The 62,315-nt window shown below is 40.0% G+C and overlaps 2 protein-coding genes, 4 long non-coding RNA genes and 1 pseudogene across 10 annotated transcripts; 5 read left to right on the top strand and 2 right to left on the bottom strand.

Annotated features, from left to right (window-relative positions):
* Positions 1-1,636: 1,636 nt before the first annotated feature.
* LOC127353675 (uncharacterized) lies at positions 1,637-22,842 on the top strand. 4 transcript variants are annotated; one of them, XM_051383129.1, is made up of 5 exons: positions 2,761-3,145; positions 3,217-3,324; positions 3,455-3,738; positions 8,444-8,541; positions 16,210-22,842. In XM_051383129.1, the coding sequence occupies exon 5, from the start codon at positions 16,257-16,259 to the stop codon at positions 20,817-20,819; it is 4,563 nt and encodes a 1,520-aa protein (XP_051239089.1). In that variant the 5' UTR covers positions 2,761-3,145; positions 3,217-3,324; positions 3,455-3,738; positions 8,444-8,541; positions 16,210-16,256; the 3' UTR covers positions 20,820-22,842. The 4 variants fall into 4 exon arrangements, with proteins under 4 accessions (XP_051239088.1, XP_051239091.1, XP_051239089.1 ...); XM_051383128.1 differs by lacking the exons at positions 2,761-3,145; positions 3,217-3,324; positions 3,455-3,738 and adding an exon at positions 1,637-2,745; XM_051383130.1 differs by lacking the exons at positions 2,761-3,145; positions 3,217-3,324; positions 3,455-3,738 and adding an exon at positions 4,353-4,470.
* Positions 22,843-23,542: 700 nt separating this feature from the next.
* On the top strand, positions 23,543-25,826 carry LOC127353809 (uncharacterized). The gene is made up of 2 exons (XR_007881357.1): positions 23,543-24,326; positions 24,976-25,826. It is a non-coding gene; the product is annotated as an uncharacterized LOC127353809 (long non-coding RNA).
* LOC127353817 (uncharacterized) lies at positions 24,524-26,479 on the bottom strand. Its single transcript, XR_007881367.1, has 3 exons — positions 26,374-26,479; positions 24,926-25,023; positions 24,524-24,835 (listed from the first exon to the last, which is right to left on the bottom strand). It is a non-coding gene; the product is annotated as an uncharacterized LOC127353817 (long non-coding RNA).
* Positions 26,480-28,808: 2,329 nt separating this feature from the next.
* On the top strand, positions 28,809-30,395 carry LOC127352517 (olfactomedin-4-like; annotated as a pseudogene).
* A 10,068-nt stretch (positions 30,396-40,463) lies between these two features.
* On the top strand, positions 40,464-46,443 carry LOC127353816 (uncharacterized). Its single transcript, XR_007881366.1, has 2 exons — positions 40,464-40,708; positions 46,396-46,443. It is a non-coding gene; the product is annotated as an uncharacterized LOC127353816 (long non-coding RNA).
* LOC127353811 (uncharacterized) lies at positions 40,939-44,068 on the top strand. 2 transcript variants are annotated; one of them, XR_007881360.1, is made up of 3 exons: positions 40,939-41,109; positions 42,724-43,546; positions 44,006-44,068. It is a non-coding gene; the product is annotated as an uncharacterized LOC127353811 (long non-coding RNA). The 2 variants fall into 2 exon arrangements; XR_007881359.1 differs by lacking the exon at positions 40,939-41,109 and having other exon boundaries at positions 42,495-43,546.
* Positions 46,444-52,599: 6,156 nt separating the features above from the next.
* Positions 52,600-56,921, bottom strand: LOC127353732 (olfactomedin-4-like). The gene is made up of 7 exons (XM_051383240.1): positions 56,769-56,921; positions 56,538-56,660; positions 56,162-56,380; positions 55,123-55,276; positions 54,399-54,626; positions 53,708-53,876; positions 52,600-53,461 (listed from the first exon to the last, which is right to left on the bottom strand). Exons 1-7 carry the CDS (start codon positions 56,820-56,822, stop codon positions 52,984-52,986), a joined length of 1,425 nt encoding a protein of 474 aa, XP_051239200.1. The 5' UTR covers positions 56,823-56,921; the 3' UTR covers positions 52,600-52,983.
* Between the last annotated feature and the right edge of the window lie 5,394 nt (positions 56,922-62,315).

Raw genomic sequence — 62,315 nt, 5'->3', positions numbered from 1 at the left:
AAGTCCATATTTGTACCTCCAAGTGGTATTTTCATATATTTGAGCTACTGTAAAAACACTTTGCTCAATAATACCAGGCTATGGGTGAAGCATTTTCATTATACTTCAATAATGATACAGTAATCATGACAAAATTTCACACAAATGTTTAATAACATTTTATAAAAAATTATAATATAAAGACTAAACACTAAACACAAAATCCTACACAATTCTAACTTGTTTACTTTTCACACAAAATGCAATTCCAGTCCACATTCTTCTTATTTTGCAGCTCTGCTGTGTCCATTTGTAGGCACTGTGTGTGGAACCACCTGCAAAAGCTGTCACACTGAATCTGTAAAAGGGAAAAATAATTAGTTTTAACTTCAAAACACCATTGTACCTACTGTCTCTTCCTCATATATTATTTTTCCCTTTTACAGATTCAGCGTGACAGCTGTTGCAGTTGGTTCCACATACAGTGGAACCACCTTTATTCTTAAATTTCTCCACATTGGTGCAGTAGAAATGCTTGATATTAAGTATACTTGTAGTCTTAGATGTGTAGAAGTAAGATATACCATCCATAGCCAGGAATTATTGAGCAAAGTGTTTTTACAGTAGCTCAAATATATGAAAATACCACTTGAGCTACAAATATGGACTTTTATTGTTGAATTTCTCCAAATTGGTACAGTAAAAATACTTGATATTAAGTATGCTTGTAGTCTCATATGTGTAAAAGTCAGTAGCCAGGAAACACTGAGCAATATGTTTTTACAGTACCTCAAATATGGTCAAATATGCAATCTCTGGAGGCATAAATATGAGGCTTTTATTTTGGCATTTCTCCACACTGGTGCAGTAGAAATGCTTGATATTAAGTATACTTGTAGTCTTAGATGTGTAGAAGTAAGATATACCATCCATATCCAGGAATTATTGAGCAAAGTGTTTTTACAGTAGCTCAAATATATGAAAATACCACTTGAGCTACAAATATGGACTTTTATTGTTGAATTTCTCCAAATTGGTACAGTAAAAATGCTTGATATTAAGTATGCTTGTAGTCTCATATGTGTAAAAGTCAGTAGCCAGGAAACACTGAGCAATATGTTTTTACAGTACCTCAAATATGGTCAAATATGCAATCTCTGGAGGCATAAATATGAGGCTTTTATTTTGGCATTTCTCCACACTGGTGCAGTAAAGATACTTGATATGAAGTGTTTTTTATTCACCAGGGGCGCATGAAACACTTTAATGTAACATATTTTATTTTAAATGTAGGTTCGAATTATAGCTTACTGTTCTAAATACCTTTATTTTGAAAACCGGAAGTAAATACGCTGTTTCTCAGCATTTACCATAATGCTGAGAATACTTGTACACTAAATTTAAGTGCGGCTGATTTTACCACGGAGATCAGAGTCACGGCTGGATTGACTGCAGGCTACTAGCCTACTGTTTCTTCTACACAGCACGGTCCTGTAAATGACAACATCCGGTTTCAGAATATATAAAACAGGCCTTTTTTCCGTTTCTGTTTTCTAGTGATTTTATTTTTTGTTATATGAAATAGAAAATGAAAATCGAATATTTTTTCATCCCTTTCTGACCATGAAAAAGAATAACGCCTTGTATTTCAATTTGAATTTTTGTATTTTAAAACGAAAATCAAATAACCACTCGTTTTCAGTTTTTTAATACCCATTTCTGAAAGGAAAATCCAATGACCAAAACTACACGGACCGAGTTTCATACCATCTCCTAATACACAACCTGACATTATGCACTTTCACTAAAAGACTTCTTAATTTTTCACTAATTGACTTAAAGACATCAAGAGCCATTATAGAATCTCAAAACTTTACAAAGAGGAACAAAATTTGTCCTTTGTGACTAAAAGAGCAAAGTCTTCATAACAAGGACAACTTCTGATATTTATAACTTCACTCCTTTGGCAAGAAGTGGGCAAAGGATAGGCAGTTACATATAATGTATGGATGGATAGTCCTGTACAGCTTGATATGATGAATGATGAATTTAGAATGAACTCTGTGAAATGTCAGTAACCTCTCAAAACAAAAGTTCATGGTGAGCATGTGAAAAATGTGAAATGACCTGCTGAACAGAGAGCTAATGATCAGATAAAACACAGGAAAGCACATGAACATGATTTCTTTCTGATTACATTCTTATCAGCAAACCACTGTCTGTTATGAAGGCAGAACACCGATACCCGAAATAAATGAAATGTGTTTCCTGATAAGGTGTTGCTCTTCTTGTTCTTGGGAACATCAGAGACTCTGATATTAAGAGTCTTAACAACTTGAGTGATCAGTGGTTGGCTAGTTTGTAAACTTGGTTAAATCTCTTAGCTCTGTAATTAAAACATGGCTTTGATGAACAAGATGACAAAATGATTGAGCTGTTACCTATTGTAATATGTTTGCAATGTCATCCATATTAGTTGTAACAAATCTGCTGAGTTGTGAACAATTTCAACTCTTTTGTTTTGTAAATTTTGTTTGTGCCTTCACCTGCAAAATGCAATTTGTCTGTTATGTATTTCAAGTAAAGTACAAAAGGAAAAGAGAAAGTATGATATTCTGGTTGGTGGGAGGAGAGATTTCTGTCATGTGAACACAAAGCGTCCGTCCCTTCTGCTGATGGAGTATAAAAACTCTGAACACTGAGTGCTCGCTGCTCTTTCTGCCTCCTCATCCTCAGCATCCCAGAGCTTCCTGAAGCCAACAACAGGTAAATGATGAAATACTTTGATATGCCAATATCAGGATTTTTACATTCTATAGGAAGTTTAAAATGGGACAAAGATTCTCTTGACATAGATATCTTCATTTATCAGTGTGTTCATTCTTGTGCATTAAAGGAGTCATATTATGCCCCCTTTTCAGGTTCATAATTGTATTTTGTGGCTCTCCTACAATAGGTTTAGATGTTTTAATGTTCAAAAACACATTCTTTTTCTCATACTGCCTACAGCTGAGCTCCTCTTTTCAGCCTCTGTCTGAATTGCTCGGTTTTAGCTCCTGTCTCTTTAAGACCCCCCTCCCGAAAAGCCCAGTCTGCTCTGATTGGTCGGCATTATGACGCGGCTCACGCGGATGACGCTCCGGCTCCTCCCCTTCGTTGCCGGCAGGTAGCTCCTCACTGCTACTGAGTTTAGCTTCATTTCTACCGTCAATATTAATTCAATAACTGCTTCTAAAGCAAAAAGTTCACCAGCGGACATGTTAGAGCGAGAGTCTGACCGGAAATCACGGAGAAATGAACAACATCAACAATCAGGATTACAGCTTTCTGTGATGTTTTCCTCAGGTAAATACTGCTATATTAACTACATAAACATATATATATATATATATATATTAACCTCTATCTATCACATAATGTTAGTGTTTATGCCTTAACTATGAGAACCAACACTGTTTTATGCTTGTCTTTACAGGTACAGCAGTGAGCAGTGACCTACAGTCTACACAGCCCACTGAAGTTAAACATATTATATATTACATAATATTAACAACATTAGTCAAGCAGTTGTTTCTAGTGAAGAAACAGCCAGTAAATGTACCAAAGTAATCAGAGTAATAGTATAATGATTACTGTTACCTCCCATCTGTTATATTCCCTTATACACATTAGTTTACTGAGACCATGGAAACAGAAACCTGGAATACTTTATCCTGTACAACATGTCAACATAACTGAAGGAATCACTCATCTAATAAGGTAACTTGTTCATGTGGTTTAAAAAACTGCCAAGTAACCAACTGTTAACTGTACTGTATCCATATTTCATAGTCTGATATTTTAACTTAAAAGTATTATTACCAAAGTTAACCTTCAGATATTTGTAAAAGCTGCAATTATGTTTGAACCCAATTAAAAATACTGTATACTGAATATTCTATCATTTATATTATATACTGTATTATGATGTCATTTATCTTCCAACATAATAAAGTTTGAATGTGAGACAGTAATGTATTGTGTTGCTTACAGTCATTAATACAGGTTTAAGTTCCACATTTTCATATTGATAGATGTTACACGAACCAGGTTTTCAACTCTTGTACTTGCAGGAAATCTTCATAAAACCTCTGTGAAATAACATGTTATTTATATAATACCACACTGAATTTAAAAATGACCAAAACTCTTCTTAAAAGTAAAACACTTTATTTATGTTTCATTTATATTCCAGTTAAACATGTTGTAAGTAACAAAGCTACAACTTTTATGTAAACTGTGCAGATCATGTCCTACATCAAGGTTTATGGTTTCTAGTATATTGAAGTATGAGCTGGTAATGGAGCTCTGCAGTCAGTGTTCATCTTCATCAGTCTTCCTTTGGATACCCAGACTGTCCTGATGCTGCAGCTGTCTCTGTCCTCTGATGGGTCCAGGAACACCTGAGCTTCATCAGGTCACCTGTAAGACATCGAAGATTCAGTGTTACTTGTAAGGCAGCATATAATATACAGTATAATATAATATACAGTGTAATATAATACAGTATGATATAATACAAGTACAACAGCTCATTGTGGCTCACAGTAGTCCTAAGTTATAAACTAAAATAATAAAGCAGTGTCTCAGGTGGGTTCCTTGTTGCAGCTAACTGTAGTGATGTGTTGTTGAAACAGTCTGAGGTTACCAACACAATGTCTATCTAATGGCAGCAGATACACACACAGGACATTTACTGACTGTAACTGATGTTAGAACAAGTTCCCGGTGCAATAACAGACATTTAGCAGTGAGCCTCAGTGTTTATAATACTATAGGAGATTATATGAGTATAGGATGTTACACTGGACCTACACTTATATCGTCAGTAATAGCAGTACTTCAGTAACGCTAAATAAACAGATCAGATTAGAACTATTTAGAACTTTTCCACATTTCAGCACAATTTTATCTACATGCACAGCCAAAGTCATACGCTCTTCAAACCATACACCCAAAAATTAAGAAACCTTTACCTTCTCCAATAAAGACCCATACATATACAGCTCTATATTAGGTAACTTTCTTTTAAAACCAAATACAACATATTTAGTCTTAGATGCAGAAAATTTGAAGCCCCATGTGTTCCCCCATTCCTCTATAGACAATAATACTCTTTGAATCTGTTTTAAAACAAACTCTTTACATTACGCCCTCTTTTTCCAGATGGCCCCATCATCTGCAAATAGAGATAACCCAAATCCTCTCTCTATTTTGCCTAAGATATCATTAATCATTATATTAAATAAAAGTGGACTGATAACACTTCCTTGCGGGGTTCCGTTCTCTATTTCTACAGTATTTGAAAAGACACTACCAACCATTACTTGTATTGTTCTTTTCATTAAAAACTCCTTAATAAAATTAAACATTCGCCCCCTTACTCCCAAGTCAAAGATTTTAATCATTAATCCCTCCTTCCACAAGAATCATATGCCTTCTCAATATCCAGAAATACACTCACTACTATTTCCTTATTGCTAAATGCCCTTTTGATATCCTGATCCAAAACTAACACTGATTCCATTGTCGACCTTCCCTTCCTAAAGCCATTCTGGACATCAACAAAGAGTCCTCTAGTTTCTATGAAGCACACTAGTCTGTTGGTTACCATCTTCTCCATTACTTTACAAAGCACTGCTGTGAGTGCTATAGGGCGATATGAACTAGGGTCAAATGGACTTTTGCCTGGCTTTAAAATAGGGACCACAACTGCATGTTTCCATTCCTTGGGCAAATAACCCTCTGCCCACACCGTATTAAACAAAGCTAATATTTTCATTCAAATGCCTTACAGGAGTCTCAGGGCCTAGCGTACCACAAAACTTCCTCCAACTATTCCTCTTTGCATCCTTTATAACTCTTCTTGCTACTGCCCTTAGCCGCTTGTACTCCATTACATTAACCAACATTCTTAACAAACTTTCTTAGTCTTCTATATGCTCTATTCCTACTCCTTACAGCTTGATCACACTCCTTGTTCCACCAAGGAACCAGCATACGAGTCCTAGGTTCCTGTTTCAGAGGAATAATACTGCAAGCGGCCTCATGTATCATAAGACTAATGGATGTATTCCAATTATCTACAGTACCCTCACTATCAATCTCTCCTACTAAGCTCTGAACCCTCTCCTGAAATTTATCCCATTTAGCCTGAGAAAAGTTATATCTAGGGGCTTTCTTTTCCACTTCTCTCCTCAATTCCCTACCAAATCTGCATAAAATTGGATAATGATCACTACCCAATGTATACGAGTCTATAACATCCCATTCACCAACTCTAGCTAAGTTTGACGAAGCGATTGACAAATCTATATGACTGCAGGTATTTATGACAATATGATATCTAGTTGGCCTTCCATCATTTAACACTACTAACTCATATTTATCTATAAATTCTTCTACAATAACACAATTTTTATCCCTATGATCACTACCCCATAAAGGATTATGTGCATTAAAATCTCCAATCCATATAACAGGACACCTTACCTTCTCCATAATCTCATCAAAATCTGACAATACCAAAGGTTGACAAGGGTTATAATAATTTATCACAGTAATAGAATAGTAATAGACATCCTCCATACTGCTAACCCTCACCAACTGTGACCTCTCCATAGGTTGACTCTCCTTCATGTATTGATGTAGCTCTTCTGGCAACTGCGTTATACCGAGGAACCTTTCAGCTGCCCCCACCACTAACCTAATAATATCTGACCAGTTTGCTGCTTTCTTAGCTCCTACCAACACATCAGACACAAAAGACAGAAATGACTCTTTTGTAAGATTCAACATATCAGAATGTAGGTCCGACTGCAAGTTTGGAGCATTGAACTGGCTTCCTGACACTGCCCTAGTACCAGATATCCTTTTTCCACATTCTCTATCCACTCTTTGAACTGCCTCTGCATACGACACCTTGTTCAGCTCCCCTCACATCCTGCACCCGCTTAGCCTGAACAAATCGCTCACACCCGTGAAACCCTGCCCCATGATCCCCCTCACAGTTAGGGCACTTAGGAGCCTCTGCCTTGCAACTTTGTATTATATGATCTCCACCGCACTTTGCACACCTTCTTTTACCCCGACAACCCCTCAGCAACATGTCCAAACCTCTGACAGTTATAGCAGCGCAACGGTGGTTTAATGTACTCTCTCACATAATACGCCATACTCCCAAGAAACACTCTCTGTGGCAGTACACTATCTTTAAACGCACCTCTAGCATCATTATACTGTTTCCTGTTTTTACAACAAACTCTTAACATTCCATTAAACAATATCTTGGCCTGAAATTCTTTGCCTATCTGACTCTCCAAAGCACTGGTAACTTTTAATGGATTCACTGCTCTAAATCCTGCATCTCCTAACTTTAAACAGCACAACAAACTCTTCAGTATTTCCAGTTTTCCTAACCTTATTTCCTTCATCTCCTGACATTTCAGGTCTTTCACTCGATTCCCCCTCTTAGAGCCCCCCTTTTCCTTCACCACCTTCTGCCACCCACCACCCTCATCCTCCTTCCCTGAAGCCATGAGCCTCTTAAATCCCTCCTTCCCAACCCTAATCTAATTCTAATAATACTAGCCCTACTATTAATAAAAGAAAAAGTAGAAGAAAAAGTGTCTCGAGTTTGTTATGCGGCAGCAGGCGAGAACACTAGCACGTGTGCCAACTCCGCTTCTCTCAGCGTCTCTCACAGTCTCACTGCGCAGCTCCCGACTTGCTTGTTCTCCGCTAGCTTGCCTTTTATACTGCAATGGCGGCGCTCCGATAGTCAACAGGAAGTAAAGAGAGGTGGGTGGCAACAGGGAGACGTCACAAACTACCCACTTCTGAAGCTTCATGATTTCTCTCCTATATTCTGACTGAGGCAGCCCACAAAAACATGACTGAGTCATTTTTTTCACACTTTGCCTGCTGATAGGCCCTCCAGAGTCCCAAATGTACATAATCAAATGATTAAAAAGTTGGTTTTGCATAATATGTCCCCTTTAGAGAAGTCCACTGAGCACAAACAATCTTGGAAAAGTAATTTAGTTAGTTTTGATACTTCAGGTTGATTTTACATTCAGTTTATGATGCTAATTTTGACATTTTGACCGGAGTCACAGACTAAATGCACAAGTGACAGAACGATAATGAGACACAGGTGACACAGAAAAACAGGCGGGAAAATGACAAAGGCAACAAATAAATTGTCTTTCAACGTAAAACAGGAAATAACCAAACTAACACCCAGAACAGATTTGAAAGAGTTAAACTATTTTGCTCATTATTAGTTTATTTTTCTTTTAATGTTGGCAGTAATATACACTTCATTTGCTAAAGTTTTTATGTTTAATGTGTTAAATTAAATACAAAAATAACAGTAATAAACTTTAACCAACATTTAATTAACACAGTTATCATCTCACTTTAGTAACACAAGACAGAAGACCATAAACAACTTCTCCAATCTGGGCAGCAGCAAGCAGGTCCAGTCAGGAGATTATGCCTAGAACCAGCTGGAAAACCAAGGTAAACGACGACAACCATTAATAGATCTTCCATCTGAATGTACAATAAGTAGAATCTTATCAATCTTATCTCTAATCAAATCAGTTTCACAGGCTGATGCATTTGGTACACTGAATATGTTTTGTTTTTTTACGTGATTCCAGACATCTGGTCATCACTGCTGTGTGAAGACCAGTGAAGAGAAGAAGTTACAAGTTGTTCTTTCTTAGATAAATAAGTGTTAATTAACAAATAATTTTGTTTGTAAGAGTTCATGTGTTGAACTTGTAGTTTGTAAAACAGTAGCAACAAAATCATATCAGGGTAGAAATTAGTTTATCCTCCATTGCTCCAGCCAGGTGCTGGATGATATCTCACTCAAAGACTGGCAGAGCTAATACTAATAATATAAAGAAAGTACACTGATATAATGTTTGCTCAAATCTTTCAAGCTGTTGATTAATTCATAAGGGGTCATGCAGGAGGGAACTATCTTCTGCCTGAACTGAAGGTACATCTGCCAGGTGGTCATTATTATGCAGTTTACTAGCCAATAGAAAGCTGGCTTTACTCCCATCAAGGAAATAAGATTGCCTCACCCTGTGCATTAAACTCTGATCTTTTCCAAGGATACTTTATTAAATAATTTTATTTTATGGATATTTCTTTCTTCTGTTCAGCTGAGAAATATTCACGTTGTTGATTAGTGATGTAAGAACCTTTCTTTAATTGTGCTTTACTCTGTCCAGATGCAAATGTTATTGAGTTATTTCTTATAAATCCCTTAATGACATCCCACAAAATACAAGCATCTACAACATCCTGATTAAAACGTTAAAATTCCAGTTTAATGGTGAGGAATTGTGTTAAGCATTAGAGTACAGAAATGTGCATGGTGGTCTGATAAAGATATATACACTATTGATATATTTGAGAGGAGGGGCGTACACAGATAAAGATAAATACCATTTTAACGCAATAGCTATTTTTAAGTTGACAATCCTTCCCTCTTAGTCCTTTCCTCTTTTGATATTATCTGTCTTAAGATTTCAATGAAACAATTTTTGGTTTAAATTATATATGATACTGTAACGCTGGTTACTCTTAGCGTTAACTATAACTTGATAGTTACTATATTAACTACCTTTGGGTCATGGGTGAAGCAAGAGCACGGGGACAACTTCATCTCGGTTACTCGATCCACTTTAATGTCCATTTCAACAGTAGGACAACTGAACACTGTTTACATCATATCACTCCACCAATCTTAACCATTGGTAACATTCCAGGTAACATGCACCTTATGTAGTTCCTCATCTACATTGCAGAACAGAATACAAATATGCTTATATATGTAATTACCCTTAATTAATTTATGCAAATTCAATAAACATAGTAAAGTAATTCACAAAATAAATTCTACCCTCTCTTCAGATGAAAAGTCCTTATTTCAAAAGTTATGAAAAATAAATGTCATCTCACAACCAGAACAGTAAATAAACACTTAAGTACTACTACAGAGTATTCCAACCTGTGGGTAAATGAAGAAATAGTAAAACACCGTAATAGTCACAAGAATAGACAAAACCATTCAAATAATATCAGCTATAAAAAAAACTACTATGTGTTTGCACAGTTCACATTTCTTACACATTCAGTAAAACACAACTTCAAACCTGTGAAATACCAGAATAATGAAACTACAGTTTAAAGCATAGGTAACATACTAACATCCAACATATAGGGTATTTTTTCCTTCTTCTTCTAAACATCTGCAAACATTAAGCATCAAACCTAATCAGCAAATTAATCAAGGCAGGGGCAGGCAGGGGCAGAAACCTGTCCAGTGTCAGGTGGTCCAGGGCACAAGGGGAGAGAACCAGACAATGACGTATACCTGGGGACAGCGTCCATAGGATGGTGAGGTACACGTTGGTTCACTGGTGATGAAGATGTATCCCAAGTTGACCGGTAAGGTTTCAGTCGATCATAGTGAATGACTTTTGATCCAGCCTGAGGGCGTCTCAAATCCAAGAGTTTGTAAATGAGTCCTCTGTTATCTGCTGAAGCCACTTTGTATGGTCCAGTCCAGTTAGGGTCCAGTTTCTTTCTCTGTGTAGTGGGATCATCCATCCATACTACATCCCCACACTGATAAGGTTTAAACTTCACATGTTTGTTGAAGTAGTACTCACGCTTGAGTCTCTGCTCCTCCCGATGAGAGCGAACAGTCTGAAAAACAGTGTCAAGCCATTTCACCAGTTCTGAACTATAGTTCTCTGGAGTCTGTGATAGAGACATTTACAGTAGCTGGAACACGAGGCTCTCTACCATGGGCAAGAAAATAAGGTGAGTATCTCATGCTAGAATGTGGAGTAGAGTTAAAGGAGAAAACCACAGCTGGCAAATAGTGGTCCCATTCACCACCATGATGATGAATGAGCTTAGCCAATTGCTCTTTTAGAGTCCTGTTAAATCTCTCAACCATCTCTCCACCATCCCTAAGGTGAGGTCCTTTTCTTTTGATGTTCAGTCTCTGACATATTGTGTGAACGATTTCTGATTCATATTGTCGTCCCTGATCTGAAAACAGTTCTTCTGGAACACCGTGTTCAGGAATATATCTTTCACAAAGTAGTTGCGCTACTGTAGCTGCTTTCTGATCCAACATAGGAAAAGCATTAACATACTTTGTAAAATGATCTTGTACTACAAGCACATATCTATGTCCACTTGAGATGAGTGGGAGCTCAGTAATATCTGTACATACAAACTGGAATGGTCTCTCTGCTTCTATAGATTGCAGAGGAGCTCTGTGTTGCTTAACAGGTTTTCTGTAAGCTTCACATGTATGACACATAGTACAAAAGTTATCAATATCAGTTCTCATGTTCGGCCAATAGCACATAGACAGGGCTTTCTTGAATGTGCGCTTGTGACGGTTTGAATAATAACCTCATGTGGAGTGTCTTCATGTTGTGAAACAGAATAACCATCTCCGTCAGTGTTTCCTCTAGGATTTTTTTTTAGCAGTGGTGGCAGGCCCGTCCGAACACCCCCCCCGGTCACGCCGGTAAACGTTTTACGTATGAAACAGAAGTGACAATTCGCTGCGACATAAACAAATATATTTACCGTTTTAATGTTTCCAGATGTTTCATATCAGGACGTTGAGCTGAGAACTGACAAGTTGAACGTTGTCCAATTAAAACTGACCCACCGCAGTGACGTTTTTGGTGGAGCTGTTTAATAGTCGACTTGGAAGAAAGCGAATGTTTTGACAATAAGCTACATCAACACAACAGTATGTGGAGTTAAACTGGACAGCCCCAATAACCTCTGAATAGTTCTACTTGTTGTTAAATTGCAATGGGAGCGGCAACTAACGGGGGTGCATTATGTCAGCAGGATCATTTAAAAGGCAACTGGGACTATATTGTGCATCTGCCCCATTTCTGATACCGTGGCGGCAGAAATTTAACAGCAGCGGGCCGCCGCTCCAAAATCAACATAGCGGAAACACTGTCCGTTATATTTCATGGGTTAAGGTTGAAATTATTTAGTTTCTGTTATAATGGATTCAGTACAGTATTTTGTGTTTTTTCCTTATGCCACTAACTCCAACAGGACTAGTAGCAGAGAATGTCTAATAAGGAGAGAAGTTCCACTCTCGGTATACTTCCGGGTTCTGAACTGTTGCAGTTCCCCTCTGGTTCCATATGAGGGCGCTCACAGGATGAGTGCAGAATGAATGGAGCTCTATGGAGCTATACCCCTCAAAATCCACTTTTCTCAGGATATAATTTTTTGTCTAGTAATTTGAATGTTGCATTCGAAAATTATTTTGAATAATTTTGAAATAGTACGGCCAGAGATACTGCTTTACGGCAAGCCTTGGGTCTCTTTGTGCTTCCGTGCTCTGCACTTCCTTGTCTCTCGAGGCATCGACAACACAGACATAACGATAGGCAGATAAAAGTACCAACAACACAAAAAGTTGCTGTGTTAAAAAAAAAAAAGAACTTGGGCAAAAAAATTGTTGTTATGGGCAACAACAACTCAACCTGTATGAAATTGAAAGGACATTAGTACTCGTTCATTCAACTTTCAACCTATAACCCATGTTGAACTTGCAAGAACTACAATCAAATCTGAGATTTCTCAACGACAATCAGGTGAAAGAGACAAATTTAGCCATCTAGCTCCATCTGCTCCCATTCATTCTGCACTCATGGGCGATCGCCCCCAGTGGAACTCTGGTGTAACTGCAACCAAAATTCGGTACAATGGGACTTAATAGAGAGTGGCCAGGCTCTCCGTAGACGGGCTCTGCTAGTAGTGTGTAGTAGTTGTAGTTACCAGAGGGAGACAGCAGGGGGAGCATAATGTTGTTGAGCTACATGCAGGTCACACGCTCCTCTTCCAGTCAATACATTCATGGCCTGAAGAGAGTTGCCTGTGTCCGTGCATTGTCCACTCACTTCTCCCCTTTTCAGGTATTTGCTCAAAGTAATAGGAGTTGTTGCTTGCTCCAGTGTTGGTTAAATGTGTGGACATGTTTAGGAGAGAGTTTGTGTCACGGGTGTGTCCGACATTGTGAAGTAGTTAGGAGGAGTGCCTGACGACGAGTGAGCAAGTAGCCACATAAGCTAACCGGGGGCGATGCTAGTTGTGCCGACTGTTGTGTATGATGGTCATGATATAGGTTTTGTGGTAAAATATTACACAGCCTGCTGATGTTTTAGTTTTGTAAAATGTAAGAATGGTAAATGATGCTGTACTGATATTTATTGTTCATTCCAGTCAATACATTCATGGCCTGAAGAGAGTTGCCTGTGTCCATGCATTGTCCACTCACTTCTCCCCTTTTCAGGGCATTTACACGCTCAGCACTGTAATGACCAGAACAGGGATTGCAATGAAGAATGCTCATAGTCTCTGTGAATAGTGTGGTGGGAATCAGTACTTGATACACAACTGGCTGTCCTGGTGCAGTGTGAGCCTTTCGACAGAGTAAGTCATTACACAGCACAGGTTTAGGGAATTGAGTTTTCTTTGAACTTCCCTTTTACATGTCTGAGGTAAGGACGAATGTTGTCCTGTACCCACCTGTACACTTCTGAGAGAATGGGGTCAGTCAGTTGTTCAGCTACAGTGTCATTTCCTTGACTAGAAAGTGTGTGTTGCAACAATTCCATACCTGTGTTGGTTGTCTGAACAACAGTAGTGTCTCTTTCTGAACAGCAAACCTGAGCTGTATCGCTGGCCACCAAAGAAGGCTGCACTGGCAGATTGTGCAACTGTGGAACTGGAGGCAGTGCATCCAGTTGGACAGGAGAGGAGTTGCTGTCCTGTGAGGGAGACACTGTTTCTTCTGGAACCATAGGGTCCTCTTGTGGAAGGGGAATCTGTGACATAGCTTCAGCATTTGTGTGTTTCTTTCCCTCCTTGTGTATTATTGTCCATTTATACAAATCCAACTCCAGAGCCCGACAACCACGTCGTCCTGTGGGGTCATGTGTGACATCCAGTTTCCGTAGATTGAGAAGTGGACGATGATCAGTAACGATTGTAAATGGATTACAACTCAAATAGTGTCTGAAGTGTCTGACAGACCAGACAATGGCATAAAGTTCTTTGTCATATGTGGACCACTTTTTCTCTGTGCAGGTCAGAACATGACTAGCATAGGCTATAACCCGTTCCTTTCCATTTTGAACCTGAGAAAGAACTGCACCAACTGCATAGTTACACGCATCTGTACTTAGAATGAATGGCTGATGAAAGTTTGGAAATGCCATTAATGGAGGGGAGAAGAGTGCATCTTTTAATGTCTGAAATGCAGTTGAGCACTCTTCAGTCCATTCAAATGACACATGTTTTTGTGTGAGTGATGAATGCATACTTGTGCACAAAACGTCTGTAATAAGAGCACAATCCCAGAAATGTTCGTACATCACGTACACGGTGACTGTTGACTGGGTCCAGTGCCAGTCCATCATGTGAAACAATGTGTCCCATATACTTGACTGCAGATTTGCAGAAGTCACATTTCTTTGAATTTAGTTTCAAACCTGCTTGTCTGAATTGTGTAAGAATGTCTGTCAGGTTTTGGATATGATCATCAAAGTCTCGTCCCATGCAAATTATGTCATCAAGATAAATTACACATGTTGTTCAGTGGAGACCTCTCAAAACAAGTTCCATTAGTCACTGAAAAGTTGGTGGTGAGTTTTTCAGACCCATGGGCATCACTTTGAATTGGTAGAGAACATCGCCTGTTGTAAATGCGGTTTTGGGTCTGTCTGCAGGATCCATTTCAACTTGCCAGTATCCACTTGACATGTCCATGGTGAAAAAAGAGAGCCAGATAATGCATCCAAACTATCATCAACTCTCGGAAGAGGATGTGCATCAGTGATGGTAACTGAGTTCAGTTTCCTGAAATCGATACAAAATCTGTATGTGCCATCTTTCTTTTTCACCATGACCACTGGGCTGGCCCAGGGGGCTTGTACTGTCCTCAATGAGATCCTGAGATTTAAGCTCCTCCACCTGACGGTGAATTTCTGCTTTCATGGCAGGAGAGGTACGGTAGGCTCTTTGTGAGATTGGAGTGTCACAGCTGGTTGTAATGTTGTGTGTAACCATGCGCGTCCTTCCAAAGTCATGTGAGTGTTGACTGAAAACATCCGAGAATGAACTTAAAGTGTCTTTCAGTTTCTTATTTTGTGCACTTGTGAGGTCAGGGTTTGAAATGTCAGGCAGTACAGTTGGCTTCGACATTACAGGCATCTGAATGTTGATATTACAGACAGAATTTGGAGGGGAGGGGGTTAGCTACTTTCACATGGATGGAACCTTGTTCAGCTTTTGCTACAGTCCATGCAAAACCAGTAGTTGAATGATTTGTGGTTCAAACACAACTGCATAGTCATGAGGCACTAATCCTTTAAGTGGTACATCTAGTTTAGCAGTGATGACCATCTCTGACATGGCTGGAACTATAACTGTAGAAGACAGTGTAACATCAGTTAGCTTAGGGCAGGGCTCCAGACTAACTTTTTGCATTGGTTGCACTGGTGCGCCTACATTTTTTTTTTAGGTGCACCAGCACAAAATGTAGGTGCACCCAAATTTTTCATTGGGTCGCCTTTAATGCCATAAGGTCACCTTTTTATTGCTCTCCATAACTTTCATATAATGTGCTATTTTTTTTAAACAAGAATATGATGTAGAGAAATGTATTATTTAGTCTTTATTTGAAGCACAATTATATATAAAAAGAAAAATTAAGTGTTTAAAGTGCTTCACTGAGCTGAAATTGAAACTAAACTTCTACTAATACTACTACTAAGATTGAACCAACTGAGTCCAGATGGTCACCCGTCACTGGTGAGAGGAAGAAACTGCTTTGCAATTGGATCCTCGCTGATAACTGAAATGTCAGCTCCGGTGTCAACAAAAGCATGCACAAGAGTGTCCTCAATCACAGCTGACACATATCTTCTTGAAACATCAATACCCTTAATTAATTTATGCAAATTCAATAAACATAGTAAAGTAATTCACAAAATAAATCTCATCTTACAATACTATTTTCACAAAGAATCAAAGCAGCAGGAGTTCCTGTTATAACTTGGTTGTCATATCATAATGTCATTGAAATGTATGTTTTCTATCCTTCAGGGAAACACACAAACATCTCCACAGAACTGCTGAATAAATCATCAAAAATGGGGAACCAACCATCAGAACATAACATGGGTGACAGCCTAAGATGCCACATATGTAATCAGGTCCTGCCTCCATGTCACTCATTCGATGATTTATGCCAACGAACTATTCATGGGCGGAATGTACATGTATTCAATGGAGGTGAATACTACCGACCAGTTGGTTACAATAATTTGTACGAGTGTGAATATTGTTTTTATAAGCCAATCAGGGATCAAGAGGAAAGGAGGAGAGAAGAGGAAAGGAGAAGAGAAGAGGAAAGGAGGAGAGAAGAGGAAAGGAGAAGAGAAGAGGAAAGGAGAAGGGAAGAGGAAAGAAGAAGAGAAGAGGAAAGGAAGAGAGAAGAGGAAAGGAGAAGAGAAGAGGAAAGGAGAAGAGAAGAGGAAAGGAGAAGGGAAGAGGAAAGAAGAAGAGAAGAGGAAAGGAAGAGAGAAGAGGAAAGGAGAAGAGAAGAGCAAAGGGCAAAAGAAGCTGAAGAGAAGAAGAGACAAGAACTGAATCAAAGACTACAAGAATCGCACCAACAAGCTAAAGAGCAATATGAGAAACAACTGAACAGCGACATTTCAGAAGAATTTGAATCGAAGCAAGATGTTCTAATCAGGCATCTGAAAGAGATCGAGCCTAACTATGAATCAGGCAGTGACGAGCTTCTAGAAATCCTCTCTTTGAAAAGCAGTGTCCCAGTTTCCGATCTCAGTCTCACTCAGCTGACAGCTGATCAGCTGGGGAAGATCCTGTCCGTCCTTGACCAGCTCCTGTTTGATGAATGGATCAGTTCTCCCCCATCCCTCAGCACTCTGCAGCACACTCAGGTCTTCGTCACAGAGCTGTGTGTCCAGTTTCTGGAGATAGCTGAGGGAGTATCTCTAAAAAGCATCTCCAATCAGGTCCATTCTCTGGTGGAGTCCATCAGCCAGTCAGCATGTAATGTCTACGAAGGTTTTCTTTTGACTCAAGCTCTGTATCTGAACCTGATGCACTTGTTCAATGGCAGCCCTGATACTGACGCAGTCCTCATAGCCAAACACTGGGCTGAAGATGAACTTTCCACTGAGAACCTCTTTCTTATACAGTTCCTGAGCACACTCACATCATCACTGCAGAGTGTCGTTGAAAAAGCCTCTGTGTTCATTTTGAAGATGGAGATCCAGTGCTTGAAGCTCCTCTTATCCACACTCACTCATCTGAATGAAACCCACTCAGAGTCCACTCAGATTCTCCTCAGACTTGTGCAAACAAACCAATGGACCCCAATGGAGGCAGTAACCCTGCTCAGAGCCCTGTCACAGAACTACGTAGACGATGTTTCAATAACTAAAGTCCTTACATTGGTACAAGTGCATGACTTAACGCCACAGTGGACGGATGAGTCTGGGCACTCTCTCATTCTGGCTCTGGACGCTGGACCTGAAAGATTCCATCAGGATTTCCAAAAGACTCTCAGAAAGAAAGATGAGAGTAATGTAGTTGCAGCTCTGGAAGAAATAAAAATGTCATGGGATTTGGATAATTCCGTGATTGATATGATAAAAAACATCACCACTGGTGTCCTGCAATATTCAGAAAACGCACCAGAAGATGCCCCATTTATGAAAGATTCCTTTGAATGTGTAACGATGAATGCAGACCACATACAGAAGTCTCTGTCTCAGCTCTGTAAAGCAGTGTTTGACACAAAAGGCTGGTGGCCCACAGTGAGGCAGATGCTGCGGTGGTGTACGCTGGTGCTGACTCAGAAGAGTGGAGCTCTACAGCTGGTTGGTGTGGAAGAAGACCCGTGTGTCACAGCCATGTTTGCAGCCACACGAGTCTGCATGGGAAACAAAGTGGACATTGTGCTGAGCTCTGACGTTCACTCAGAGGAGCGAACTGAGGACTGGTCTGATTTCTACAAGAACCTTGGAGTTTCTCTCAACACTAACATGAAGAAAAGGAATGAATCCCACAGGGATGTCTATGAAGCGGACATTGTGTATGGTACCATCAATGACTTTGTCTCTGATTACTTCCAATATGGCGCAGAGGTGATGGAGGCAGGGAACCCGCTGCTTAGTCGTGGATTTATCATTGAAGAACAAAGTCTCAGTCCTTCCTATAATCTGGAATCTTCAGAGCTCAAGGAGAATGATTCCCTGGTGTTTACTGAAGAGGTCCTGCAAAAACTCATGGATAAATTTCACAGTGAAGATAAGGAACTGAGACAGAAGTTTATTAAAGCTCTTTTTCAGGTGCTGCACACCAACCTAAACAAAGACACAAACACTGACAATAAAATCATCACCATCTTAGAGAAACTATCTGGACAGGGATTGCCTTCTAATGAGGTCTTCATTCTGACCTTCCTGGAGAATCTCCTTAAAGTGGTCACGGAAGAAACAGAAAGTGAGAAAAACAGAACATCTCCTGCAGGCAGATGGTGTTTGGAGATATTATTTGACTCTGTGGAGACTTTCCAAGCATCAACAACTACAAAAGAACTCTTCCAGATAGTTTTGAATCTTGAAGCACAAGGACTTTGCTCACCAGTAGAGGCCTTAAACCTCCTTGGAGCATTAACTGACCACCATCATGATGAAGACTGTATCTCCATCATGACGATTTTGCATTTAATGCAAACATATCAGGTTTCTAACAAGTGGACAGATGAGAACAACAAATCTCTCCTTGACCTCTTAGAGTCTTCTAGAACTGAAACTCTGATCAAGCATTTAGAAGACAGCCTTAGAGATGAGAAAGCAAAAAGCATTGATACTCTTGTTGATGAAATACGACAGATGAAAGACATTGATGAACAAACACTGAGTAAATCATACAGTGTAGTAACTCATGTAACAAACCTGATCAAAACCGGTGAAATCAAAAAGCACATAGATGTACAGCAAGCTAGGAGTCTGAGTCACAGCACAGACACAGAAGACCTTCAGGAAGTCCTGGCAATCTTATGCAATGCTGTACACCTGCAGATCGCTGAAGGGAAGTGGTGGCCCAGGAACAATCAAATGATAAGCTGGTGCCTCTTGGCCTTATCTGACACTGGGAAGCTCCTGGAAATGGGCACTGGAGAAGGAAAGTCTTGTGTCATAGCAATGTTTGCAGTGCTGCGTGTGCTTAGGGGTGAAAAGGTAGACGTGGTGTCCAGCTCTTCTGTGTTGTGTCAAAGAGATGCAGAAGAATGCACCAACTTCTACAAGTACTTTAACATAACAGTTGACACAAACACAAACAAAACCGACGACAAGGATAGAAAAGAATGCTACCAGAAGGACGTGGTCTATGGAACTATCGAGGCCTTCTCTGCAGATCATCTTCGCCAGATATTTGAGATGAAGGATGTGAGGCCTGATCGCAGCTATCAGTGCATCATAATCGATGAAGTGGACTCACTGCTGTTGGACCAGGGAGTGCAGCTGACCTACCTGTCCAGCCCCATGGTCTCAATGCAGCACCTGAACGTTATTCTGGCCATGATCTGGGGTCACGTCAGGCAGTATGGCTTCCTGTCTACAGGATGCCAGACATTTGTACAGGGTCCTCCTGCTTCATTCTTCAAGGCTATCTTTGACTCAATAGACACAGAAGAAACTGAAATTAATGATCCAATGGACATTTTACACATCGCTGAAGAATGCAACACAGTGCCAAAAGGATTTACAGAGGAATTCTACCAAAGTGAAAAGGATGAACTTCTCAGTAAACTTAAAACTGTGAGTCAGGATGCGGTGGTAGATTTTTTCCAAGAACTTGAGCAGTATGTCCCCTATGGTTTTACTGTTTACACTCTAGATGATGAGCGATTACTCAGTCTTAGAAAGCACAGCCCATACAACAACGAGGACATTCCAGACCTCAAATTTCTTGTCCTGGAGGAAGGCCTGTGCTGTCCTCTCTATGATTCAGAAGAAACTCTCATCAAGCCCATTGCAGAGTTAATCTCAGGGAGGCTTCAGTACACCCCATGTACAAACAATAAGGACAAAATCAGCGTTCCTGGTTTCTTGAAGAATCTGGTGGAGAAGAAAGTGTCAGTGTGGGTTCAGAATGCCTTTATGGCAATGCAACTGAAGGAGGGACGGGAATATGTTGTAGAAAACGACAATGTCTGTCCTGTGGATTTCAGATCCACTGGCATTGTGGAGCTGAATAAGAAATGGGGTGATGGTCTGCAGCAGTTTGTTGAGATTAAACATCAAGTCAAACTGAGCACAATTTCAATTGTGACAAACTACATTTCTAACATCTCTTTTTTTGAGAAGTACAATAGGAAGATATATGGAACAACTGGGACACTTGGCAGCAAAACAGACATTCTGTTTTTACAGGACCTGTATCCAGATCTCTCTGCCTTGAAAATGCCAACATTCAACAGGAAGAAGTTGTTTGAGGTCAAAGGTACTCTTAAGACCTCAGCTGAAGAGTGGAAATCTGAAATAAAACGGGTAGTTATGGCTCAGATTTCCCCAAATTCATACAGAGATGGAAGAGCAGCCCTGGTGATCTGCGAGACTATTAACAAAGCCAAAGAGATCCATGAAGAGCTAAAAAAGCAGCATCCCAGGTGAAATCATTCTCTACTGCCGCAGTGACAATGACAGTCTGAGCAAAATAGACAAGAAACTGCTTCCTGGTGATGTCATTGTTGCCACAAACCTTGCCGGGCGTGGCACAGACATAAAAGTGTCCAAACAGGTGAACGACAATGGAGGATTATTTGTGATCCTCTCCTTCCTTTCTGAGAACACAAGAGTGGAACTTCAGGCTTTTGGTCGAACTGCACGTAAAGGTAAACCTGGATCTGCTCAGATAATCTTCTCGAATGAACACCTGGAGCAGTCTTTCAGGACAGTGTCTTCTCTGGAGGAAGCTAAGAGCACGAGGGATAGACTTGCAGCAGGAAAGACAAATCACATGATGAACGATGTCACTGAGTTGAGACTTCGGGAGGACCTGTTCTCAGAGTACTGCAAAACTCTTCAAGATATTCATGAAAACACAGATGGAGATGAGAGAAGAGCTGTTGTTGCCGTCATGAATGAGTTCTGGGGGATATGGTTGCAAATGAAGTCAGCGGAAATTGACCAGTTGAAGAGAGATGAATTGCAAAAGAGTTTGAAAGCTGATTTGTCATGGGCAAAAAGTCAGTCTGAAAGTCAGACTTCACCGTCTTCCAGCATCTATCACTACATAAAGTTTGGAAATATCGCACTGAATGAAAAAAGATGGAATGTCAGCAGAAGTCTCTTTGAAAAAGCCATGAGACAAGATGAAAGTTGGGCAGCTATAGCTTTCTACAATCATGCATATTGCACCATAAAGCAGAAGAATGGAGATAATAAAGATTACCTCACTCAGGCAAGAGATGATCTAACGAAGGCACAGGAGTCTCTGAAGTATCTCAGTGAGGAATCCATGGTCTGTCTGCAACTTGTGAAAATGACATCTGCTGACTCAACCAACAGCAACCCAACCAACCTTGAAAAACAGTTAACAACCAAGAGCAGGATGTTCAGATACTTTGACGAAAACATTACTGAGGCCATCCAAAAGCTGGATGAAATAAAAGGAAAAGACCGACATGCAGTGGCCAATAAATCACCAATTTTCTCTCTGGTGTCTGGTGCTGATGATGATCTCCAAGTGGAAGCCTATAACCTCTACAGTCAGGGTCTGAAATACGTGTTTTCTGTGGAAGAGGAGCCCCGATTCCCATGGGAAGCTTTTCTAGTGTTCTGTCTTGGAATTTTACAGATTGTTGGAGGAGCTCTGATAACTGCATTTACGTTTGGTACATTAGCTCAAGTTGGCATGGGACTCATCATTGAAGGAATATCAGACTGCATCTATGGCATAGAGGCCATGGTGACAGGAGATTTCAGCTGGAAAGCATGGGCTATAGAAAAAGCCATTTCCATTGGTGTGTCTCTCATTGGGTTTGGAGTTGGAAAGCTGATCGCAAAGGGCTTCAAAGCTTGTAAAACGTTAATTAAGGGAATCGGCAAAAAGCTGAAGTCACTGCCAAAGTTTCTCTCCAAACAGGCTAAAGACACTTTGAGCGTTGTCACAAAGACAAATATGAAGAATACTGTAAAACACACTGCTAAAAAAATGGTAGAAGAAATCATTAACTATGGATTTGGTAAGGCAGAAGAGAAAATACTGTCAGAAATACTAAACAGCATTAAAATCCTTGTGGAAAACGGAATTGTTGGTGACGTGAAATCCAACATGGAAGAAGAACCCTTGGCTACATTAGTAGACCTTGTTATCCTCTCATACGTTGACGATAATGAGCAACTTCATGATCTCCTGAAGGACAAGAACAAAAAGAAACAACTGCTGGACATTTTCAGAACATTAAGCAACACTGCAGTACAGCCTTTCTATGCAGACCTTGACTGGCAGAACAAGCTGAACTCATCCTTCTCCACAGTGATTGACAGTGCTAAAAAAGAGGCAAAGGGAACATTACGTGGGATTCTAACAGCCATCCAAGTTTTCCACATGGGGGCACTGGCAGGAGACGCCATCAGTGTAGTCTCCAGTCTCTCCAGAAAGTTTTTTTCAAACTTTCAGGAACAACTGACTAAATTTAAAAAAATCAGAGAAAGTGAAGGTAAATGAACTATCTGCTTCAGACAGTGAGCTGTTGAAAGAATTCAAGCAGGATTTGGCCAACACCATCAGTGCTTTATTGGCTAATGCTTTGGTACAAGTGTTCCACCAGAAGTTCTCCAGTCACTGTGTTTCTCATGTTCAAAAGAAAGTAAATGGCGTCATTGGCAATTATGTACGATCTGGCTTAAAGAGTGACAGAACAGAGGAAAAACTCAGAGCTGGACAGAACAACAGATACATTGCAAACATGCCAGTAGATCCAAATTCTGAGCATAAACTTGCAGGAGAGGCAGGTGACCACTCGGCACAGTCACATGCTGAAAAGATCAGGGATCCCATGACTGTGGGCACCATTCTTGATATCAGAATCCTGTCAGAAACCACCCGTACTAAGGTTGTCATCCTAACAGAGGATAGCCATGGCAGTCTTACCAAAATGCAGGAGCTGAGCCCAAGCACTGAACACACCGATCAAACTGTGACACTGATCTACCAACCAAAGAGTGCCCAGTACCCAGGCGGCCATTATGATGTGCAGATCAATAACCAGAGAGTGAGCATAGACAATGAGGACAAGGGTTGCCTGTTTCATGCTTTGGCACGAGGCATGAAACCAGAGGCCAGTGAAGTAGAGATTGCTTTGGAAGCAAACCGCCTCCGATCTGTGGAGGCCGACACTCTCCTCAGACACCCAGGCCAATGGGAGCCTTTCATCAAGCGCAAAGAGTGGACTGAAGCCATCAGAGGAGGGGACTGGTACATGGCAGAGGGAGCTGCACCAAAAAACATCATAAAAGAAAACAAAAAGGTACTTGAGGAAGAGGTTGGAAAAATAGAATTATACAAAGAATGGAAAAAGTGTGGAACTCAAAATCCAGGAATTGGACAGTTCATCAATGCAGATCACCAGCCAGCAGTGAGTTGTATGTTAGAAGCTAGAAAACTGAACCAGAACAGCAGATTAGCAGAAGCCATGCTTGAAGTGGGAACAAACTCCTCTCCTCTGGATACCAACCTGATTCCTGATGTGCACAAATATCATGGCCTTAAACTTCCAACTGTTCGAGTGCCTAAAGAAATACATCGTGAGTTTCCCAGTACAAAGTCAAAAGACTATAGAAACTATTTAGCTAGCACCATTAGCAATGATGATGTTGTGGGCACCTTCAAACTGACGATTATTGGCTCTATGCCGAGATTCAAATTGGATGGCACCAAGAACTTCAAAGACTTTCAGAACGACCAGATGAGTAAAACCAGACTTGCCACTTTTGAAAAAAGCTTTCAGCAACACAGTACAGAGATGGTAGAGGGATGGTTCAACGTGCTTCAACACAAGGGAGTCATGACAGATACAGATCTTACCACCATTACTGAATGGATCAACAAGAAGGGCTACAATGATCAAAACGATCTACACAGGAACCAAGTCTCCAACCTCCTATAATGAAAAGGTGAGACCACATTTAATATGATACTAAAGCACATATAGCATTCATATATGATAATGTATGCTATTAGAATAGTTATTAAAGGTGCAGGAGGGACATGGAGAAGAGCCACATGTTCACAGTGCAGTTGCCCGTCCTGTGTACAGCTTCAGGCTCGTGCCTGCCAGCAATGGCACAACCTTCAAACTGGTGAGGAAAGAATTGGCTCAGCCACTGGAGTAAAAAAAGCACTGACCAGTATTGAAAACAAATAACTCAAGCATGTCTGTCTGTCTTTGGATTAGAATTGTTCACATTTTGAAAAGCTGAAATCAGAAAATTTAGATTTATGTTTAAAAATGACTCAAAACTATAAATTCAAAATAGCAAATTTTATTATTTAGTTTAGTTAATTGAAATAATTTACAACTAATTGCTTAATTGACTGATTGTTGCAGCTTTAATCTGAAATGTCCCAAATCATAAATGCCCATTGCCACAAAAGAGATGTGTGCAGGCACTTCCTCCTGAGTCTGTGGGAGAGTTAAAAACAAAAGCAAATTAAATACATTAACCGAAAATGTAGACATTAAGAGACCACTTACACTGTATACTTTACATACTTTACTGCATTATGGTGAGCAGTTGACGGACTTCATTTGTTTCTTTACAGTGTGACTGGTGAACATGAAGATCTTCCACTCTTATAATCATGGTGCACCTGGAAATCGATGAGAAATCACTATGGTACATGGTTAGGATACAAACATAATTTTAACTTGAAATCAGACATATTTTTTTGTTTTTTTAATCTGTTGCTATAACGAATGATAATGTCTCAGAACATATGCAATTAGTGGCTCATAGATAATACGCTTTCAAAATCATTGGAAAAACAGGAAAAATCCTTTAGAACAAAGTGTCTTGTTTAATATTTAGTCTTTTTTGTATTTTCATTCATTATCATCATTGATACAATGTCATTTTGGTTATGTCTGTTCAGCTTGGTTTGACGGTTAAAATTAAGAACAAACTACAGGTGATGTAAAACAATACTGTACTTCATTACTATTACTATTAAATGTAATATTAATAATTAATCATTAATCATTAACATTGGTAGTGATGAATTCAGACAGCTCGGACTGCTCAGAGTGGAACAACAGAAACTGAATCATATGTACAATATTATCAATGAGTATGTTCCTCAGTACTTCTCAGATAACAATGGTCCATACTATAATATCTGGGCCAGTGTGTGTTCAGTGTGCGTCAGTTCACATCAAGTTTTTAAATAAGGTATAGAAGTCAGGTTTTAGTGTTTTATTGATCAGGGCAACAGATTGATGAATGAAATCAGCAAAGACATCATTAATTTGGATTTCAGGATTGTGTTGTTGAATGTTAAATGTCTTCTCTCATTGTGTCTTCTAACATCTTGGGACCATGTCAGAAATAAGTGTTGTCAATTTTGTTTTTTGTGTCTGATAATCCATAAATAAAATCAATCAATAATTCAATCGACATTGTCAGTGGAGAGCATATTAATTAAAATGTAAAATATACAGTTGGGCAGTCACAGCAGACTAATGTCAGTTTAAGGACTCACAGGATTTTAGATATTTTGGATGCTTCAATAATATCTGAATCCTGACTATAGGTAGGACATAAACAAATATGAATTCAGTGAGAAAACCTTTGTGTGTAATGAGAAAAGTCCTAAATGCTATCTAAAATGATTAGTAAGTAAGATTAAGTTTGTTTGTTTTATTGTTTAAACGAGGATTATGTCCTGAGTTCAAACTGTGTTATATCTCCCAGCAGTAGATATTATAGTACATTCAGTCATGTAAGGATGGGTTAGACACTGCCTACCAGTTCTGACAACATCAAAAAGGAGTAAACTTCAAATGTCACTGTTGGATTATAAGTGATTCCGGATATCATATTAACAATATGCAATATGAAATCAAGAATATCACACCTTGCCATAAAAAATCAACTTTAAATACCATGCGTAAATGGGCAGTGTATAATAATTTGTTAGGAGGAGCTAAATGTGTTTTCTTACCTGTTGGGTGAGGGTGAACAGAGCACACAGAGGAACGATCACATACAGCTTCATGGTGGATCAGACAGCAGAGGTAAATGAAACAGTCCCTGAACACAGTTTGAATATGACTAACTGTTTTTAACTTGTGGACACTCCCATTGACCACTGCATGTAAGTGAGTAATGTGTGTTCGGTGTGTGTGCTTGTGCCATGTTTCCCGCAGAATGTAACCACTTCCTTCTTGTGGTTGGGATTGCAGCAGCATAGGGGATTTTCATATGATGAAGCTCAAAGATCTTATGTTAAACTAAAATTTTACCTTTTGGAATTTTTGGAACATGTAAGCACTGATAACGCAATAATGCATTATAAAAACAATCCTTAATAAGCAAACTTTTTGCATTCAGAGTTTGACTTACGTACGTACACATATTATTAAGTATTACATATTATTGGTAGTTATTATGCAGATTGGTTAGAGTTTTGTTTTATTGGATTAGTATTACTGTTGCATTAATGTTAATGCAGTAGTTTAATGTTGTAGCTGGTTGAGTTTTCTTTTTTTCAACTTTCAAATTTTTCAATAAATCTTTCAGATTTTTTACTTTTTATTGTTGCATTTTTGACCTTGAGTTGAGTTGGATCTTTATAATAAAGACACATGCTTAAGTAATGCATAACTAATACATAATTTATGATATGATGCAGTTCAGGATGTATCATACATTTCCTTTGCTCAGGATTAAAAAAAAGATCACATGGTTTTGTAGGTATACATGATGTATTGTGGCAAAGGCATTTCAAATTATACAAATATTGTACAGTAATAGCTAAAAAGTCTGCAACTACACTGCTCATTGCCACTAAATTATACACACTGGATCTTTAATGGTTTTTCCTTGGCTCGTGCCAAAAAAAGAAGGAAGGGTCATCACGTGAATGCACGTTAGTGCCCTGCTTGAAAGCTCTCATCACAGTTAGCATAGTGATGAATGAGCAGACCACTCCTTTACAGCTCCCCCTTCAGTTTCACAGGTTAACAATCTGGCACCACTACTTTGTTATGTTGTTATTTACCTAATGTTCCATTTGTTTTCAAGGTACATTTTGTTTGTAATTTATTTGCATGCAAGTTGAACTAAATGAACTGTGAGCCTGTTTATTTTCTGATGATCAAGATCTTGTTTAATGTTTTTATGATAGCCATGAAATATGCGTTTGTCGTTTTATAGCTAAGGGTTAGTTTTTAGCCCACCAATGCACAATTAAGAACCAGAGAAGGTTCATAAATGTTTCATTTGAATAGCTAATACTCCCATAAGATTAGCTGTTATTAGCCTTGTCAATAACACTTCATAACTTTTTAAAAAATTGCCATTATGAGCATCTTCATTTGACTTGCCATCGGCCCTGTAAAGTATGCCTATATTTTTGGATATGAGACCAACAGCAAATAAACAAATTCCCACATTTTGAAAAACTATTTTCTGAACTATGTTCTTTCATTTGGTAGAGGCATCTCTTCATCAAAGGTCATACAACATAGATATGCTGGTTCTCCAAGCATCTCCCATAAACTTCAATAGAACTGGTACCTATGCATTACAACATTGGTTTTATCACTTAATGACCCTTCATTTTTAGTTTCATTGAGCCCATGCTACACCCTTCCACCAGTTTCATGAAAATTAGGCCAGTAGTTTTTCCGTAATCCTGCTGATAGACAAACAAGTAAACCAACGAACAAACAAACAAACAAACCCACAAACAGCACTGATCACATATCTCCTTTGCAGAGGTAATAATTAGTTGATAATCCCTATTGGGATGTATTTTTAACTGTTTTAAACCCAGTTTTAGCAGTGTGTCATTAGAAACGAAGAAACGAAAAGAGAAATGTTGCCCTCTGACACTGGTTCATATCTCAACTTGAGATAAATCCATTGCTCATTCAGATACAGCAGGCCATCTAGCTGGAGATTCTTGTCCTTCAGGTCACAGTAATGTGACTGGATGATGGGAAAGAAATTCAATAGTGGAAGAGAGGGGTGACTGATGTGCCATTTGTTTCGTGGATTTACTGAGATATGCAGTATCTCTGCTGAAGATGTTGTAACAGGGCTCAGGAACAGAAAGCAACCACTCAGCACTGAGCAAACAAATAATCCATTTAAGAAATTCCACACAAGGTTCAAGTTTATGTCATATGCACTACAGTTAAAGTGAAGCAATCCTTGGCAATGAAATTCTTAGATACTCCCAAGTATGAGCATGGTGAAAGACCAAATGGTCAACTATTGAATGCTGACCTATAGTCAATGAACAGCATTCTCACATACGTGTTCCTCTGGTTCAGGTGGAAGAGGAGTGTGGAGTGTTAGGCTGATGGCATTGTCCATCGTCCATTGACTTGTTTAGCCTGTAGTGGGTCCAGTCAGTTATAAAGAAAGAACATGATGAAGATTTTGACTAACCGCCCGAAGCACTTCATGATGTTAGGTCAGGCAGGTTGATGGAGGTGACTGCTACTGGGTGGTAGTGGTTTAAGAAGAGGGCTTTAGACTTTTTGAGGACAGGGACAATGGTGGCCTTTTTGAAACATGCGAGCACTACAGACTGGAGCAGTGAGGGGTTGAAAATGGATGTGACATCGGCCACTTGATCTACACACTTCCTCTTCAAAAATATTTATTTTCCTTTAGCAGGGTTTGTATTATAAATAATAAATTATTATTATCCTCTTTGGAAAAATCCTCAAAAAATGTTTTTTTCACCTGAACCTGAGTCAATCAATGCCCTCCATCAGACCCCCCCCCAACACCCCTACACAGAGACCTGCATTTATTTTAACAGGCTGTTATGTTGCAAAGACTATTGCAAATCCACACTTGTTATATCTTTTTTCTGAGCTTTACACAGGCTTGTATCTAAAATTATATTCCACAAAATATTCAAATCCTTCTCATGTCTCTCTGTTTCCAGTCAAAGACACATACTGCCTCAAGGGCCTCATCACCAATGTTAGTGATCCTGTCATGACTAAGGTTGGTCCCCATGGTAAGAGCTACATCTCTGGTTCATGGGGCAAACAGGCCCAGATGGACAGTGAGGGACAGAAGAACAGCTACTGGGTTCAACCTCTGGTCAGCACCCACATCTGGGGCAACACCCTGCGTGTCTACCAAACCTACGAAGACTTCATGGCCTCTGCCAACCACAAGGACTACACCTTCGCCCCATCCTACAGTCACGCTAACAGCATTGAGGGACCCAGTGCTGTTCTTTATGGTGAAGCTCTGTACTATCACTGCTACCGCTCTGCAGACATCTGCCGCTACGACCTGAACAGCAACATTGTTAAACGGGTGACACTTCCAGGCACCGGTGTGGGTTTCAACAACAAGTTCCCGTACTGTTACTATGACTGCCGTGCCAATAGTGATGTAGATGTGGAGGCAGATGAGATGGGACTATGGGCCCTTTATGCCACTGTTGGTAACCATGGTAACATGGTGGTGAGCCGGCTAGTTTGGGACAGTGGGGCTGAGACGCTCAATGTCTCGCAGACGTGGGAGACGAGGCTGTTCAAGAAGGCGGTGAGCAATGCTTTCATGGTGTGCGTTACGTGGACGAATACCACGAGGAGGTGTTCTACGCCTTCGACACAGCAACAGGAAAAGAGGACAACTCACTAGCACTGCCACTCGAGAAGGTAGCTAAAGGAGTGGCCAGTCTGAGCTACAACCCCACCAACAAGCAGATCTACATGTACAACGATGGATATCTACTGGCCTACCAGGCCCACTTCTGATCTGAAGCTGTTCAAGTAGTTGGAAATGGCTATTTATTGCTATTTCCATTTTAGCCCTGTTCATTTAACTACTAAGATCTAAATGAAGCTAGTGAAGGTCCAGCTCAAAGACGACTATATATCTATGTTAACAGATATTACATACTGTATGCTTTAACAAATGTTTGTAATTAGGTAACACTGAATGTAATCAATAATCAAATGATACAATAAAACCTGTAATCACCAACTTTAATAGCATTGCTTTCCCATAGAAAATAAAGTCATAGTGTTGTTGGATGTAATTGCAGACTGGTGTGTCTTCATTCTTGCAGCTCTATGAGGCTTTACTAAGGAAGTGGGGCTTTGAGCTAACTGCTAATGTCAGGATGCTAACATGCTTACAATGTCAAAGTTAACATGCTTTTGATGGAAATGTTTACCATGTTCACTATTGTTTAGTCTGTCTTGCCCGAAGTTAGTGCATTGCACTAGAAGAGACAACATTGGGATTCACAAATGGTGTTGGTTTTTGACTTTGCAGTGGGTGGGAGTGGTTGGTCAAAAAATAAATTGCAGGTCCCAGGAGCATGGAGACGGAGTCAACAAATGAATGCTTGTGAGAACAGGTGGGGGTGGACACACATAAAACTATGTATTATCTATCAAGTAAGTTTTTACACAAACAAGGAATTTGTCTTGGTGCATTGGTGCATACAAATCACACAAAAATAAAGTTCAGACAACTCACGTTTGAAATGTTTATTACAGCAGTATAGCATATTTAGATTTTGGCGTCTAGGCTCCAACCTCGCAGATATGTTTACATAGAGATATTGGGGAGTGATGAGCAAATATCTTAACCCCCTGTTTACAGCGCAGCAGGCAGCAATAGCTTACAAAGCAGCAGCAGCAATACGGATGCAGCGCAACAGCGGCATTGACAGAGCAGAGGGAGAGCTGGGAAATTGTGCAGTTTAAATAGACAAAACTAAATAGACCAGATTGGAAGGGTGCGTTTGGTTGTCATGTGTGTATATCAGTGCGGCTCGAGTTGACTGCTTGACCAGGTTATAATGTACAAGTCAAGTGTTCTGTAAGTTGCAAAGAATGTAAATTAGTGCTGTCAAATTTTTAAAATATTTAATCGCAATTAATCGCATTAATGTCATAGTTAACTCGCAATTAATCGCAAATTAATCGCACATTTTTATCTATTCTAAATGTCCCTTGATTTCTTTTTGTCCCATTATTTTTCTCATTGTAATGCTCTTATCAACATGGAAAAGTGGATCAGCTTGCTTTGTGCAAATGTTGTTTTTATTGAAAAATCATCCATTGTCGCCTGGCTTTGTCGAGGGGGCAGATAATTCGCATCAGCTGTGTGCTTGGCCATCAAGTGGTATTTCAGACTGGACGTGCTGCGATGATAGCTCAGTTCACAACGACAAAACACACAGATCATTTTGGTCTTGTCAATGGAACCATTTGGCAACTTTTTAAAAGTAAACTTTCCATTCAGAATATTATTGGCATCCATTTTGGCGTCTCGCGCTCGCCATCCACTCAAAACGTAACGTCTACTACTCTTAAACAAGTGTGTGTGGCATGCCTGTTGTTTTGTTTCCGGTCTAGCTAGATCCGGTGTGGTGTTGTAGTTTTTCTAACATTACTAGTTGTTGTAACAGCATGTGAAAAAAACTGCAAAGTGTGCTAGGCCAAAAAGAACGCTAATATAAATATATACTGAATGTACATGGAACGGATGATTATGTGTATGCATATATGTCTAAAGTATATATAGCATGCAGGTCATATTGACAGTGCACTGCATGTGTTAAAAACGGTGCATTTAAACAGTAAAAATATATTAATGGAAGTATGTTTTGGTGTCAGTAACCCTCTGACACAAAAACATACTTCCATTAATATAGGTTCATCAGAGTGATGGCATGTGGACAGAAACTGTTATGTCTGGTTGGTAAAGTGCTCTGTAGCGCCTACCAGAGGGCAGAAGTTGGAACATGTTGCGTCCAGGGTGTGATGGGTCTGCAGTCGAGTGTCAGTAGAGGGCAGGATGACACCACATCTTTTTTTCTGTGTGTCCATTGTAGTCTGTTCCTGTTGTGGTCGATCTAGACCACACAGTGATGGCTGAACAGAGAACAGACTGGATTATTGCAGAGTAGAACTGGATCAGCAGCTGTGTGTGTGTGTGTGTGTGTGTGTGTGTGTGTGTGTGTGTGTTTGGGGGGTTTACACTTCACAGCCGTTCTCATACACAGGTTGTTAGTTGTAATCTGCAATTTTACCACTAGATGCCACTAAATCCGTACTGGACCTTTAAATACAATTTCACATTTTGCATACAATATTCAGTTTTCATTTCAAAACTGTCTGCCCAAACTGTTTTTCATTATAACACAGGTACACATGTGGGTGTGATCAGGTTCAACTGTGCCAGACTATTTTTAAAATGTATTTTACCAGGATCATGTTTAACTGGCAATATTAGATTAAAGAGGCAGCCTTTGAATGCCAGATTATGGTAACCATATGTCACAGAAAACTAATCTAATGTAATTAAACTTTAAAAGTAAAAATGATTTTAGAAAAAAAACAACAAGAAAAAAACTAGACCACATATTTAATTCAAATTTTAATTTTATTTACAGCACGAGGATTAAATTAACATTTATATATCATACCAGGGTTTGTTGATTTCTGACACATTCACAAATAATTTCCAGTCACATTTTCGAGCTTTGCATGTCAAATTCATACCAAAAAATTTCACAAATTAAACAACAAATGGTGTAACTAAACTACAATAAATAATATAACATTTTGTCTAAATTAAAACAAGTTTACATGAATTCAAAATGTACGGAGCCCCTAAAGGGACATGGGAAAAAAAAAAAAAACGTTTCTAGTGCGCACAAGACACTATCTTGTTTAAATTACTTATTTTGACACACATTTTAAGCCAATAAGTATTAAACTAACAAGGTAATGTGTCAAAAGGCAGACCGTTTTTGTTATTTTCTCAAAAGGAGGACAAATGAGTGTCCGGCTGCAGGACAGGGCATTTAATTGCGGACTGTAACAAAAAAGGTTACAGATTAATTTACATTTATTTTTTAGTTACAGACAAATTAGTTTAATACTCATTTGAATATTAAAATTAGCTATGTGTTGATTCACCACAACACGGGATCCTATCTAGTGCGCACTAGATAGTACTAGATAGTATCTAGTGCGCACAAGATAGTATCTAGTGCTCAAGAGATAGGGATCTAGTGCGCACAAGATAGTATCTAGTGCTCACAAGATAGTATCTAGTGCGCACTAGAAATGTTTCTTTTTTCTTTTTTTTCGATGTCCCTTTAGGGGCTCGGTAAAAATGAAGGTAACATTACAAATAAATAAAAATTGGCTTAACTTAAAAAAAGCCTTTCCCAACATTCCTATACATCATACTCTCTTACACACACTTGCACTTCACAGCAGCGGTTAACAATATGGCATGACCACGCTGCGTTAACGAATGACTTGGAAAGTGAAACTTACTCTAATATGAAATCTTTCTCATCACAGTTTCCTCACTGCGGCTGACTAATACTCTGAATAACATTTAAAACATATTTTCTCCTGTTACAGTATGCTTATGTCAGTTAATTTACACTACTGTGTAACAAACTACTAAGTATGACGAACAATTAGCTACAAAACGAAACTAATTACACTCTAATTACCCACGTCTCAAATCATGTTATCAGTTACAAAACAATTTACGATGCATTCATATTATATACCGATTCAAGCTTAAGATATTAAGGCATTTGCACTGAATCTGGCACTGCAACTGGGTTAGGTTCATGTAGCTGCTGCATTTGAGCCATTCCCGTTGCTTGTCTCATCAGCTGGAACTCTGGAGCTACAGTACTGAGTTCACTAATGTGGTTTAGATTGAGGCACTCTTCCATTCATACACAGGTATGGTCCTGAGGCAATATGTGTATTCCTCCTCTTCCTCAGAATGATCAGACTCCTGCAAATCATTACCAGTTAGCAGAAGGTTGCGATGCAGGACAGGTCAGGTTTCAGGTCAAAGAGCAAATCAACAGGCAAGCGTGGGGCTCTTCCATACAGGAGAAAGAATGGTGAATAACCTATACTCTCATGTCTCGTACAGTTGTATGCGTGGACAATGTGGCGTAGGTGATCCTTCCATTCAGCCTTTTTTTTCCATTTGCACAGTACGGAGCATCTGTAGAAGAGTCCTGTTCAGGCGCTCCGTGGGATTCCCCTATGGGTGATAGGGGGTAGTTCGAGAGTGGGCAATCCCTGCCAGCTGCTGGAGTGGAAAAGGCTGTTCTCCCACTTCAAGATCTTCTCAGCTGCCGTTCTGCCTGACTTGTTCTTGGTCGGGTAGGATTGTGCAAAGTATAAGACTAAATACTAAAATTTACTTATAGCCACCTTTACACTGTTCAAGATGGAGATAGTCAGAGATGAGTTCAAAAGGGGCACTGGTTGTTATTGAACCCCTAGGTGCTCTCTCTGGGATGTGTGGTCGCTTCTGTTTAACACACTGGCACTGGCGTATGACATAATCTTCAATTTCAAGTTGCATAAAAGGCTAATAAAACCTTTCTCTTGCCAAGTGGATAACTTTGTCTGTGCCAACGTGTCCCATGTCATCATGCAGGTATTTCAGAACAGTTAACTTCAACTTACTGGGGAGGACCAATTGTTTCCGTTGTTCTGTCTGCCTGTACAATATTCCTTTGTCAAGTGTCAGTCTGTTCCATTCATTCATTGTCTTTATAATTATGTAGGGGTGGGTAAAAATATCGATTCATCGATGCATTGCAATATATTTTTTCCCAATTAAATATCGATTCATTAAATCCTCTGAATCGATTCAAGGCCCTGGCCAGTGGGGGCGCGGTGAGCAACACCTTTGTGTGATTTGGACGGTGGCCGCACTTAACCACACAACAACATAGCAACCGAAGCAGGTAGCAACAGTGTTAAACCAGCGCCTTCAGCTTAGAAGCAGCGTAAACCTGGAACACAGGAAATAGACAAAAGTAAGGTAGTGTGTAAGCTGTGCCAGGCAGTACTAAAATACTGCAATAACAACAAATTTGCGCAACCACTTAAGCTGACACCATGCAGATGCTCTGCAGCAACCCGCAGCTAAACCTGTGGATTCAAAACAGACACAACTCGACAGATCCTTCCTTTGCAAACTGCCGCCAAACTCTGCCCGCGCACAGAAGATAATGGAGTCTGTGGCCACCTTCATATGTAAAGACCTACGACCGTCCATTGTCGTGGAAAACGGGGGTTTTAAGAAGATGGTATACACTCGAACCACGATACGCCATACCAACACGCAAGCACATGACGGAAGTCGCCGTCCCGAAGATGTACTTTACTTATTACTGAATCGATATCGAAGCATTTAAATCAATATCGAATCAAATCAATATCGAATCAAATTGTGACCTAAAGAATCGAAATCGAATCGAATCGTGAGGTTCTTAGCAATACCCAGCTCTATAATTATGATTCCATCCTCTTTTTTTCAGGTTCACCACCTCACAGATGGAAGCATCTTCTTTCTGAGCAGCTCGAACATTTTCTGGGGTGATAACCGGAATGCTGTCATGGGGTGTATCATCTGCATCAGGTTGCAGCTGTAACGCAGCGACCCATGGCACATCACTGTCTCTCTTAGCTCTGTCCCGTCTGTATTGGACTTGCCTGGCCGATATCTGATGGTGAAATGAAAGTCGGCTAACTCGCCCACTCAGCGATGTCCAACAGCATTCAATTTGGCTGCGCTCAAACGTAAGTAAGTTGGTTATTGTCCGTGTATACTGTGAAGGTGGGTGCATAATAAAGGTAATCTCTAAATTTAGATGATATTCTTTTTGTCTTAAAATACTAATACGTATTAAGATAAGTCAAGTCATGTCAGCTTTATTGTCAGATGTGCTATACATGCACGACATACAGCACAAATGAAATTTCAGTCTTCTCTGACCCACAGTGCAAACATGCAATAAAAAATAGAAAAGACATAAAATAAACAATCAACAATTCAACATGACATAAAAATAAACAATCAGCAATTTAAACAAGACATAAAATAGACAATCAACAATTAAACAAGACATAAAAATAAACAACCAACTATCAACAAGACATAAAATAAACAATCAACAATCAGAATCAAGGCACTTGAGTATTTACATGATGGGTATTTACATGATGAAATAAAATAGGATAAATAAACTAGAAAATTCCTAAAGAAATTTTGATTGTGCCTTGCTCTGGCCCGTGACACTGGCCCATACATTACTGACACTGCCGAGTAGTTTACAGTACAATGAGGGGAGACACCCGTGTTTAATTCGGCGTACGCGTGATCCACTAACAACCACGTATTTTGATGACAAATCTTGTTTTTTCCATCTATTGCCACGGTCTTCTCCCACTGAAATCGTGAGGCCGGTAACGAGTTGATGCGACAAAGTCGGCCAAAAAGTTGGTATTTATGTATTATATTGATGCCAAATTAACAAGAAGACTGTTGAGATATGATGAGTTTTTTCTTGTGTTTCTACAGTTATGTGCTTTTATGTAAGCGCAAATATTTGTTAATATATGGTATTTCTTAAATGGAGTTTGGCATAATATTGTCCTGGGATAATGCAGGAAGGGTCATGGTTTAATTAAAATTGCTAAAGTAACTAAATAAGTAATAACCACAATGGTGGGAATAATAAGTATGTAGTTATAATGATAATAATAATAATAATAATAATAATAATAACAACAATAATAAGTAATGCTATCAATAATATGAATAACAATATTTATATTAATAAATAATACATAATTAAGAAAGAAAACTATTCTTACTGTGCAGTCATAGGCACTTACAACAGTCTGAGTGTCTTCTTCCTCACAAAATAAATCTAACTTGATGTTTTATCACATTACTAAATCTGTATTACTTGTGTAATGTGTAACAAGTTGAAATAGATGCTAATTAAGAATTTCAGTGTCTTTTGTGACGTTTAATTAGCACAGTAATCCTTTGTCCTCTCTAGCTAGCGAGTGCTAGCACATTCATACCTTGTTCTGTGTAGCTAGCTTGCGCTAGAACATTAGTAGCTTGTTCTCTAGCAAGCAGAGCATTTTAATTAATTAGCTAGCCTTCTAATACCTTCTTCTACCTTCTAATTCTCTTTAGCTGGCTAGCTAGAGCTAGCACACATAAACACATTAACCAGAGTTAGCGCTTAGCTACGTGCTAATCGCTAGCTAACCGCTATTCGCTAGCTATGTGCTAATCGTTAGCTAACCGCTAATCGCTAGCTACGTGCTAACCGCTAGCTAAGTGCTAGCTTTGGTTAAGGTGTTTAATTGTCATATGCTCCTGAAGGAGTGCTAATGTAAATTAAGGAACAGCTCATAGTAGGGTAAAATATTTAAGGTGTATTGTTCTTATTTTGTGTCAATATTAAAATCATTCAGCTTTAAATTGTTTGCTTGTTAGCCGCCTGCTAATTATCTTTAGCTAGCCAGCTAGCGCTAGCTTATTAATGTCTTGTCATTCTCTGTAGCTAGCTGTGTGTGTGTGTGTGTGTGTGTGTGTGTGTGTGTGTGTGTGAGCAGGCTTTAGTTGTCATGGCAATCAGGGGAGCCCACAGCAGCTGCGCGCGCTCTCTCTCTGTCTCTAACTCCTCAGAGAGACAGAAAACAATTAAAATTAATCCCCTCGAACCCATGGCCAGGAACGACCGAAATGAAAACCGAAAAGACCGTGAGCGTCATCATCTTTTTGACTATAGCAGTGCCGAGTTTCAGTGGTTAAAGTTAAAAAATGTGACCTGGGGAGATTGAGAGAGAAGAGGTTCAACGAGCGTGTTTCAAGATTCCTCCTCTCCATTTTAACATGGGAGTAGATGGGGCCGTGAGAGGGCGTTGCTGGCGCATCAGTGTGTTTCCCGCCAAAACTATTTGTCTGACAGCTTCAGCAGTGGTATCACTGCGACCCCAACGAATTTACCTACGTTTCTATCTATAAATTATTTCGGTAGAGTGAAATTTGTGGCCATGACAGCAGTTTACAAATTTATTTTTCGACAAATTTTTCTCTCTCCCCACACTCTAGCGATGATGTCACGCACTCTGGCAGTTTTTTTCAGTTGGAGGTTCTCGCAATACACACCCATTCATTTTTTGGACCTGTTTTTGGCGATTTATCGGCAAACCGTTTGGCGAAATTCTTAGAAAAGTCATAGCACTAATGTCCTCATCGAGCCGCACGTTTTGATACCTTTTTTGTGTATGTGCGACAAAAGCTGCGGGAGAAGAAGCGCGCCGAAAAACGTACGGAAGAAGAATAATAATACTAGAAAATTCCTAAAGCAATTTTGATTGTGCCTTGCTCTGGCCCATATGTTAATACCATGTCTACGTGCTAACCGCTATTCACTAGCAGTGCGCTAATTACCTCTTATTAATGCCATGTAATCCTCCCTATAGCATACTGATAACCTGTCATCCTCCTTAGCTAGCGCTAGCATATTAATATCATGTCATTCTCTTTAGCAAGCTAGCTAGAGCTAGCACACATAAACACATAAACCAAAGCTAGCGCTTAGCTACGTGCTAATCGCTAGCTAAACGCTAATCGCTAGCTACATGCTAATCGCTAGCTAACCGCTAATCGCTAGCTAACCGCTAATCGCTAGCTACGTGCTAATCGCTAGCTAACTGCTAATCGCTAGCTACATGCTAATCGCTAGCTACATGCTAATCGCTAGTTAACCGCTAATCGCTAGCTTTGGTTAATGTGTTTAATTGTATTATGCTCCTGAAGGACTGCTAATGTAAATTAAGGAACAGCTCATAGTAGGGTAAAATATTTAAGGTGTATTGAACTTATTTTGTGTTAATATTAAAATCATTCAGCTTTAAATTGTTTGTTTGTTAGCTGCCTGCTAATTATCTTTAGCTAGCCAGCTAGCGCTAGCTTATTAATAGCTTAAATGCTCCTCTGAAGCTAGCTATGTGTGTGTGTGTGTGTGTGTGTGTGTGTGTGTGTGTGTGAGCAGGCTTTAGTTGTCATGGCAATCAGGGGAGCCCACAGCAGCTGCGCACGCTCTCTCTCTGTCTCTAACTCCTCAGAGAGACAGAAAACATTTAAAATGAATCCCCTCAAAAGCATGGACAGGAACGACCAAAATGAAAACCGAAAAGACCGTGAGCGTCGTCATCTTGTTGACTATAGCGCTGCCGAGTTTCAGTGGTTAAAGTTAAAAAATGTGACCTGGGGAGATTGAGAGAGAAGAGGTTCAACGAGCGTTTTTCAAGAATCCTCCTCTCCATTTTAACATGGGAGTAGATGGGGCCGTGAGAGGGCGTTGCTGGCGCATCAGTGCGTTTCCCGCCAAAACTATTTGTCTGACAGCTTCAGCAGTAGTATCACTGCGACCCCAACGAATTTACCTACGTTTCTATCTATAAATTATTTCGGTAGAGTGAAATTTGTGGCCATGACAGCAGTTTACAAATTAATTTCTCGACAAATTTTTCTCTCTCCCCACACTCTAGCGATGATGTCACGCACTCTGGCAGTTTTTTTCGGTTGGAGGTTCTCGCAATACACACCCATTCATTTTTTGGACCGGTTTTTGGCGATTTATCGGCGAACCGTTTGGCGAAATTCTTAGAAAAGTCATAGCACTAATGTCCTCAACGAGCCGCACGTTTTGATACCTTTTTTGTGTACGTGCGATCAAAGCTCTGGGAGAAGAAGCGCGCCGAAAAAGCGTACGGAAGAATAAAATATTATAACTAGAAAATTCCTAAAGCAATTTTGATTGTGCCTTGCTCTGGCCCATATGTTAATACCATGTCTACGTGCTAACTGCTAATCGCTAGCTGTGCGCTAATCGCTAGCTTAGTGCTAACCGCTAATCGCTAGCTTAGTGCTAACCGCTAATTGCTAGCTAAGTGCTAGCTTTGGTTAATGTGTTTAATTGTATTATGCTCCTGAAGGAGTGCTAATGTAAAATAAGGAACAGCTCATAGTAGGGTAAAATATTTAAGGTGTATTGAACTTATTTTGTGTTAATATTAAAATCATTCAGCTTTAAATTGTTTGCTTGTTAGCCACCTTCTAATTATCTTTAGCTAGCCAGCTAGCGCTAGATTATTAATGCCATGTAATCCTGCCTTCAGCATATTGATAACCTGTCATCCTCCTTAGCTAGCGCTAGAATATTAATATCATGTCATTCTCTTTAGCTAGCTAGCTAGAGCTAGCACACATAAACACATAAACCAAAGGTAGCGCTTAGCTACGTGCTAATCGCTAGCTAACCGCTAATCGCTAGCTACATGCTAATCGCTAGCTACATGCTAATCGCTAGCTAAGTGCTAGCTGTGGTTAATGTGTTTAATTGTATTATGCTCCTGAAGGAGTGCTAATGTAAATTAAGGAACAGCTCATAGTAGGGTAAAATATTTAAGGTGTATTGTTCTTATTTTGTGTTAATATTAAAATCATTCAGCTTTAAATTGTTTGCTTGTTAGCCGCCTGCTAATTGTCTTTAGCTAGCCAGCTAGCGCTAGCTTATTAAGGTCTTGTCATTCTCTGTAGCTAGCTGTGTGTGCGTGTGTGTGTGTGGCAGGCTTTAGTTGTCATGGCAATCAGGGGAGCCCACAGCAGCTGCGCAAGACGCTCACTCTCTGTCTCTAACTCCTCAGAGAGACAGAAACATTTAAAATGAATCCCCTCAAAAGCATGGACAGGAACGACCGAAATGAAAACCGAAAAGACCGTGAGCGTCGTCATCTTGTTGACTATAGCACTGCCGAGTTTCAGTGGCTAAAGTTAAAAAATGTGACCTGGGGAGATTGAGAGAGAAGAGGTTCAACGAGCGTGTTTCAAGAATCCTCCTCTCCTTTTTAATATGGGAGTAGATGGGGCCGTGAGAGGGCGTTGCTGGCGCATCAGTGCGTCTACCGCCAAAACTATTTGTCTGACAGCTTCAGCAGTAGTATCACTGCGACCCCAACGGATTTACCTACGTTTCTATCTATAAATTATATCTGTAGAGTGAAATTTGTGGCCGTGACAGCAGTTTACAAATTTATTTTTCGACAAATTTTTCTCTCTCCCCACACTCTAGCGATGATGTCACGCACTCTGGCAGTTTTTTTCGGTTGGAGGTTCTCGCAATACACACCCATTCATTTTTTGGACCGGTTTTTGGCGATTTATCGGCAAACCGTTTGGCGAAATTCTTAGAAAAGTCATAGCACTCGATTCCCGGCCGAGCCGCACGTTTTGATACCTTTCTTGTGTACGTGCGACAAAAGCTCCGGGAGGAGTAGCGCGCCGAAAAAACGTACGGAAGAATAATAAGTTTAACTAGAAAATTCCTAAAGCAATTTTGATTGTGCCTTGCTCTGGCCCATATGTTAATACCATGTCTACGTGCTAACCGCTAATCGCTAGCTGTGCGCTAATCGCTAGCTAAGTGCTAACCGCTAGTTGCTAGCCAAGTGCTAGCTGTGGTTAATGTGTTTAATTGTATTATGCTCCTGAAGGAGTGCTAATGTAAATGAAGTAACAGCTCACAGTAGGGTAAAATATTTAAGGTGTATTGAACTTATTTTGTGTTAATATTAAAATCATTCAGCTTTAAATTGTTTGCTTGTTAGCCACCTGCTAATTATCTTTAGCTAGCCAGCTAGCTCTAGATTATTAATGCCATGTAATCCTCCCTATAGCATATTGATAACCTGTCATCCTCCTTAGCTAGCGCTAGCATATTAATATCATGTCATTCTCTTTAGCTAGCTAGCTAAAGCTAGCACATATAAACACATAAACCAAAGGTAGTGCTTAGCTACATGCTAATCGCTAGCTATCCGCTAATCGCTAGCTACATGCTAATCGCTAGCTAAGCGCTAATCGCTAGCTGTGCGCTAATCGCTAGCTAACCGCTAATCGCTAGCTAAGTGCTAGCTTTGGTTAATGTGTTTAATTGTATTATGCTCCTGAAGGAGTGCTAATGTAAATTAAGGAACAGCTCATAGTAGGGTAAAATATTTAAGGTGTATTGAACTTATTTTGTGTTAATATTAAAATCATTCAGCTTTAAATTGTTTGCTTGTTAGCCACCTGCTAATTATCTTTAGCTAGCCAGCTAGCCAGCTAGCTTATTAATGCCTTGTCATTCTCTGTAGCTAGCTGTGTGTGTGTGTGTGTGTGTGTGTGTGTGTGTGTGTGTGAGTGAGCAGGCTTTGGTTGTCATGGCAATCAGGGGAGCCCACAGCAGCTGCGCACGCTCTCTCTGTCTCTAACTCCTCAGAGAGACAGAAAACAATTAAAACGAATCCCCTCAAAAGCATGGCCAGGAACGACCGAAATGAAAACCGAAAACACCGTGAGCGTCGTCATCTTGTTGACTATAGCGCTGCCGAGTTTCAGTGGTTAAAGTTAAAAAATGTGACCTGGACAGATTGAGAGAGAAGAGGTTCAACGAGCGTTTTTCAAGATTTGTCCTCTAAAATTAACATGGGAGTAGATGGGGCCGTGAGAGGGTGTTGCTGGCGCATCAGTGCGTCTCCCGCCAAAACTATTTGTCTGACAGCTTCAGCAGTAGTATCACTGCGACCCCAACGGATTTACCTACGTTTCTATCTATAAATTATTTCGGTAGAGTGAAATTTGTGGCCATGACAGCAGTTTACAAATTTATTTTTCGACAAATTTTTCCCTTCTCCCCACACTCTAGCGATGATGTCACGCACTCTGGCAGTTTTTTTCAGTTGAGGTTCTCGCAATACACACCCATTCATTTTTTTTTACCGTTTTTTGGCGATTTACCGGCAAACCGTTTGGCGAAACGCTTAGAAAAGTCATAGCACTCGATTCCCGGCCGAGCCGCACGTTTTGATACCTTTCTTGTGTACGTGCGACAAAAGCTCCGGGAGGAGTAGCGCGCCGAAAAACGTACGGAAGAATAAAATATAATAAGCCCGAGGGAGAGTAGTATTGTGCTTGCTTTGCAAGGCACAATAATAAGTATGGGGAATAATAGTATTGTGCTTGCTTATGCAAGGCACAATAACTAGAAAATTCCTAAAGCAATTTTGATTGTGCCTTGCTCTGGCCCATATGTTAATACCATGTCTACGTGCTAACCGCTATTTAACCGCTAATCGCTAGCTCTGCGCTAATCGCTAGCTAAGTGCTAACCGATAATTGGTAGCTAAGTGCTAGCTGTGGTTAATGTGTTTAATTGTATTATGCTCCTGAAGGAGTGCTAATGTAAATTAAGGAACAGCTCATAGTAGGTTAAAATATTTAAGGTGTATTGTTCTTATTTTACGTAAATATTAAAATCATTCAGCTTTAAATTGTTTGCTTGTTAGCCACCTGCTAATTATCTTTAGCTAGCCAGCTAGCTCTAGATTATTAATGCCATGTAATCCTCCCTATAGCATATTGATAACCTGTCATCCTCCTTAGCTAGCGCTAGCATATTAATATCATGTCATTCTCTTTAGCTAGCTAGCTAAAGCTAGCACATATAAACACATAAACCAAAGCTAGTGCCTAGCTACGTGCTAATCGCTAGCTACGTGCTAATCGCTAGTTACATGCTAATCGCTAGCTAACCGCTAATCGCTAGCTACATGCTAATCGCTAGCTAAGCGCTAATCGCTAGCTAAGTGCTAGCTTTGGTTAATGTGTTTAATTGTATTATGCTCCTGAAGGAGTGCTAATGTAAATTAAGTAACAGCTCATAGTAGGGTAAAATATTTAAGGTGTATTGTTCTTATTTTGTGTTAATATTAAAATCATTCAGCTTTAAATTGTTTGCTTGTTAGCCACCTGCTAATTATCTTTAGCTAGCCAGCTAGCGCTAGCTTATTAATGTCTTGTCATTCTCTGTAGCTAGCTGTGTGTGTGTGTGTGTGTGTGTGTGTGTGTGAGCAGGCTTTGGTTGTCATGGCAATCAGGGGAGCCCACAGCAGCTGCGCAAGCTCTCTCTGTCTCTAACTCCTCAGAGAGACAGAAAACAATTAAAACGAATCCCCTCAAAAGCATGGCCAGGAACGACCGAAATGAAAACCGAAAAGACCGTGAGCGTCGTCATCTTGTTGACTATAGCACTGCCGAGTTTCAGTGGCTAAAGTTAAAAAATGTGACCTGGGGAGATTGAGAGAGAAGAGGTTCAACGAGCGTTTTTCAAGATTTGTCCTCTAAAATTAATATGGGAGTAGATGGGGCCGTGAGAGGGCGTTGCTGGCGCATCAGTGCGTCTCCCGCCAAAACTATTTGTCTGACAGCTTCAGCAGTGGTATCACTGCGACCCCAACGAATTTACCTACGTTTCTATCTATAAATTATTTCTGTAGAGTGAAATTTGTGGCCATGACAGCAGTTTACAAATTTATTTTTCAACAAATTTTTCCCTTCTGCCCACACTCTAGCGATGATGTCACGCACTCTGGCAGTTTTTTTCAGTTGGAGGTTCTCGCAATACACACCCATTCATTTTTTTTACCGGTTTTTGGCGATTTATCGGCAAACCGTTTGGCGAAATTCTTAGAAAAGTCATAGCACTCGATTCCCGGCCGAGCCGCACGTTTTGATACCTTTTTTGTGTATGTGCGACAAAAGCTGCGGGAGAAGAAGCGCGCCGAAAAACGTACGGAAGAAGAATAATAATAAGCCCGAGGAATAGTAGTATTGTGCTTGCTTATGCAAGGCACAATAACTAGAAAATTCCTAAAGCAATTTTGATTGTGCCTTGCTCTGGCCCGTGACACTGGCCCATACATTACTGACATTGCCGAGTAGTTTACAGTACAATGAGGGGAGACACCCGTGTTTAATTCGGCGTACGCGTGATCCACTAACAACCACGTATTTTAATGACAAATCTTGTTTTTTCCAACTATTGCCACGGTCTTCTCCCACTGAAATAGTGAGGCTGGTAACGAGTTGATGCGACAAAGTCAGCCAAAAAGTTGGTATTTATGTATTATATTGATGCCGAATTAACAAGAAGACTGTTGAGATATGATGAGTTTTTTCTTGTGTTTCTACAGTTGTGTGCTTTTATGTAAGAGCAAATAATTGTTAATATATGGTATTTCTTAAATGGAGTTTGGCATAATATTGTCCTGGGATAATGCAGGAAGCGTCATGGTTTAATTAAAATTGCTAAAGTAACTAAATAAGTAATAACCACAATGGTGGGAATAATAAGTATGTAGTTATAATAATAATAATAACAACAACAATAATAAGTAATGCTATCAATAATATGAATAACAATATTTATATTAATAAATAATACATAATTAAGAAAGAAAACTATTCTTACTGTGCAGTCATAGTGCAGTTACAACAGTCTGAGTGTCTTCTTCCTCACAAAATAAATCTAACTTGATGTTTTATTACATTAGTAAATCTGTATTACTTGTGTCATGTGTAACAAGTTGAAATAGATGGCTAATTAAGAATTTCAGTGTCTTTTGTGACGTTTAATTAGCACAGTAATCCTTTGTCCTCTCTAGCTAGCGAGTGCTAGCATATTCATACCTTGTTCTGTGTAGCTAGCTTGCGCTAGAACATTAGTAGCTTGTCCTCTCTAGCAAACAAAGCATATTAATTAATTAGCTTCTAAAACCTTCTTCTACCTACTAATTCTCTTTAGCTAGCTAGCTAGAGCTAGCACACATAAACACATTAACCAGAGTTAGCGCTTAGCTACGTGCTAATCGCTAGCTAACCGCTAATCGCTAGCTATGTGCTAATCGTTAGCTATGCGCTAATCGCTAGCTAAGCACTAATCGCTAGCTAAGTGCTAGCTTTGGTCAATGTGTTTAATTGTATAATGTTCCTGAAGGAGTGCTAATGTAAAATAAGGAACAGCTCATAGTAGGGTAAAATATTTAAAGTGCTAGCATATTAATACCTTGTCATTCTCTTTAGCTAGCTAGCTAGAGCTATCACACATAAACACATTGACCAGAGCTAGCACTTAGCTACGTGCTAATCGCTAGCTAAGTGCTAACTGCTAATCGCTAGCTAAGTGCTAGCTTTGGTTAATGTGTTTAATTGTATTATGCTCCTGAAGGAGTGCTAATGTAAATTAAGGAACAGCTCATAGTAGGGTTAAATATTTAAGGTGTATTGTTCTTATTTTGTGTTAATATTAAAATCATTCAGCTTTAAATTGTTTGTTTGTTAGCCGCCTGCTAATTATCTTTAGCTAGCCAGCTAGCTAGCGCTAGCTTATTAATGTCTTGTCATTCTCTGTAGCTAGCTGTGTGTGTGTGTGTGTGTGTGTGTGTGTGTGTGTGTGTGTGTGTGTGTGTGTGAGCAGGCTTTGGTTGTCATGGCAATCAGGGGAGCCCACAGCAGCTGCGCACGCTCTCTCTCTGTCTCTAACTCCTCAGAGAGACAGAAACATTTAAAATGAATCCCCTCGAACCCATGGCCAGGAACGACCGAAATGAAAACCGAAAAGACCGTGAGCATCGTCATCTTGTTGACTATAGCGCTGCCGAGTTTCAGTGGCTAAAGTTAAAAAATGTGACCTGGGGAGATTGAGAGAGAAGAGGTTCAACGAGCGTCTTTCAAGTTTGCTCCTCTCCATTTTAACATGGGAGTAGATGGGGCCGTGAGAGGGCGTTGCTGGCGCATCAGTGCGTTTTCCGCCAAAACTATTTGTCTGACAGCTTCAGCAGTGGTATCACTGCGACCCCAACGAATTTACCTACGTTTCTATCTATAAATTATTTCTGTAGAGTGAAATTTGTGGCCATGACAGCAGTTTACAAATTTATTTTTCGACAAATTTTTCTCTCTCCCCACACTCTAGCGATGATGTCACGCACTCTGGCGGTTTTTTTCAGTTGGAGGTTCTCGCAATACACACCCATTCATTTTTTGTACCGGTTTTTGGCGATTTACCGGCAAACCGTTTGGCGAAACGCTTAGAAAAGTCATAGCACTCGATTCCCGGCCGAGCCGCACGTTTTGATACCTTTTTTGTGTATGTGCGACAAAAGCTGCGGGAGAAGAAGCGCGCCGAAAAACGTACGGAAGAATAATAATAAGCACACGGCAGAGTAGTATTGTGCTTGCTTATGCAAGGCACAATAATAAGCCCGAGGGATAATAGTATTGTGCTTGCTTATGCAAGGCACAATAATAAGTATGGGGGATAGTAGTATTGTGCTTGCTTTGCAAGGCACAATAATTAAGCCCGAGGAATAATAGTATTGTGCTTGCTTATGCAAGGCACAATAATAAGTATTTAAACAGGTGAGGTAGTGCGGTGTAGTGCAAATAACGGGAAAGTGAAATTTGCAGTCCCTGAGTTCAGAGTGTGTGAGTGGTGTTGGGGGGTGCAGTCCTAGTCTGTGGCAGGGGGCAGAGGGGGGAGGGTGGGCAGAGGACGGAGTGATGGTAGAGCAGGGAGGGAGTTGAGTCTCCTGACAGCCTGGTGGAAGAAACTGTCCTTGTGCCTGCTGGATTTGGCCCGGAGACTGCGCAGTCTCCTCCCTGACGGCAGCAGGCTGAAGAGGCTGTGAGATGGGCAGGTGGGGTCACCTGCAATCCTGATTGCTTTGCTGGTGATGCGGGTGTTATAAATGTCCAAAAGGGGGGGGAGAGAGACACCAATGATCTTCTCAGCTGCTCTCACTATACGCTGCAGAGTCTTGCCGCAGGACACAGTGCAGGCGCTGTACCACACGGTGATGCAGCTTGTCAAGATGCTCTCAATGGTGCCTCTGTAGAAGGTGTGCATGATGGGGGGCAGGGCTCCTGCTCTTCTCAGTTTGCGGAGAAAGTACAGGCGCTGTTTGGCGTTTTTATGGCCAGTGATGCAGTATTGTGGCTCCAGGACAGGTCTTCAGAGATGTGCACACCCAGGAACTTGGTGCTGCTCACCCTCTCCACTGCAGCACCATCGATGGTTATTGGAGTATGCTGGGTGTGCACTCTCCTGAAGTCCACAACAATCTCCTTCATCTTCTCCACATTTAAGTGGAGATTGTTGTCCTTGCACCACGTGGCCAGCCTGCTCACCTCACTCCTGTAGTTTGTCTCTTCGCTGTTGTTGATGGGACCCACCACAGTTGTGTCGTCCGCAAACTTAATGAAGAGGATGGAGCTGAATGATGGTGTGCAGTCGTGGGTCAGCAGATTGAAGAGGAGGGGGCTAAGCACACATCCTTGGGGGGCCCCTGTGTTCAAGGTGATGGTGCTGGAGGTGTTGCTGCCGACCCGAACTGCGTGTGGCCTCCCCGTCAGGAAGTCCAACAGCCAGGGAGGTGTTGAGCCCCAGCTAGTCCAGTTTGTGGATGAGCTGCTGGGGGATGATTGTGTTGAATGCTGAGCTGAAGTCGATGAACAGCATTCTGACGTAGGAGTCTTTAGTCTCCAGGTGGGTGAGGGCTGAGTGGAGGGCAGTGGAGACGGCGTCATCGGTCGAGTGGTTTGACCGTAGTGATGGGAATTCCGGCTCTTTTTAGAGAACCGGTTCCTTTGGCTCGGCTCACTAAAAAGAGTCGGCTCTTTCGGCTCCCAGGTGGCTCCTCAGATTTTTTGTTGCTTAAATTAATTTATTACCAAATTATGTGTAAAATGAATATCTAATGTAAATACATACATTATATCATGTTTATTATTTATATGGATTTATTAATATACTCAACATGGAACAGAGTGCTACAAAAATAAATTATAAAATACAAAAACAAAGATCCATCTCAATTAGACAAAAAGCTGCTCAATATGAAATTTTTAACTTTGCACAGTCTACACTCTGCCTTTGAACCGTCTATCACATATATGGACATATATGTCCAAACTGTATTACGTTTTTTGTCACTCATTTTCCTCACCTTTCCAGTGTGTAGTCTCTGTCTATGTAGCAAGTTCAATCGCTCTGTCAAGTCTCCCTCCCACCTGTTCACATGGTCACTGTGCGTCTGTAACCCCTCCCTCCCCCCTCCTGCTGAGTTACACAGAGATACACAGATGCCGCCACACATCTTAACCAATCACGCGGCTTTAATAGAAAAAAATTCGGATCTGGCTCCCAATCAGGAGCCGGCTCCCGTCATTCACTTCAAAGAGCCCTAACTTTCCCAACATTCCTATACGTCACACTTGCACTTCACAGCAGCGGTTCACAACATGGCGCGACCACACCGTATTAACGAGTGACTTGGAAAGTGAAACTAACTTTAACATGAAATCTTTCTCATCACAGTTTACTCACTGTGGCTGACAAATACTCTGAACAAAATTTTAAATATGTGACATATTTTCTCCTGTTACAGTGTGCTAATGTCACTTAATTTACACATAGAAAACTACTGTGTAAAACTGAAGTTCCTGAAACGAACCACAAAGTATGACAATGCTCGTCTGAACAATTAGCTACAAAATTAAACTAATTACACTTAACCAGTGTTGGGCAAGTTATTTTTAAAAAGTAATAGTTACAGTTACTAGTTACTTATTCCAAAAAGTAACTAAATTACTTAATAAGTTACAAATTATAAAAGTAACTAGTTACTTCAGAAAGTAACTATTGCGTTACTTTCAAGTACATTTTTAAATGCTCAAATGTGACCCCACCTCCACCCCTCTTTAACGGAACTCAAAATACATGTGCATGTTCAATTATTTATGATAAATCTAAATATTATAATGAAATGGACACTTAATACAATACATTATTAACAGAAACAATGTACACAAATCTAAACTATTTAAATGTTTCTGTGGGACAAAGTGAGACTAGCCTCCAATCAAATGCCTGTATGTAGATATTATGTTTATATAGTGGATCGATACAAATAACACAATAGATGTTTTGGAACTTTTGATATTTATCTAAATAAATATCTAAATTACAAACATGTCTTAAGGACATAAAATCCTGGATGACCTGCAATTTTCTGATGTTAAACTCAGAAAAAAACGAAATTCTTGCTCTTGGCCCCAAAAACCTTAGAGACTCACTGTCTAAAGATATAGTTACTCTAGATGGCATTAACTTGGCCTCTAGCACCACTGTCAGGAATCTTGGAGTTATCTTTGATCAGGATTTGTCATTTAACTCACACATAAAGCAGACCTCTAGGACTGCCTTCTTTCATTTACGTAATATTAGAAAAATTAGACACATACTATCACAGACAGATGCAGAAAAACTAATCCATGCATTTGTTACTTCAAGGCTGGATTACTGCAACTCTTTATTATCAGGTTGCCCCAATAAGTCCATTTAAACGCTCCAATTAATTCAGAACGCTGCAGCACGAGTACTGACAGGAACTAGAAAAAGAGATCACATCTCTCCTGTACTAGCTTCTCTGCATTGGCTCCCTGTAAAATGTAGAATAGAATTTAAAATCCTCCTCCTCACCTATAATGCTCTTCATGGTCAGGCCCCTTCATATCTTAAAGAGCTCATAGTACCCTATTACCCCTCTAGAACACTACGTTCTCTGAATGCAGGGCTACTTGTGGTTCCTATAGTCTCTAAAAGTAGAACAGGAGCCAGAGCCTTCAGTTACCAAGCTCCTCTCCTGTGGAACCAGCTTCCAGTTGTGGTTCGGGAGGCAGACACCCTCACCACATTTAAGAGTAGGCTTAAGACATTCCTCTTTGATAAAGCTTATAGTTAGGGCTGGATCAGGTGAGTCCTGAACCATCCCTTAGTTAGAAGCTAGAAAACTGAACCAGAACAGCAGATTAGCAGAAGCCATGCTTGAAGTGGGAACAAATTCCTCTCCTCTGGATACCAACCTGATTCCTGATGTGCACAAATATCATGGCCTTCTGACTGTTTGAGTGCCTAAAGAATTACATCGTGAGTTTCTCAGTACAAAGTCAAAAGACTATAGAAACTGTTTAGCTGGCACCATAAGCAATGATGCTGTTGTGGGCACCTTCAAACTGACGATTATTGGCTCTATGCCGAGATTCAAATTGGATGGCACCAAGAACTTCAAAGACTTTCAGAACGACCAGATGAGTAAAACCAGACTTGCCACTTTTGAAAAAAGCTTTCAGCAACACAGTACAGAGATGGTAGAGGGATGGTTCAACGTACTTCAACACAAGGGAGTCATGACAGATACAGACCTTACCACCATTACTGAATGGATCAACAAGAAGGGCTACAATGATCAAAACGATCTACACAGGAACCAAGTCTCCAACCTCCTATAATGAAAAGGTGAAATCACATTTAATATGATACTAAAATAAAGCACATACAGAGCATTCATATATGAGAATTTATGCTATTAGAATAGTTATTAAAGGCGCAGGAGGGACATGGAGAAGAGCCACATGTTCACAGTGCAGTTGCCCGTCCTGTGTACAACTTCAGGCACAACCTTCAAACTGGTGAGGAAAGAATTGGCTCAGCCACTGGAGTAAAAAAAGCACTGGCCAGTATTGTAAAACAAATAATTCAAGCATGTCTGTCTGTCTTTGGATTAGAATTGTTCACATTTGAGAAGCTGAAATCAGAAAATTTAGATTTTTGTTCAAAAATGACTGAAATTAAAAATAGCAAATTTTATTATTTAGTTTAGTTAATTTAAATAATTTACAACTAATTGCTTAATTGACTGATTGTTGCAGCTCTAATCTGAAATGTCCCAAATCATAAATGCTCATTGCCACAAAAGAGATGTGTGCAGGCACTTCCTCCTGAATCTGTGGGAGAGTTAAAAACAAAAGCAAATTAAATACATTAACTGAAAATGTAGACATTTAGAGACCACTTACACTGTATACTTTACATACTTTACTGCATTATGGTGAGCAGTTGACAGACTTCATTTGTTTCTTTACAGTGTGGCTGGTGAACATGAAGATCTTCCACTCTTATAATCATGGTGCACCTGGAAATCGATTTCAAAATCATTGGAAAAACAGGAAAAATCCTTTAGAACAAAGTGTCTTGTTTAATATTTAGTCTTTTTTGTATTTTTACTCATTACCATCATTGATACAATGTCATTTTGATTATGTCTGTTCTGCTTGGTTTGACGGTTAAAATTAAGAACAAACTACAGGTGATGTAAAACAATACTGTACTTCATTACTATTACTATTAAATGTAATATTAATAATTAATAATGAATCATTAACATTGGTAGTGATGAATTCAAACAGCTCGGACTGCTCAGAGTGGAACAACAGAAACTGAATCATATGTACAATATTATCAATGAGTATGTTCCTCAGTACTTCTCAGATAACAATGGTCCATACTATAATATCTGGGCCAGTGTGTGTTCAGTGTGCGTCAGTTTCACATCAAGTCTTTAAATAAGGTATAGAAGTCAGGTTTTAGTGTTTTATTGATTTTATTGATCGTTAGTAACGCCGTTATTTATAACGCCGTTATTCCCATCACTGGAAATAACAGACATAAAAAACCATATAGCAACTTTTATTAAAAAATGCTTGTTCTGTAAGTAGTTCTCTGATCAAGGACATTGCTCCAAAGTTCAAGTAGCTTAACATCGGTTGAAAGTTGAAAATGTTTTGCATGAAACAGTTACGAGAAAGAAAGATAAACTGAGAGCAGAGAGCAGACATGACCTAAATGACAAATTAGCATGTAAATGTACCGTGTATATCATGTAGTACAGTTAATTTCACACCCCCTCAGTGCTTTGTGACTTTATTTATTCATTCATACTGTTCACTATCACTCGAGACCCATATTTTAATACAGGCTTTGATGGAAAATGTTGTCAGCATTATCCATTTCTGAAAACAAAACCTCATAAGAAACCATGTAGGAGTCACAGTAGGCATGAAGCATCTGGTCCACAGGGCTGTAGTTCAGGAAATAAATGTTGGGAGACATCTTGTTGATGAACACACCAATGTCGAACCTTTCTACCCCTGTTGTGGTGTCAAACGAATAGAAGATCTCCTCCACTTCTTTGTTGACGTACCGTGTCGCATAGAGCACACCACAGGCCATGAATGTGTTGGTAACCCCCTGCTTGTAGACCGAGGTGCGCCAGGTTTGGCCGAGCGTCAGCGGTTCACCTTCCTCTACCTTGGACAGCACCAGGTTGCCAAAGTCCTGTTTGCTGGTATAGATCACCCAGACGCCTGACTCATCTGTCGCCAGGTCCAGATCGGTGTATGGGTAGCATTCATCAAGATGGCAGAAGTTACCCTTTGAATTATACCTTGAAGAAAACCACGGGACAGAAATTATGTTTCTTTGGAACTATATAATCTTTCACATGTTGATTCATACATTTGTAGTTATATATTCTTGTTTTGTTGTTCTTAGAAAACTACACAATTCAACATTTACTTGCAAATCTGAAAGATTTCATGACATCAGTTATTTATTGTAGAAACATGGCACTAATTGTGGCATCAACAAGACTCATTAAAACAATGAGCTTAAAGAGAGTTAAGTGGCGAACCTAGTGTCTTTGGGTAGCTGTAAGGTGGTAACAGCTTTGGTGGTGAGGTTGAATCGACAAACAGAATCTTGGTTGTAACAGTTGTAGTATAGGGCCTCTCCATACAGCACAACATTGGGGCCCTGGACGGTGTTAGTGGTTGGGTTAGAGGAGTGGATCTGGACATTACCTGGAAGAAGAATAACAAGGTTTAATTTTTCAAGTAAATTTTGAAGAAAGCTATTTTGAATGCATTACTATAAGCTTGTGCTGTGCTGCTGAGAAAATCTCAGGAAAAGTCACTAAAAACAATTTTAGATTTTCCTAAGTATAAAGCTCCATTGCTGTCCAAAAACCATAAAAAACTCAAACTCTTAATAACTCTGTTGCATTACATTTCGGCTCAATCACACACAACTGCTTTTGCCAAAAATACTCACTAGAGCACCAAATGTGGATTAATCCATGGCTAAAAGTAGTCCCCAACATATACCTAATTAATTATCATTAGCTGTTTTAGTTGAATTTATTAAAAACAGCTCTTCGTTCTTATTTCACCAAGCTTTGTTGAAAAAACAACAGCAAATCTGTCCCCAGCCAACCCTTCCTCCAACATGATCAAGAGTAAGGCTTTAATACGTGCTGAAGTACAAAGGTATGTATTGTACACTGAGCTAAAAGGTTGTACATTTCTAACACAAGAGTTCTTTACCTGGGGTGCTCACCCCAACAATGAGAGAGCTCAGGCTGGAGTAGCGACGGACGTAGTTGGCGTATCTGTTACTGGAAGTCAGCATTACCAGCCAATACCAGTTCTCCTTCCCCGCCTCTGGTTTGGGATCCCGACCCCAGGCTCCATACTTGTAGGAACCAGGATACTCTCCTTGTGTGTACACTCTCGGCCCGGTAATGTTAAGAAATTCACCATGGGGACAGTTACCTTGGGGGAAAATATGAAATGAATCAGAGAGAAAAAAATTGTGCAAATGTAGGCCCTTTTTTCCTCTATGGTCCACTAACAGTTGAGCAAGTCTCGGTCAGAACCTCGTCAGCTTTCTCCTTTACTGTACTTAGATGTGCTATGTGCTGGGCTAATCTGTTGAAATTCTTTTGGGAGATTGACACATACAGGCTTAAATCAGGCTAACATTAAGTTAGCCAACAATAGTAAAACACTTGGTGACTAGATAACTAATCTACATTAATTGTTAGCTAGCTAGTTACATCTGATAAGTAACGTAAAATGTGACTATATGTCACTTTTATCTTTTAGGTGCAGGAAGGGTCAATTGTGGTGATTGGTGCTGGGAGCTTCCTACAGTTCATTTATCTTTTTCTTACTTAATCTGTTCTTTCTATTTCCAGTGGAAGTTAAAGAGGAATTAAAAACATAATATCCCCACAATCTGGTGTGTAGTGTGGTTTTTGGGACGTACCATGTGGAGGCTGAGTGGGTTGGGTTGTGGGGTGATGTCCGTTCTTGCACTGGTCCAGGTCTCTCTTCAGACGGCTATTGTCTTGTTGTCTCTTCACCACCTGCAGGGTGTCGTACGTCTCCAGCTGCTGCATCTCTTCTTTCAGGTCTTTCAGCTGAGAAACAGCCACAGAACAGAAATCCCAGTGTTTAGTCAAAAGATAGTGACTGACTTATTCAAACCTCACCACCAAACTCAAACTTACCATAATAACACAGCTCCCATGTGGAATTAGTTTTTCAAAATAAAATAGATCGACTGCAAACATTTTCTCGTAGCTGTTCAAAATGGAAGTACTAGACAGATGAGTATGTCAGCCACTTATAAGGATGTAAGTGCAAAGCATTTTAAAACATTTTTGAGTTTGCCACAAGCGTGACCTTTCACATTACGCATAGTCAATAAATCTATTGTTTATATAGGTATATGGATTATAGCGGATTTAAAAGGGAAACACCATTGACTTTACAAATCAGTGTCTGTTCACAGGTGTTGAAGAGTGCTACTCCATATGTGAGATACATTTTTTTAAACTCTTTTGTGGATTCAGAAGGGGCTACATGATAAATTACCTCACTTGAGTCAGTGTCAGTTGGAGCTGAAGACTACAAGTTTGGAAAGAAGTAAGCTTTTCCAGACCTCTAGAGGACGCTACTCATCTCTGCTTGAGGCTGTAGGCTAGCCCCTACCACATACCACACCCAAGTCTCCAACTGAACCTTTGGCAGTTCAAGTTGCATTATGGGTAATGTAGGCACCAGGTTTTGACAAGGAAGAAGACTGATTGGAATAAAAAAGACAGTTTCTGGTTCTGCTGTAACAATTTTGATGTTTTTTTTGTGAGTCTGCCAATGTTTTGAAAGAGAATAGTGTCTGGATATAAAAAGTACAGGACAAACTTTGAAAGCCAGAAATCCTAATAGATCATAACTTCTTTACATTTGCACATCATGGTCAGCAGTAAAAGTCAGCTGGTGCTTGGCAGTCTGTGTGAATTTACCTGTTTAATGGTGTCAGCAGTTACATGCTGGTGTCCCAGGGTGGTGCCGTTAAGCCTGTCGAGAAGCTGCTTGATCTCCACCAGTTCATTCTCTACCACATACAGGCTGAGAACTCCATAGAGCTGTCCGTCATCCTCCCTCTCCAGCATCGACACATCTTCCTGCAGCTGGGGCAAACGTCGCTCCAAACCCAACAGCAGACTCTCCAGCTCCAGAGTCTGCAGAGAAAGCAGGTAGAGATTGTGAGCACACTCAGGACTCCTCCAGCATGAAGGCATACACACAGGAGTCTTATCAGTTTATATATTTGTTTATAATAGTTTTGAGGTAGGTTGTCTTCTTTAGTCTGGTTTACAAAATAACACAACGAGTTACCTTCTGTGGGGTGATGTTGCTGTTGCATTTTGATGCATCGTTCTCCACTGTGCTGAGTTTGTCATGAGGGAATGCCTTCTCTGAATTAGTCAGCTCACACACACACTTATCAGGGGAAGGTGCCTGAAATCAAGAATATCAAACCTTGCCATAAAAAATAAACTTTAAATACCATGCGTAAATGGGCAGTGTATAATAATTTGTTAGGAGGAGCTAAATGTGTTTTCTTACCTGTTGGGTGAGGGTGAACAGAGCACACAGAGGAACGATCACATACAGCTTCATGGTGGATCAGACAGCAGAGGTAAATGAAACAGTCCCTGAACACAGTTTGAATATGACTGTAACTGTTTTTAACTTGTGGACACTCCCATTGACCTCTGCATGTAAGTGAGTAATGTGTGTTCGGTGTGTGTGCTTGTGCCATGTTTCCCGCAGAATGTAACCACTTCCTTCTTGTGGTTGGGATTGCAGCAGCATAGGGGATTTTCATATGATGAAGCTCAAAGATCTTATGTTAAACTAAAATTTTACCTTTTGGAATTTTTGGAACATGTAAGCACTGATAACGCAATACTGCAATATAAAAACAATCCTTAATAAGCAAACTTTTTGCATTCAGAGTTTGACTTACGTACGTACACATATTATTAAGTATTACATATTATAAGTAGTTGTTATGCAGATTGGTTAGGGTTTTGTTTTATTGGATTAGTATTACTGTTGCATTAATGTTAATGCAGTAGTTTAATGTTGTAGCTGGTTGAGTTTTCTGTTTTTCAACTTTCCAATTTTTTAATAAATCTTTCAGATTTTTTACTTTTTATTGTTGCATTTTTGACCTTGAGTTGAGTTGGATCTTTATAATAAAGACACATGCTTAAGTAATGCATAACTATTACATAAATTATGATATGATGCAGTTCAGGATGTATCATACATTTCCTTTGCTCAGGATTAAAAAAAGATCACATGGTTTTGTAGGTATACATGATGTATTGTGGCAAAGGCATTTCAAATTATACAAATATTGTACAGTAATAGCTAAAAAGTCTGCAACTACACTGCTAGTTGCCACTAAATCATACACACTGGATCTTTAATGGTTTTTCCTTGGCTCGTGCCAAAAAAAAGAAGGAAGGGTCATCACGTGAATGCACGTTAGTGCCCTGCTTGAAAGCTCTCATCACAGTTAGCATAGTGATGAATGAGCAGACCACTCCTTTACAGCTCCCCCTTCAGTTTCACAGGTTAACAATCTGGCACCACTACTTTGTTATGTTGTTATTTACCTAATGTTCCATTTGTTTTCAAGGTACATTTAGTTTGTAATTTATTTGCATGCAAGTTGAACTAAATGAACTGTGAGCCTGTTTATTTTCTGATGATGAAGATCTTGTTTAATGTTTTTATGATAGCCATGAAATATGCGTTTGTCGTTTTATAGCTAAGGGTTAGTTTTTAGCCCACCAATGCACAATTAAGAACCAGAGAAGGTTCATAAATGTTTCATTTGAATAACTAATACTCCCATAAGATTAGCTGTTATTAGCCTTGTCAATAACACTTCATAACTTTTTAAAAAATTGCCATTATGAGTATTTTCATTTGACTTGCCATCGGCCCTGTAAAGTATGCCTATATTTTTGGATATGAGACCAACAGCAAATAAACAAATTCCCACATTTTGAAAAACTATTTTCTGAACTATGTTCTTTCATTTGGTAGAGGCATCTCTTCATCAAAGGTCATACAACATAGATATGCTGGTTCTCCAAGCATCTCCCATAAACTTCAATAGAACTGGTACCTATGCATTACAACATTGGTTTTATCACTTAATGACCCTTCATTTTTAGTTTCATTGAGCCCATGCTACACCCTTCCATCAGTTTCATGAAAATTAGGCCAGTAGTTTTTCCGTAATCCTGCTGATAGACAAACAAGTAAACCAACAAACAAACAAACCCACAAACAGCACTGATCACATATCTCCTTTGCAGAGGTAATAATTAGTTGATAATCCCTATTGGGATGTATTTTTAACTGTTTTAAACCCAGTTTTAGCAGTGTGTCATTAGAAACGAAGGAACGAAAAGAGAAATGTTGCCCTCTGACACTGGTTCATATCTCAACTTGAGATAAATCCCATTGCTCATTCAGATACAGCAGGCCATCTAGCTGGAGATTGTTGTCCTTCAGGTCACAGTAATGTGACTGGATGATGGGAAAGAAATTCAATAGTGGAAGAGAGGGGTGACTGATGTGCCATTTGTTTCGTGGATTTACTGAGATATGCAGTATCTCTGCTGAAGATGTTGTAACAGGGCTCAGGAACAGAAAGCAACCACTCAGCACTGAGCAAACAAATAATCCATTTAAGAAATTCCACACAAGGTTCAAGTTTATGTCATATGCACTACAGTTAAAGTGAAGCCATAAAATTCTTAGATACTCCCAAGTATGAGCATGGTGAAAGACCAAATGATCAACTATTGAATGCTGACCTATAGTCAATGAACAGCATTCTCACATACGTGTTCCTCTGGTTCAGGTGGAAGAGGAGTGTGGAGTGTTAGGCTGATGGCATTGTCCATCGTCCATTGACTTGTTTAGCCTGTAGTGGGTCCAGTCAGTTATGAAGAAAGAACATGATGAAGATTTTGACTAACCGCCCAAAGCACTTCATGATGTTAGGTCAGGCAGGTTGATGGAGGTGACTGCTACTGGGTGGTAGTGGTTTAAGAAGAGGGCTTTAGACTTTTTGAGGACAGGGACAATGGTGGCCTTTTTGAAACATGCGAGCACTACAGACTGGAGCAGTGAGAGGTTGAAAATGGACGTGACATCCACAACTTGATCTACACATGCCTCGAGAACTCAGCCAGGGATGGTATCTGGTCCAGGTACCTTGCGTGATTTAGTCCTTTTGAAGCATCTTCACACATCTGCCTTGGATTTAGTTGTAGGCAGAAGTCCTGAGCTATTTGTACCTCTGCACCTGGGAAGTTGTTCTCATAGTGTGCATGGAAGGTGTTCAGGTCATCTGGGAGTGATATGGACATAAAGACAGAAAAAAAAACAGTAGTTGTTTTACCACTATGAAGGCTGCGTCTTATTGGTTTGATCGATTGTTGGCAACTGCAGTATAGGTTATAAAGTCTGCTGCCTCTGTGTTAGCAGATGGGACTTAGGCTAAACTAAAAAAATCAAAGTACACATCAACACGGGTATTTCCAGACTTTTTGGCCTGGGGGCACTACAAGTGCGGCACTGACTTAGGCAGGGATGGCATGAAATATGTGTTGCAGCTTTTCCATTCATTCACAATTTATGCAAATTCCAATACTGTTTAGGGACCCCAGTCTGCAGAAATATTCAAAGACACTAAGCGAAGATAACGCATTTATACCACATGCAAAAAACTGCATGGGATTAGCATAAAGTCATCATGTCTGCAAAGGGGACACTTAGGTACCCATAGAGCGCATTCGGTAACTTTCAAGGGATCCATTTGAAAATGGCCATGCAAGTTTCGTCATTTTTGTACGGTGTCAGGAAGTGGAGACACAACGTCCGTGTTTTATATGTTAATCTTGGCCAACAGCAGAACATATTAAAAAACTATGGAGACGGCCTCTGGGTTTCGATATGGAGTAGATGTGTGTTAGGGGAGCTCCATCCCGACTTCACCATTTGCCTCACACATAAGACATTTAATCATTGTTTCGTGCGCCAGAAGTAAACTAACATTACAACATCTTAGTTGACATGAAGAAAGCTGGTAAACAGAAGAAGCAGGACAAGGGTTTATTGTCGGGATTAAGGAGAAAACGGAAAATGGCCAGCCTACGGAGTTTGTGTCTAAACTGCTTCCTAAACTGCTTGGAGAGGAGCATTTCAACCTCCCAATAGAAGTGGACCGGGCCCACAGGAGCTGGGCTCCGGCTACAGACGGCAAAGCGAGAGCCATCATGCAAAACCAACTTTTTAATAATTTGATTATGTACATTTGGGACTCTGGAGGGCCTATCAGCAGGCAAAGTGTGAAAAAAATGACTCAGTCATGTTTTTGTGGGCTGCCTCAGTCAGAATACAGGAGAGAAATCACAAAGCTTCAGAAGTGTGTAGTTTGTGACGTCACATGCTCTCCATGTTGCCACCCACCTCTCTTTACTTCCTGTTGACTATCGGAGCTCCGCCATTGCTAGTATAAAAGGCAAGCTAGCGGAGAACAAGCAAGTCCAGCCTGCAGCCTAATGCTGCACAGCCCAACACTAATTTACATATGTAAATTTATGTAAATTTATGTAAAATAAAAATTGTGTCAGACTGTTTTCACAACCTCGGTCAGTACAACAGTAGACTGACTGAAAGACTGTTCCTGAAAGAGGGATTGTACCAACTGTCTGTGGAGAGACGGCAGAGGAAGTCACTGGAAGGATTTTTAATAATTGATGCTGTTTTTATTGTTTGTGTACCGCTAGCTCATGCTAACCACTGTTAGCTGCAGGAGCCTCAGTGATGCTAACGTAGTTATTGTTTGTTAAATGTTAAAAGATAAACATGAAACTTATAAGGTGAAGTTAATTTATGAAGCCAGCTGGTGCAGATGTCTCCATATTCTCCCCTGCTGATATTTTTATAGAGATTCACACAAAGTTCATGCCGTGAATCACCAAGCTTCGTACCGGGGGGGCTCTGTAACTCTGTTACTGTTGTGGGTTTTGTGTCCGGGGGTAATTGGCTTTATGTTGGTCTGTATTTAGTTAAAGTGCTCAGTCAGTAATATGTTTGTGTCGCTGTTAGAAAGAGCAGAAAACCTCCGAGTGAACAAACTGTAGCTGCTCATCAGCTGTTAGCTCGCTGAGCTAGCGCTAGTTTTTTTATTCCGAAGCCAGGTGTGTGTGTCTGTGTGTGTGTGTAAATTAACTTGATCAACGTGCACCAGAGTTAACAATAGAGCTACAGTGAGAGAGAAACAGTCAAACTGCAGGGATTCATTAGTTTAGTAATATTCTGTAACTTTGATTAGCACCCAGCAGCTGGGGTTGCTCACTAGGTTGTTTTGTGGAGTCAAACCGACGAATAAAAGTTTTCTGATCCGTTTATTTAGCGTTACTGAAGTACTGCTATTACTGAGGATATAAGTGTAGGTCCAGTGTAACATCCTATACTCATATAATCTCCTATTGTATTATAAACACTGAGGCTCACTGCTAAATGTCTGTTATTGCACCAGGAACTTGTTACAACATCAGTTACAGTCAGTAAATGTCCTGTGTGTGTGTGTGTGTGTGTGTGTGTGTCAAGTTAGCTGCAACAAGGAACCACCAGAGACACTGCTTTATTATTTTAGATTATAATTTAGGACTACTGTGAGCCACAATGAGCTGTTGTACTTGTATTATATTATACTGTATTATATTATACTGTATATTATATTGCACTGTATATTATATGCTGCCTTACAAGTAACACTGAATCTTCCATGTTTTACAGGTGACCTGATGAAGCTCAGGTGTTCCTGGACCCAGAGGACAGAGACAGCTGCAGCATCAGGACAGTCTGGGTATTCAAAGGAAGTAGTGATGGGTCGGTCGCGAACGATCCGGCTCTAAGAGCCGGCTCTTTGAAGTGAACGACGGGAGCCGGCTCCTGATTGGGAGCCAGATCCTGATTTTTTTCCCAGATTTTTCCGTTTTTTCCCGTTAAAGCCGCGTGATTGGTCAAGATGTGTGGCGGCATCTGTGTATCTACACTGAGCAGGAGGGGGAG

This window comes from Dicentrarchus labrax, unplaced genomic scaffold, assembly GCF_905237075.1.
Source record: "Dicentrarchus labrax unplaced genomic scaffold, dlabrax2021, whole genome shotgun sequence".
NCBI classification, from domain to species: domain Eukaryota; kingdom Metazoa; phylum Chordata; class Actinopteri; family Moronidae; genus Dicentrarchus; species Dicentrarchus labrax.
This window is presented reverse-complemented; position numbering and strand designations above follow the sequence as displayed.

What these genes read in the sequence shown, in the direction of transcription:
- LOC127353675 (XM_051383131.1), top strand. Translation starts at nt 16,257, where the DNA reads ATGGGGAACCAACCATCAGAACATAACATGGGTGACAGCCTAAGATGC.
- LOC127353732 (XM_051383240.1), bottom strand. Translation starts at nt 56,822, where the DNA reads ATGAAGCTGTATGTGATCGTTCCTCTGTGTGCTCTGTTCACCCTCACC. An exon ending in TGTTGGGGTGAGCACCCCAG is followed by an intron (nt 53,877 to 54,398) that starts GTAAAGAACTCT and finishes TTCTTCTTCCAG; the next exon opens with GTAATGTCCAGATCCACTCC. An exon ending in CAGCTACCCAAAGACACTAG is followed by an intron (nt 53,462 to 53,707) that starts GTTCGCCACTTA and finishes GTTTTCTTCAAG; the next exon opens with GTATAATTCAAAGGGTAACT.